Source organism: Ammospiza caudacuta, chromosome 16 (genome assembly GCF_027887145.1).
Source record: "Ammospiza caudacuta isolate bAmmCau1 chromosome 16, bAmmCau1.pri, whole genome shotgun sequence".
NCBI classification, from domain to species: domain Eukaryota; kingdom Metazoa; phylum Chordata; class Aves; order Passeriformes; family Passerellidae; genus Ammospiza; species Ammospiza caudacuta.
This window is the reverse complement of record NC_080608.1, coordinates 9,835,867-9,907,566: the sequence shown is the minus strand read 5'-3', so window position 1 is coordinate 9,907,566 and position 71,700 is coordinate 9,835,867. Positions and strand designations below refer to the sequence as shown.

The 71,700-nt window shown below is 43.6% G+C and overlaps 2 protein-coding genes across 3 annotated transcripts; one reads left to right on the top strand and one right to left on the bottom strand.

Moving 5' to 3' along the window:
• The first annotated feature begins 28,078 nt into the window (after nt 1-28,078).
• Nucleotides 28,079-33,033, top strand: LECT2 (leukocyte cell derived chemotaxin 2). Its single transcript, XM_058815460.1, has 7 exons — nt 28,079-28,149; nt 28,711-28,843; nt 30,448-30,599; nt 31,112-31,282; nt 31,613-31,733; nt 32,236-32,387; nt 32,796-33,033. Exons 1-7 carry the CDS (start codon nt 28,104-28,106, stop codon nt 32,984-32,986), a joined length of 966 nt encoding a protein of 321 aa, XP_058671443.1. The 5' UTR covers nt 28,079-28,103; the 3' UTR covers nt 32,987-33,033.
• An 811-nt stretch (nt 33,034-33,844) lies between these two features.
• On the bottom strand, nt 33,845-47,130 carry LOC131564672 (F-box/LRR-repeat protein 21-like). Of its 2 annotated transcripts, XM_058815207.1 has the most exons (7): nt 47,042-47,130; nt 43,703-43,798; nt 42,156-42,296; nt 39,256-39,705; nt 38,384-38,506; nt 37,733-37,904; nt 33,845-36,603 (listed from the first exon to the last, which is right to left on the bottom strand). In XM_058815207.1, exons 4-7 carry the CDS (start codon nt 39,625-39,627, stop codon nt 35,960-35,962), a joined length of 1,311 nt encoding a protein of 436 aa, XP_058671190.1. In that variant the 5' UTR covers nt 39,628-39,705; nt 42,156-42,296; nt 43,703-43,798; nt 47,042-47,130; the 3' UTR covers nt 33,845-35,959. The 2 variants fall into 2 exon arrangements, with proteins under 2 accessions (XP_058671190.1, XP_058671191.1); XM_058815208.1 differs by lacking the exon at nt 47,042-47,130 and having other exon boundaries at nt 42,156-42,336; nt 43,703-43,787.
• Nucleotides 47,131-71,700: the final 24,570 nt, after the last annotated feature.

Genomic DNA, 71,700 nt, shown 5'->3' with positions numbered 1-71,700 from the left:
TGCTCCTGTTGGCCTGCAGACCCTGGATGAAGTTCAGCTCCCTGAAAACATGACAAAATCTGCCTTCAAGGCCAGCCTCAGAAAGTGCCTATGTGGCTAAGAACAATAGTTTCAGATTTCCACATTTTACTATGCTGCACCCAACATGGCAAGGTGGGCATTGCTCACAGAGCATGAGGTCTCTGCACAGGAATCTCTCCATGCATTTCATGTATTATGGAAGGGAAGAAAAAGAGCCTTAAAGCATAAAAGTGCCAGCATGTTCCCTACTGTGCATTTTCCAACATATGATCCATACTTCTGAAGTAATCCCAAAGGTTTATCCAAACCCTGTGGGTTCTTGCAGTTAGGAGCACATTAAAAATATTTAGAGTCACTAAGTTATGGGAAGGTCAGAAACTGGAGAACAGCAGAGTGTTTCTCAGGGCTGCCTTGCCTTGTTTGAGTCACACCTTAAGAAGAGATGCTGCATCTAAGAGAAGAAATAGCGTTTGAAATAATAATGAAAATTTAAAAATTATTGATATTTGTTACATGTAGTATTTGCACATCCCTGATGTGCAAATTCTGGAGAGTTGTACAAGTGTTCAAGAAATGTGTTGATGTGGCCCTGTGACACTTAGGGACATGGTTTAATAGTGGGCTTGGCAGTGCTGGGTTAATATTTGGAAGTGATGATCTTGAAATGATGAACTTTTCCAACCTTAATGATTCTGTTTGATACAGGTCTGACACTGGAGAGACCCCGCACAGCTGGGAGGGAGAAAACTGACAGATCTCTGCTCTTGGTTTCCGTAAGAGCTTGGAAAGATGTCACTGGATGCCACCTCCTCATTGACCCCTTCAGGGCTGCACTGTGTGGGTACAGGAGCAAAACAACCTCATGTGCTCTCCTGCCTGGCACCACACCATTGGCAGCAAAACATCTCCTCAGGCTTTCCTTCAGCTTTGACATCCCACTCTGAAGGTGATTCTGTACCTCACCAGCTCCTTCATGTCTGCATTTCACCTTTTCCTTCTGCTTCCTCAGACAGAGACACACCATTCACCCCCATCTGCTTTGGGGCTGCATGCCCAAAAAGCAGTGCTTTCCCCCAGCCCATGGTGCACATGCACCTAGAAACCCCAAAACCATAGGGACACACACTTCCCAATGAGATATTGCAAGTCCATCGTCACCATGAGGAATTTTGGGGGACTTACACCTTAATTGAGTTGCAGTGGCTTTCTCGTTACAGCTGAGCAGATAACATGACAAGGCCAGTGATTGCTTCTAGGAGGGGATGATTTAATAAAATAATCTGCAGTGCTTGCAGAGGCTCCTTGATGAAGGGCCAGGCAGAGCTGGAGGGGTTTGGATCCATTTCCTCACCACTGCTGAGAACCAGCACTGCAATATGTGTCAGGAGGGCTGAATGGAAAATAATTGCCTTCATTGTGCAAGTTCAATGTACAGACACATGTTCCTGGATAAAACACTTTTACAGCCAGCCAGGGCCATGTCGTTTATTTTCCATAAAATATGAGGAGCAGCATTTTGTACAGGTTTCAGTCAAGTATTTGAAGCAGGCACACTCTGATTTGTCCTGCAAAGCACACTCACACATTTCTGAGCTCACATGCACGTAGGTTTATGGCTTTTTAGAAGAGATGCACGTGTGGGAATAGGTCTTGTGGAGGATGTCTGAACATGCATCAGGGCTTTGGCATAGCCAAGGCAATGAGAATCTGGAGACATGGATTTTATAGGAGATATAGCACGTTGTAAAGCAAGACATCTTGGGCTAAAATCCAGTTCCTCTTCTTTAGATAAACTGAGCTCTTGATTTTGGTGGGGCTCCTCACTCAGAAAGAGTCAACAAACTCAGCTTTGGGCACTGACGGGAAGGATCAGAGAAGTGATTTCTTTGGTGTGATGCAATAGGAGTTTGTATTCCCATTAGCCCCAAGAGCCTGGAAATCTGGAATTCAAATGAAGCAAAACCTCACTACAAATAAAGATTTTCTTAAAGCCAAAGTACTTTCCACCACTACTTTTAAATAGCAGAGCTGCCAGCTACTGAGAAAGTGAGTAAGTGATGCTCTGGCCTGGGAGGATTCCAGCAGGATTAGTCTGGCAGTTCTAACACAACCAAGACGGACTAATTTCTTCATTATTAGTTTTTGATTCTTCTAAGTCTGCTTTTCACAATGGTTTGGCACTGTCCACACTCATCACTCTCCAGCTCTGGAGCTGGCAAGTGGACACATTTGCTTCTTTTATTGCAGCCCAGGGAGGGGCTGATGTACACCAGGAGCCCTCAGAGTGCAGGCAGAGCCAGGAGGAGCAGGAGGACAGCGTTCCCTCCTCCAGCTGCTGCAGCAGAGATGCTTCATCCATGAGCAGGAACAAATATTTATCAGATGGGCTTTCCAGTCATATGATCCTAATCCTTGCAGTAATGTGAAACTCCCTGGATGAGGTCATGCTTGCTGAATCCCAGACTCTCCTGTTTTTTCTAGAGGCCAGGTCAGGTAGGTGGAAGATGGAGCACACTTCTCCCTGCCTGGAGCTGGCCATGAATAAAACCACAGGGGTTTAGGCACATGATGTGCAAATACACACCTATGAACATGCACAAGGACTTGCTCCAGAGCACGTCAGGGCTGCCAACACTGAATTTCCAGCACCGGCTCTGGGCACCTGCTGCTCCAACTTTCCAGAACTTGTCAAAATCCAATTGTCAAACTCCCTGAAAGCTCTTTTAAGCACAAATCCTTCTCAAAAGTGAAGAGTATGATAAAACGTTTTTTTAAGGTCATTTAAAGACTCTCTCAGCAGATTACTTCTGGGAATATTTGTTTAGCTGGCTAAAATATCTTTGACTTGCTAAGTAGCTTTCACTGGCCTTTGGTGATTTACACTCTAAACTGAAGAACCAGGGAATTCCCTGACCATTTTCCTCCAGTGACTGTTTAAATCCAAAATTGTCCAAATTAGGAATTGTATGTGAATCCTACTGAGGTCTGAGCTCATGGGTCCTGGACAGACCCTTATTATTTTAGCCCAGATGGTACTAAAAAAAGACCATCTCAAAACCATGAGACATCCAACGGTATATTTTTGGAATGCCATGCTTAAGATAATCGTCCAAATAATGTGTCATACTCCTAGAAACAACTTCAAATATGTTGCTCATCAGTACACAATGTATAGCAGCACCATGTCTAGGCATGAGGTTATCTTGAGCAGCACTGAACCAAAGGAAAGAACACAACCAACTTATTGTGGGTGGCATTTGCAGCTGGAAGGTTTCCCAAACCTCAGTCAAGATGAAATTTGAGTCACTCAGAAGAACCTGACAACCAAGCACTCAAGGAGATTGAAAAGGTAGATCATGTCCTTTGTTTTGAATCAGACTTTAGCTGTGCATTTTTCTGTAAGAATGGGTGATTCCTGAGCATGACTAACCCAGAGCAGCCCCTTTACCTGCAGCCAAGCTCAGGTCTCCCACAGATGAGGTCTGTCCCAACCACCAGCCCCCAGATTTGGCTTTGGGAAATCTCTCTGCCAGTTTTTGCCATAACTCTTCTTTCTTACATCACAGGAAGATGAAACCAACAGTTAAAACCTCTGGGTCCCATTGTCTCTCCCCCAGGTCTGCAGCAGTGGGAGGACTCCCACGTTTGTCTCAGGTCAGCCACAGGGTCTGCTGGGGTCATCCTGCACAAAGGCTGAGCCTCAGAAGTACTCACAAAATCTGGGTGAGAGTTTGTAGCAGAAGGTGGTATAGGGAATAGTTCAAGTTCTGCTCACCAGCTCTGTGGGGAAACATCACTGTAGGGAAACATCACTGTGGGGAAGCATCACTGATGGTGAAACATCACCATCTCTTCACCTCTGTGGGGAAACGTCACTGAGCCCCAAACACTCCATCCAAGAGGGGAAGGTGGCTGGGAAGTCAGAGACAGGACAGTCCCTGAGCACCACCACCCTGCAGAAACCCAAACCCTGTGGGTCTGGGTGTAGTTTTGCTTTTGGCACATTGTAGTTAACTCAAATAAATAAGTGAGAATGGAAAATCAAGAGAAAGTGGTTGATGCTGCAGGATGCTGTTGTTTACCCTCTTCCCTGAGCAGGTCCTTTATTTATTTCACATGTGGGAAGAATCAGCCCTTGGATGTTCAGTTTTCTCCTTCTACCTCATTCCCTTCAACCCATCAGCCAGGGAGATTAGCAGTGTCACAGGATCCAGACCTTTCTGCTAAATCCCTTCCAAATGTCCAGAGCCACAAACATGTCAGTCACTGACAAGAGCCTATGACAAGTGGCTCCCTGTTCATTAGGGGTGGCTACTGTTTCCTGGCAGAAGAGTTTTTTTGGGGGTTTTTTGCCTCCAAAAGCAGGAAGAGGTTTGCAGGAGGGTTTTTTCCTCCTTGCCCAGAAACAGGGCTGCTGTCTGGTGGGTGATGAGGAGATCCCCATCCCTGCTGGCCTTGAGACCTGTCCTGGAGCTGCTGCTGGAGCACTGGCACCACATTGCACAGGCATTTTAGGATCTGTAGAGAGGAATCAAGCAGCAGATCTGTCTCAGCCAGTGGAGTTTGACAGCCCCAGGCTGTGAGGTTCTCCTAAAGTTTGGTGGCCTGATTTCTGTGTTGGTAATGCCAGCCCCAAGGAGCCAGGCAGGAACTCAAGCAGGCACTGAGGTCAGGGTGGCTTTGGAGAAGAGGAGCAGGTGGGAGGGCTGGCAGGGAGCAGTTCAGGATGGAAGAGAGGGAATTCTTCTGACTGTTCCTTCCACACAAGCAGGAGAGCCCTGTGGTGGGGTTCTTGTCCTGCTCCTGGAGAAGGCTCTGACTCTGTGACCAGGGGCTCTCTCAGGCACAGAACACAGCAGGATTTTGGTTCCAAGCCTGTCTGCCAGGTCCTTTTCTTTGCCCAAAGACATGTTATGGTTTTCTTGACCTGTTGCATGACATCAAATTTCATCCCTTTCTTCAATTGCATTTTGATCAGTTTGTGATTGCTGTGTTGGATTTGTCTCTTACCTCCATCTCCACACAAGCTCAAGAGGTCTCTGAGCTCTGTCAAGCTAAATCATCCTCAAAAAAAAAAAATAAAAATCAATACTATCCATTGTGGAGATTTCTGAAGGTTCTATTTCCCCTCCTTCCATTGCAGTTAATGGATAGAATTTTTGAAGTACAGCTGGACAGGAAAGACTCTTTCTTCCATGGAAAGTGCCAGTCTCCTTACTGGGATGGGCAGGCAGGACTGATGCAACATCCTTTGCCATGCTCCCAACCACAGCATCACAAGGAAATGTAATTCAGCAGCCCAGCCCACCTTGGCACAGACACTGCAGAGAGATGCCAAGCCAGAACTTGGGCTGAAGCCTCTGAGAACTGTTTCTTCAGTGCAGCTGCTTATTAACATGACCCTACTTGGGGAGATTTCTTCCTTTATCCTTTGAATTACAAAAACCATTCCAAAACTTGATCCCCATGAAGGCTGGGCATTGTGTCAGCTCTAAGAAGCTGAAAATAGTGATGGGTTCTTTGCAGTGAACAGAAAAACCCACTTGGAGTCTGTCATTTGGATTTATGGATATGAAGTCTGCTCTTTTGACATAATCTTCTTGATTTAAGCTTGTGGTTTCTGCACACAGTTTCCATTAAAATTAATGTAAGTCATCTGAGCAAATCTCTCCCAGGTTGACAGGATGAAATGCTCAACTCCTGGAGATTTATTCCTTGTCCACGGGCTTCAGCACTGACCTGTGCAGGACCCAGTCCTCAGCTCCCTGTGTTGGAGCTCAACAGGACCCTCAGTGAGGGGTACAAGGTGCCCAGAGGGGACACACAAAGCACCAGGGAAGGTTGGCAAACACCTCAGAGTGTGTGACACTGAGTGCAGCCTCAGAACAAGCACCAGACATTTGCTTGATAAACCAACAAGTCAGGCCTTGCTCATCTCTGTGCTGCAGAGGTGTCATGGGCTGAGATGTTCTGCCTGGTGTGACACCATCTTCACCACCAGCATCACTTCCACAGCAGTGGACCACAAATGGGTGAAGCAGAAAACAGAGCAACTCAGAAAAAATCCCAAACAACGAGGTTTGGTTGCAAAACAGCACAACCATGTGCTGTGAAAGAGCACAGATACCTCCTCAGAGACATTAGCGCCTCGTTTTAACTCAAATCCACTAATTTTGCAAAGGATAGCTCACATCACACCCATTTGAAAAGCAGCTGGAGGCTGAGCCCTTCCCAGACTCACATCGGCCAGGGGAGCCCAGCATGGCCAGCACTGCTGGAACCAATCCTGCAGATTTCCTGACATAAAACCACCAGAAGATGTGTCTGTGTGACACGGAGCCCACAAGTGCTGACTCAGCTCTCTGCCTCTCACACAGTTCCCAGGGATGATTTATTTCCTTTTCCCTCCACTGCTATCAGATCCCTGGCCCCTAGGAGAGCACCACTGGCTCTCTCCAAGATCTCAGAAGTTGGGTGCTTCAGGTTTTCCCTGAGGAAATTTGGGGAAACCCAGAGCCCTGTCCCTCCTCTCCCCACCCTTTCCCTGCTCCCTGCTCCCTTCCCCAGTGCCCTGGGGAGTTTCCTCATAGAAATTGCTCCTTAAAGTAAATGGAAATAAAGGAAATCTCACCAAAACCCCAGAAACTTGCAAAATTGAGGTCTCATGTGCTAATATAAGAGCATGCCTCCTTTCCCTGGAGCCCTGCAGGCTGCACCCAGCAGACCTGACACACAATGCCTCCCAGCACCTCCCTCCTGCCTACCTCAGGCTGCCTCCACCTCCTCCCACAGCTCATCTTGGTGATGGAGACCTTGGAGCTGAGTGCAGCTCTCCTGAGGAGCAGACAGTATGGTGGAAAGCACGATGTCACCTTATTCCTCCCCCATGAAGGACAAAACAAGGCAATTATCTTCCAGTGAGTGACAGGGTTGGTCCAGAGCACCCAGGAACCTCCAGGCACTGGCTCCAGCAAGGTGGGATGGAAACAGAGACCTTGAGGGGAAAAGGAGATGGGTGAAAGTGAGGAGCAAAGCAAATGTTTGGTTTTGACACTTGTAACAGTGGTTTTTCATTTTCCAGTAAGTCCATACTGCTCTCAGCCAAAATAATCACTGCAAAAATATGGCGTTATGAGCCCTGGAGGATTTGTGTGAAGTGTTTATGGCAGAGCACTCATGTGTGGAGTGTCCTGCAGTGGCTGTGATTGCTGCATGGCCTGGGGACAGCCTGAAAATGGGGACACTGCCACCAGGAATGGGGGGAGCAGCCCTGGGAGGAGCCTGACCACAGCCCCATGATTGGCACCACACCTCCACTCTGAAAACAGGGCTGGTAACCTCCACCAGCAAAGGTGAGGATTGCTTGGTTGGGGTAAGAAGAGCCTGATATTCCCATATGTCCTGATCAGTGGATTAATGAACACCTGCATGAAATTATTATTTCTTAACAATGAAACACTGGGGAAACACTGATTTTAATCGGAGGATAGGTTCAATGCTATCTAAGTACTACATTTAAACCAAAAATCAGAGAAGGAAGCAGGCTCCATTCCTGCCATGGGCTGTTTGGTTCTCATTGCTCTGGTTTCCCTGCTGTCCTTCACTCCCTTGGCTTTTACAGAGCACACACTGCTCTATTGTCCCATAAAAGCTCTAGTTCAGCAAATGAGGAATAGATTGCAGAGTCTGACATTATCACAGGCCATGATTCACCCCATCCTGCCACCTGTGGAAGGCTCCTCACTGCCATTGAGGCTCCTCTGCATTCCCAGCCACCAGCAGAGGGGACCTGGGGTTACCTGTGGGAGGATGAACCCATGAGCAGTGAGAGGAGCCAATGGAGAACAGCACAGCTGCTCATTGCTGTGCCACATCTGGAATTAACCTGTCACATCAAGCAGTCACCTGCAAGCCCTGAGCTCTCTGTGCTCCCCAGACTGTAAATCCTGGTGTAATCCCAGCACCAAGGAGCCAGGGATGTCTCACTGCTGCTCACAGATCCACACCAATGACAGCTGAGTACCTGGTCCATGCGCTGCATTAAGCCCTTGGGCATCTTCACCGAGGGTTTTTCATATTTTTCAAGTTAGAATTTGACTTTACTGTTTTGTCTGCCCACTGGGAAGTGTCTGGCACTGACGTTAGTCCCCAGTGCTATTGCCTCATGTTCTGTTCAGTCTGTAAAAAGCAGAAAAGAAGGAAGAAAGGGTCCTTCCCATTTAAAGGGAAAAAAAAAAAAAAAAAAAAAAAAGAAGGCAGTGTGGGAAGAAGAAACACAAAAGCATTGAAATAGTGAAATCTAGTCTGTAAAAAAGTCATCAAGAAAATTTCCTGCCAAGTCATAGCTCCAATTTCTGTTTATCTAGGAAATAAAACCCTGTTTCTTTTCTTTCCAAAGGCTATCACATTTTTTTCAGAATAAAAAGCAAATAAAGAGCCTAATGTGAGGAATCTGAGCTAATGTTATAAACCCTGTAAGCAGTCAAATAATTAGAGACCTTCACTGGAATTACATGAAGATAAATGATTCCATACAGTCCAAAGCTGAACCAAACTCCTGCTAAGTACCTTAGTCTTAGATGCAGGAATATAGGAATACCATACATAAATCCCTCCATCATCTTTTCATGTGGAAAAATGAAATGCAGTTGGTTTTGAAGATCAATGGAGTTGCTGTTTTCATTTTACTTTATTATGCAAGCATGCTACATGGGAATTTTGGCAGCAAGTGATCCGAGAAGCCTAAAAATACATTTGTTGGCATTAGAGTAGTAAGCAGGATATTTGATCAGTGATAAGGTATTATTTGTTCATATATACACACACATGCATCTGCACATTCAATTTCAGCATGTTGCCATAAATCATGTGAGAACACAGAGCAGATGTGGCGCTGTGCTCGTGGGGCTGCCGTGCCTTGGTTGTGCTTTCCTGGGAGCTGACCCACAGCAGGCTCAGCAGAACATGCCTGGGGGATAAAGTCATGGTGCTACTGCAAAAGAACATTTATACATGGGGCTAACCTGGTTTTTAAACAGGAGAGGTGCCTGGTCTGCTCTGCCAGCTCCTGGATGAGTCAGGCTGTGCGCAGATGGTTTCGTTAGCAGAGCATTTTCCAGTAAGTGGTCATTTGTCATGGTCTGTACATCCAGGTTTCCTCAGACATTTCCTGGCCCAGGCAGGGCATGCAGCAATGCATGGTTGTGTTTGAAACAGTGCTGGACCCAAAACATGAGTAACCAGAACAGAAAGAGTTAAAAGTGACTGGTCAGAAAAACTGTTTACAGTTTGAGGTTTCCATTTTCCTTCTCATGGGGAGCTGCACATGGGGTGGAAACTGGTTGTATTTATCCCCACTGTGCCCAAGCCAAAGGATTTGTGTATCCACATCCCAAATATGCAGCCTGAGGCAAGATCTAAATAACTGTTATTTCTGAATAAACTGTTTAAATTCTGCTTGGCTCACTGCCCATGTTTCTAAGGGCAGCACAGTGACTGCTGCAGAGATACACTGCTTTGCCATCCCTGTTTCCCTACACCAGAGGTTGTAGGGACTAAAATAATATTTCTCTTTATAGATATATAGCAATTCATTAGAAACTGAGGATTGATGCAGCAAAATCCTCAGCAGCAGCAAATAAAATACAGAAACAAATGCACCTTTGAGCAGCAGCAGAAGGACTGTAGCACAGAGCAATTCCAGAAGTACAGATATCTTATAATACACATTTTTTAGATTTTTCCAGGCTAATCAGACAACACAGCTTCCATGTTTGAAAAAAACTATCAAAAACCACCATAACTGGGATTTTGTGTCAAAAAATCCCCATAACTGAGTACTTGTGAGGACCTGGGCACAACAGGAGACCAACAGAGAGGTCCAAAACAAAGATTTATGTATGGAAAGAGAGGTGATGGGCGAATGAATGGATTTTGGCTCTTGGCAACATTTCCAGCAGTGTTTCCCACATATGTGGGGACCTACCCTCAGGACATGGCACTCTGGGGATGTCAAGAGCACATTTCTGTGGGGTGGAGGGGGCAGAGGGACACCTCACCCCAGAGGCACTCAGGGAGAGAGGCCAACCCAGCAGGGTGAGGCAGGGCCACAAGAGAAATGCAGCAGAATTTGAAATGCCCCTGAAATTTGCAATGCCCCTGCAAGTATTTTCCACTTCTCAGAGCAGGAAGTCAGCAGTGAATGAAAAATCAGAAACCCAAACCCACCAGTTTCTCTGCTGCGCTTGCCAAGGGGCAGCTCTAATTCATCCCCTTGGCCATCCCTGTTGAGTTTTCCTCTCCACAATTTGCCAAACAGTGGGATTTCCATGGCTACCACAGCTTGCTGTGGATAGGGCACAAACTCAGGGTGCATTTTTGCTGGGGGTGCAGCAGAGACCCCAGTGAGCTGAGGACACAGAGGAGGGGTGTCAGGCACTAACCCAGGGCAGAGGTGATGGGGAGAAGCTCTCTGCTTCTCCTTGCTCCCTTTGCTTCTCCTTGTCCCTGCTTCTCCTTGCTCTGGGCTACAGACACGCTGTGGCCACTTGCTGTGGCTTTAAACATTTGGGTTGACCCTCAGGTCCCTGCTCTGGAATTACCCCTTGTGCCTGCACCACCACCTCCAGCTCAGGCATCAGCTCAGCTCAGGGTGGCCAACTGCCAGCATCCACATCCAAATATTTTCCCCTTTTTTTTTTTTTTTTTTTTTTTTTTTGCATATGCACACATAAACAAACACAGACACACAGACGTATTGCATCAGTGGAGGGTTCATAGGAGGGAATTGCTATGTTAAATTCAAATATTTTTTTTTTAAACCAAACCAGTGCAATAATTATTTTCCACCAAGATCATATATTTTCCTACTTTTGATGTCCAATAAGCTAATTTCAATCAAGAGGTGGTATAATTTCCTGCTTTTGAAGTCTAATGAGTAAATTGCATGGAAACCTCCATAAAACAGAGAACTCGTTAATAAATGTATAGTCTCTTTGTCCAAGACTTCCAGCTTTAAATCAAATGCACAACAACCAGATGTTTTTCACATTACTGCATTTCAGGATTTTACTGGAAGTGATCTCATCATACATACTTAATGTAGGTATCCAACTGTGCATGTTATTTGTATCACGAATCAGACCTTGCAGCTTTAGGACACTGTGTGGCAAACAGAGCTATTGTTTAAAGTGGATAAAATTTATGTTAAGCTTGCCACAGGGAGATGAAGGAGCCCATACTGGATGCAATGTGCTGATTTTGATGAGTGTCAGAAGTGAGGAAATTGTATCACTCAAATGTTTGAACTTAATTTTAGGAAACACTGAGCCACTGTTTCTGGAAAAGATATTGAATTTAGGCAATCTAGTAAATCAAAGACTTTTCTGTTTTTCTTTGAAGTAGGAAATTAACTGCAAATGCAAAAAAATTGAGACCAGGACAAAGCTGAAACAAGATGTATTTTTTTTCAAGAAGAGTGAAAATGAAGGCTCACTCGAAGGGGGAGGGGAGGTGGAATAACTTTTCAGTAGGAAAATACTGCTTCATCAGGTCTGAGGAACATATATACAGCTAGGCTGGGATTTGAACCCTTTGCTAGGAAGCATTTCGAGCTGGGGGAACAGTTTTCTTCCCTGAAGGGATGCAGAGCACAGGATGCAGCTCAGCTTGCACACCATGGCTTCAGCCAGCTTTGGCCATTAGGGAAATGCCCTAATGGAGCAGTGAACTCAGTGCCCTGTTGGAAACACCCACCATGGAATCATATTAATTGGTCACCTCTTAATTGCCAGCAGGAGCTGGCTGAAAGCTTTCCAGGACTGTTTATCACCAGAGCAGTGCTGTGGGCAGCCCTTTGCTTAGGGAAAGCTCATAAACCCTGTTCATTGCAGAAAAGTCTGAGCAACTCCCCTTCTCTTCCCCTCAAGTCCAAGACTTTGAATTTACTCAAGAGTTTAAGAAATGCCACAGGAAGGTGTCTCAGGGGACTACGTTTTTTTTATTCCTTTTTTATTCCTTTTTAAATTTCTTTTACTCCATTTTTTTATTCATTTTCTTCCATTGGAAATTTGCTGAAGCAGAGTAGCTGAGTCCCCCACCCACCCTGTCTCCAGCCTGACCCAAGGGGCCACTGGAGACAAGCAAGAAGGAAACAAGTAGGAACAGCTTTGAGCTGCCAGAGGGCAGGGTTAGACCAGATATTAAGAAGAAATTCTTCCCTATGAGGGTGGTGGGGCCCTGGCACAGGTTTCTCAGAGAAGCTGTGGCTGTCCCATCCCTGGAAGTGTTCAAGGTCAGGTTGGATGGGTTGGAGCAACCTGATCTCGTGGAAGGTGGCAAGGATGTTGGAACAAGATGAGCTTTAAGGTCTCTTCTAACCCAAAACCTTCCATGATTTCATTTGAGAAATGTATGAAAGGATCTCATCTTGCCCTCCACATCAATCCATCCCAACCTGCCCTGACACCACCCTCCTGCAGAGATCTCTGCTCTGCTACTGCGTTCCAGGCCATCAACAGCAAATGGGGGTCTCAGCCCTTCCACAGAGAAATTACCTCCAGAAATGGAAATGCTGACCTTCACACAGATCAGCTTTAACCCACAGCACAAGCAATGGGGAAACTGGAATACTGACCAGCATCTGGCTGGTTTCCTCTTTGACAGATGTGGAAAGTTTACCCAATTTCTCAGACCATTCATTGGGATGGGGAATTTCTCATTTTCTACCAAGAGAACAGCAACAAGGAGCTGCTGAATTTGTGTCTCTTACTTGCAGCTGAATCATCTGACCCCACCACACCTGAGCAGGTTCAGTGGCAACTTTCCAAGCCTGGTGTAAAAACAAGGATCATTTTGGCGCACAGAAACACAGAGAAATGCCACATTTAAATGAGGGAATTTAGAGAAACAGTAGGCTTTTCCAACAAATTAGCAAGCCCTTTAGTGATGCCTAGAGACAGCTCAGAATGAAGAGATCAATCAAACACCCATAAGCAGGAGAGCACATGGTCCAGGCTGTACCCAGAGCTGAGCTGAGCTGTCCATGGCAGCAGCAAGTCTGAGTGTGGGAGCTGAAGGGCTCAGCGTGGCTCCTGCAGGAATTAGATCACTCTTTGGCCCTCATTAGATCAATGGCCACGCTGCTGCAGCAGCCAGGGGGGCTGTGCCTGGGTGCACAGCACACCCAGCATTGTCCAGCTCTTGGCTCTCCCTGCCTTTGCAGGAAGAATAACTCTGGAGCATTGCTCACAGCACACACATTGATATCCCATCAATAATCTCTGTAAGATCTGTGGCTCATTATGAAGAGAACATAGACTTAAATTAGGAGGCTGAATCCAATTAGGCTGTGTTGAGTTACCATGTTCCAGGTCCTAGAGAGCCCACAGAAGCCCCACCCCACTGGAGATGCACAGTTTACATGCTGGGTGCTCAAAGAGCAGATTCTGCAAACCCACTGATCATTTCTGCAGCAGTCCTCATTATCCCCATGCCAATTCCTGTCAATCATAACTGGCACTGTGAAATAAATAAACCCTCAGACCTCTGCAAAGAGGTTGGGAACCTTCTGGACACTTGGCACTCCTGTCTCACAGCTCTCCACTGGGGGAACTTGGCACAGAAGCTCCTTGCTATGAGAATATCAAGGCCTTGATCAGCGCAGCCTGCAGCATCAAACCCTGCTCTGCAATCCAGGGAAATGATCCTCTGCCCCTCTCACCAGGCATGGGCACACAGAGGCCACAGCCTGCCTGGGCACTGTGTGGTGAGGCTGCCCAGCTCTCACCGTGGCTGTTCCTGCCTCACCAGGGCCAAAAGGCCTTCAGGCTCTTTGGAGGACCAGTGCTTGGCAGGTTTTGTCCTTTTGTTCTTCTTCTTTCTTTTTTTTTTCATTTTAAAAAGGCATGAAACCAGACTTTGCTGACCAAAATGGACTCCCAGCAGTTCTCTGGCACAGCTTGGCTGACCCTTGTTGGCAGAGGAATTATTCACAACTGGTTGATATCAAGATCATAACCAAGCTGATGCTTTGGAATGGCTGCCTAGAACAGAGGCTAGACAAGGTTAAGAGAATAAAGTGGGTATTTATTAAAGGCCTTCAATAGGTTCACCTTGGGCAGTTAGAAGCCTCCCAGAGGCTACACCCAAGATGGAAATGGTCACAAGTTTTCCAGACAATTTAAAGTTTGGTCTATTTGCATATCAGGGGTTAATCCTCCAATTACAGCTTCAGGTGATGAAGTCATATTCCCCCAGTTCACTCCCCCCTAATTCACTTTTGTTTATACCTTTCAGGGCCTGAGGCTTTAGGCTGTCCTTGAGCTTCAGCCCCAGAGGGATTGTTTTGTCTGCCCAAAATGTGAAGACAGCAGCTGACATTCTATATGGAGTTTAGAATTAGGCACTAATGCAGTACAGGATTTGAAAACTGTAAAGGCTAAAATCTTAAGGCATCAAAATGACTTCTGAACCCAGCAGCACGAGGGAGAGCTTCATCACTGTGGTGTCAGGCTCCTGCCACCCAACTGTGCATAGAGCATGGACACCTTTCAAAAATTGCTGTTCTGAGGGAAAAAGCTGACATCAGCCTATAGAGACACTGGAAGGAGCAGCCTTTGAGCACTGGGACTGGTTTCATTCTTTCTGTAAAGGAAAGCTAATTTTGCACAGTATTTGCATTTTGGAAGCAAGAGTCTAAAGTTCAGATGATGACCAGGTAATGCTCTCCTGTGGCATATCTGTGATACTGGGAACTGGGAACATGAGGAAAGAAATATCCTGCCCTCACTACAGACAGTGATCAGCACATCCCAAAAAGTATTACAAAACTGCAACAGCTGCAACACAATTTGATAGATAAAGGCTTCATTAAAAAATGTAAGATTAAATATAAAAGCACTCATAACCCTCCCATCTGTTGCCTATTGACAAAGGTTTCAGACAGCTGGATATCAGAGTGTTTGCTGAATGGACTATAATACTGCAATATTTTTCTTTAAGATTAACTAGAGATTGTTTTTTGTTATGGGCATTAAACAACTTCGGTTTTCAGGAAGCAAAAGGGCCTTGCAATCAAACAAAAAAGGATAAAGAGAAGGGAGGGAAGACAACCCTCCCTAAAGGCTGGCTCTGGAGACAGAAGAAGCTGCTGCACCCTCTGCTGGAGCCTGGAGAGGAGACTCGAGACTGACTTCAGGCAAGCTACACACATTGTGTTGTCCTGTACAAGAGAAATCAATTTTCCCTGACAAAGTCTTTCCAGTTGTACAGCAGAGATGAAAGCACAGCGTGGCTCACAGCATCTCTCATCCCAGTTAAGGATGAACAGTGGTGCAAATCGTGCTCTAGATAGCAGGAATTATAAATTCAGTGTCAGCCACACCTGCAAGGTAATAGGGAGGGCAGCAGACAAGTTTGTTTCCAGCAATAATTAAAATTAAAACTCTTTTCAGCCCAAGTATCAAAAGTGCTCAGGGACAGACTTGCAGCAGTATGCAGGAGCAAATATAGGAGATCCAACACTGCTGGTTTGGGAGTATCTGGGTCAGAAATGCTGGAGAAGGGCCAGGCACCCCTTGCTGCTGGGGTGAGGAGCACCCACAAATCAGGGCATATTTCAGCCCAGGGCAAACTCCAAACCAGAGCAGGTTTTGGGGATCCTCAGCCCCATGTGAGGCCCTGACCACATCCCACTGCTCGTGGAGGGGCATGGCCAAATTCTGAGGGGAACAAACAGAGGCATCATCAAGCTCCAGAGCTGGACAACCATGGCCTGAGATAGAGCACTCCTAGTTTCCATAACAAACCATTAGTCCATGAAGTTTTCTAGAGCCAAAGGGCTTCCCAATTTCAAAATATGGTCAACTAATTCAAAGCTGTGAGTCCAAGAAGGACCTTGCAAAAAAATAGGAATTTCTTATGAGAGATGCAGGAGCATGCAGACTACCTGCAGACAATTGATTATTTTTTAAAAGGGGAAAACCCCTGCCCTATCCCTCATTGCAGCAAAGCACCAAATCCTAGGGATGCTTTAATTAATCCTCACCCATCAGTGAAAGGAAGCTCTTAGCAGGAAATACTGTTTTCAGAGAGAACTCATAGAGGAAAGTTATCAGCACAAAGGTAATAAAACCACAGGGAATGATCAGTGAATTTAATGGCACAAGAAGGAGTTATTTACAAACTCTCTCTTAGTGGTGAAATGCAGTTATCAAACCTGGAGCACGTGTTCAGCAGGAGGGTGCTGATACCACTGGAAGTGGCATTTAAGGTATCATAACCCCTCAAATGTATCCAGGGAGACCCTGCTCATGTCCTCCACTCTGAGGGATTGCTGCCCACAAGAAAGACTTGCTGCTGGATATTCATTGGCAGGTTAAAATTAATTTGGATGTATTTTCTGGAATTTATTTTTAATTAGACAAGAACTTGGATGATTTCAGTAATGCACTCTGGCCCCAGCATTTGTGGCTCTGCTGTCGAATATCTCCTCACTCAGAGGAGCCCAGGCTCATTTCCTGGCTTGTCAGCACAACCACATCACTCCTCTCTCTCCATGGCTCCCCTGTTACGTCAAACTCATTGATTCATCTTCATCTCACAGCTCCTCGGCTCACCCCAGCGCCGGTCTCCTCCCACGTGCTGTCAAACCATCAGCACCCACTGCAATCTGCCAGCCCCACTCACCTCCCCTGCCCCAGGCAAACTCCAGCCAGGGCCCTGCCTGGCTGCTGCGGGAGAGCTCCTTCCCATCACCCAGCTGTCCTCCTCCTGCAGGAGAGCTCCCTCCCATCACCCAGCTGTCCTCCTCCTGCAGGAGAGCTCCTTCCCATCACCCAGCTGTCCTCCTCCTGCAGGAGAGCTCCTTCCCATCACCCAGCTGTCCTCCTCCTGCAGGAGAGCTCCTTCCCATCACCCAGCTGTCCTCCTCCTGCAGGAGAGCTCCTTCCCATCACCCAGCTGTCCTCCTCCTGCAGGAGAGCTCCTTCCCATCACCCAGCTGTCCTCCTCCTGCAGGAGAGCTCCCTCCCATCACCCAGCTGTCCTCCTCCTGCAGGAGAGCACTGCTCTGTGCAAACCCAGGGCACCACAGGGAGTATTCCTCTGTCTGCTCTGGGGTGCCCTGACCCCCGGGGGAGCACTGACTCTGACCCTCATTCATGGAGAAAGTTTCCTAGATGTCAAGATAGACTGGAATCTACAAAAGTACGAAACAGATTATAGAGAGTAGTGTAGGGGTATCATTTGGTGAGAAATTGAGGTTTTGGGATTTTTAGTATGTTGTGGTTGGAAGGAAGATGGAGAGTACAGGGTGTCATCCTGGGTTTCTTCTTCCTTCTTCTCCATGGGTTTGAGTGGCATTTTGTGGAAGGATAGAATGTAAGAAAATAAAGATGGTGCAGAAGGCAGTCTCACACCTGAGGAGTTGCAGCTGCACTAATCACCAAAGATTAGGAACAGGCCTGCCCTTAACAGGCACAGCTGTGTCCAATAAGAAGAAGAGTGCTATAAAAGAGTGGGTTAGCTGGGTGGGGAGAGAGTTGGAGTTTGTTAGCTCTGCTGTGAAGGACTCAGTGCTTCAAGGAGTTGCCCATGAGAAATCCCTGAGAAGGTATGGGAGCTTTGCAATAAAATGACAACAGCATTTTATAGTTGGGCAGAAAGGTCCACATTGAAGGCTCTTTGGGATCATTATTGGGTTAAAAGGGAAAATAATCCAGGTGTCAGTTCTTAATTGGATAGTTTAGTCTTAAAAGACCTTATAACAAGTGATTGTTGGCCATTTTGTGCCTTCTAATGGAAAGGTGCCAAACTCACAGTAGTGAGATTGTTTTGCTGATAAGAAATAATAAACACCTGAGTCTGAACATGAAGTGTTCTCAAGTGCCTTCAATCCAGACCCAGAGAAACCCACAACTGGTACCCCCACACTCCTCCACCACCCAGAAACCCTCCTCAGCAGCTGTCCCCTGTGAGTTTCCCCCTGCACGGAAAAGCCAGCTGAGCCCTTGCCCCAGTGCTGGCCACTGTGATGTCCCTCTGCTGTGTCCCTGCTGTGGGTCCAGCCCTGTGAGTCCCCTCTCAGTGTGGCTGTCACACATCCCTGCCCGTGGGGGACACAGGGGACCATCGGCCATGGGCACACAAACAGCACCACAAATGCCCTGCAAGACTCCGGATTCTGGCTCTTGTCCTTGCAGTGTGAGTGACAGCCTAGCAATGCCTTCCCTGCATTGTCTCACCAAGAGACTCCTGGGTAAAACAAGCAAATCCAAGCTCTTGAGCCAGCTGTGCTGCACAGCTGGATTCCTGAGCCCCAAACAGCCTCAGGCACTCTGTATGGAGGCTGCTTGCCTCCACTCTGGGGAAATCCAGCACAGCAATGGAAATAGGTTAGAGAAATGACATTTAGACAGAGATCTATATTTTAGCAGGATAGATTTTCTCTACTTTGAATGTCAGTGTAAGCTGGTTTTTTTCTTCATGCCTGCAATCCAGGCCCAGTGCCCTCCCATGGGAAAGCTGGGGCAGGGAGAGAGGCCTCACTAGAACAAACATTTAACCAAATCTTCCCTGAATCAGGACCATAAACCTTGGGAGAGATTACTTGACCTGGAGTCAGCAACTTTCTCCACCAGCACTAAAAATACCCCTGAATGAGCTGTGGAAATGTGATAGCTCAGTCATTTAGCAGCACTTCAGGCTAGACAGTGGTTTATAATGATATGGTTCTGTTCAGAGACCTGCCAGGAGGCCTTGCCCACACAGTTGGTATTTTAGTGGGCACAGGGCTCTGCCAGCCTGAAGGTGAGGGGAGAGGTGGTGTCTGCCTTTGCCTATCAGCAAAACCAGCCCCACTGCAGCACCACATTTCAGTCTGCAGCTTTCCCTAATCCATCAACAGCTCCTCTGAAAGGGTAAAAGAAATCTGCTGAACACAAAAGAGTGGCAGTCACCACAAGAGCTGCATGGCTTATTTTATAGTCTCCTTTACGTGTTTTCATAATTAGATATCCAGTCTATAGTGAAATAAGCTGGACCCATTAACAGAAGAAAACGGAAGCAAAATAATTTTGTGATCTGATTTCTTCCGTCCTTCACCCAGGCAAGCAGCTTGAGGTGATAACCCCTGAATGCCGGGTGCTTTGGGAGAGGGATAGCGTCCTTCCAGGCAGCAGCTTCCGTTTGTGATCTGTTCTGGCATTGATTTTCTCTCAATACACATTGGATGCTGTTTCCTTCACCAAGATGAAACACTTCTGTGGGAATGGCAGCGAGGATGCTCTGCATGGCTCCTCATCCTGCACCCCAGCGGAGCACAGCACAGGGGACATCCCTGTGCAAAGGGGTGAGCACAGCCCGTGGGGACATCCCTGTGCAAAGGGGTGAGCACAGCCTGTGGGGACATCCCTGTGCAAAGGGGTGAGCACAGCCCGTGGGGACATCCTGTGCAAAGGGGTGAGCACAGCCCGTGGGGACATCCTGTGCAAAGGGGTGAGCACACGGGGGCACCACCCGTGACACCGCCGGGACCGGCCAGTCACAGATGCACGTGTTGCATTCCACAGCAGCAGATAATCAATGTTTACATTTTGTTCCTGAGGCCTCTCAGCTTCTCAGGAAGAAAAATCCTAAGAAAAGAGTTTTAATGAAAATATGTCTGCGACAATATATATATATATATATATACACATACCAGAGACATTTAATTTCTACCAATACACAGACATGAGGATCAAGGCAAGTCAGGACAGGCTGCTCAGTGGAACTGCCTTTGCCTGCTTTCCATGTGAGGGAAGGCACAGCCCTGCCACTTTCACTGTCCCCTGCCCAGCCCAGTTCATCTCAGCATCATCTTCCTGCTCTGGAGCACGAGTGCTGCCCATCCCGGGCTCTGCAGTGCCCAAAGCCAAGTCCTGGCTGGGATCAGGTTTCCACAGGCTTGTTCTGGGTGAGCCTTGATGTGCCAAGGTGAGCTTTTGCTCAGCAAGTACTTTGGGAGGAAAAAGCATCCAAAAGTACTCCCCAGCCCAGCAACAGGACAAGAGCAGAGACAAGACCACTGATGGGGACCTCAGAGGGTGACCATTAACCTGGTGGGACATGAGGGACATCTTGGCATTACAGCAGGACATGGGGCCATGCAGCTCATCCCTGACACGCTGATGGGGATCTGAGAGCCCAAAAAATTAATTTCTGCAAGAAGCAACAGCCAGCTGTGCCCAGAAAACTGCAGGGTTTTAAACTGATAATGGACTGAATTATCCATGTGGTGCAGAGTCACTAATGGCCCTTGGGTGGGCATCCTGTGGGACAGGCAGGGGCAGCTGTCCCTCAGCCAGGGCAGCACTGGGGCACAACTGCAATGCCAGGATTGCACACAGCAGTTCTGTTGCTCACATTAACTAATAAAAAACCACAATGTCTTTCTGCAGATTGAAGCAAGGCTTTCTGAAGAACCACAAACCCCTTCTTCTCCAAAGGCAGAATGTTTCTAAACTATTTCCTGTGAAACTCTGCAGTAAAGTCTCTTTCTAAATTACACTCATTAGTTAAATTGGGTTTCATTGCCATCCTTTCCCTCAGAGCCCATTACACAAGTTGGATGCTGCATTTCAGGAATCCATTACATGCTAACAACAATATTTCCTTTGAAAAAATAATTTTTCAAAGACTTTTTGATGTTAGACTATGTCCTATGTTTATGAAGGTCCAAAATGTTATCAGAGAAGGGAAGGCAAAAGCTGCCTTTGGACATCACAGTGCCTTCTAGTTCATCCAAATTATTATTTTATAAGCATAATCAACAGAAACAATAAGTTGTTATCCCCATAAACAGCTCTTTTCTACACTAATTCAGGCCTTCTTTTATGCAGTCTGCAGCATAAAATAAGAAAATTTTTAGGAAAATAGAAGCGACACAACTCAGAGGAAAAGTGTGCTGGCACAGGGGATTGCAGCTTGTCATCTCACATGGCTCATGTGGCATTTATCACCAGCAAGAAAAAAAATGAGGAAAAATAAGACATTGCTAATAGGCATCTGCAGTGCTGTGCCCCAGGGCTTATCTGCTGTAAGAAATTAAACCAGAATCTTGCAAAACCTGGATATTTCCAAAACCTGACATTCAGGAAAGCAAATCACCCTCTCTCCCTCTCTGCATCTACCCATAGATTTCACTCTGTTCGGGTCTCTGTTTAAGCACATTGAGGTCTGTCAGATTGTGCTGACTGCTGAATGGAAGAAAACAAGAAGGATCAGTTGGGTCAAAGGCCAGAACAGGCTGTGAGTTTTCAGACACCTGTCTTACCAAAAGAGCATTTTTAGCATAAATTGCAGATTCACATCCCTTAGAGCATTGCCAACCACTTTATAGTCATGCCTTGGTACTTGGTAAAACAGAAAGGAAACTATTATAGCTGTTTGCATCCCCTCCATAACAGGGAAAACAACTCTCCTATTGCTAAGTGACAGACTGAGTCAAGCACTGCCTCTTCAGTGAAAACTTTATTAGATCTCAGCATGGTTACGATTTTGGAAATTGCTTTTAGAGACTTTTATGAGTTTGAGAGCTAGAATTTAATGCCATTGTCTTTTAAATTTAATCTTACTTGAATTACATTTAATTTGATTGCTCTGTGGTGCTTACTTGCACATAACCAGTTCACCATTTTGCTGCTTCTTGTCACAGGCTGGTGTCCTTGCTGTTGTGTTTGAAGGATGCCCTGAAGCTGGTGGGTTTCCCTGTGGCCTCTCACCACCGTGCATTCACCTCCACTGCTTTGAACTGAGTGTGCAACAAGAAACTGAGAGTATTTAGCCCTCATGATGTTTATTGGAAGAATTAGGAAAAATCCACTCATTTTCTGAGGAAACATAAAATTGCTTCACTCATTCTTTTCTCCTCTTTGATATCTCAAACAAAATTGGTAATTAACAAAATTATTTAGGATGGTGCAATGTTATCTGGCTGGGTTTAGCTGAGCCCTGAGCATGGAAGCAGTGCACAAAGTAGCTACTATTTTTTTTTTTTTTGCCTATATTGTCTGTCTAAACATCTTGTTTCACAATTTTACTGTCAAGTAGATTTTCCCTTCTTTATGTATGACATCTGACAAGCAGGAAAACAGTACACCAAGAGTTTCTTCTTGAGGAAAAAATCATCAGGGATCCAAATGGGAGAGCAGGGTGGGGGAAGACAGTGAGGGCTTAAAAACCCCCCATGTAACAGGAGCAGCATGATGCCCCCTCTCAGCTTGCTGATCTCTGGAGCTGAAAAATCAGACTCTGAAGCCAACTGCAGCCCATCATCAGCTGGTCAAGGGTTGTGGAAAAATTTTCTTGAAGAAATAATATTGATTGAATAAGCAAGAATCAGCTGAGGCATATTGATTACTACCAGCATGCTTGATTTCTTAAAAGCCTTTTACTGGACAATCAGTACAGAGAGTGTCCAGAGATGTTTCTGTCTTTAATGCAAGCACCTTTGACTTCACAAAGAATACACAATTCATAAAATAAATGAAGACTGCCTAGGGCCTGGACTCTTTTACTTAGGGAAGGCATTAGAGATTTCCTGCATTCTTTGAGGTCAGACCTCCAGTGCCAGCATATAATTTTCCCTTCCTCTTCCCAGAGCCCAAAGGGGATGGCTGAGCTCTTCCCACACACAAATGTCACTCTTTGCTGCTTCTTAACGCATTGCTGCTAAATCTCTGATCATTTTATTGTCATTTGTATTTTGCTGCTGAATGTTACAGCTTTGGCAGACTTTGAAACCTTTTCATGGGAGGAAGTTTCTCCCTGTCTCTCTGCTGTGTTGAGAGGATTCTGTGTGAAGATGTTTTACATCAAAACCTTCGAGTACAGTGGCCCTATAGGGAGGGAGTGAAAATCAGTGTCCTGGTGCCCATGCAAAGGGTGACTGAGATGTCGCAGACATCTTCTATGAAAAATCCTTTCCTTAGGATTTTCCCTCCTGAGAAGCTGAGAGGCCTCAGGAACAAAATGTAAACATTGATTATCTGCTGCTGTGGAATGCAACAGGTGGATCTGTGATTGGTCTCATGTTGGTTGTTTCTAAATAATGGCCAATCACAGTCAGCTGGCTCAGACAGAGAGTCCGAGACAGAGCCTTTGTTATCATTCTTCTTTTTCCTATTCTTAGCTAGCCTTCTGAGGAAATCCTTTCTTCTATTCTTTTAGTATAGTTTTAATGTAATATATATCATAAAATATTAAATCAAGCCTTCTGAAACATGGAGTCAGATCCTCGTCTCTTCCCTCAACCTGAGACCCCTGTGAACACTGTCATGGTTATATTCCATGGATATATGGATATTCCACGTCCAGAACTGTGCCTCAGGAGATCCTGTCCCAGCTGTGAGCAGGAGGCTGCACATCAGAGTCAAACCTGCAGCCCCCCAGTTGTGGGGCACTGTTTGGGCACAGGCAGTCACTCCAACAGAGGGGACACCACTGAGCCTCAAGCAGTTGTTCCACCTCGGAAGTATCCATGAACCAAACCCTGGTGGTTATCTGAGCAAGACCAGACTCAGAGTAAGGTCCAAACCTGCCTTAAAGCTGTTATTGTGTCCAGTCCATCACTGTTCTTTTGGGTGGGGCTCTTGCAGTGAGGACAGAGGGTGGTGGGAGGAGATGGATCTCAGTGCTCAGCAGCCTGAGCCCTGCTGCAGCTCACTCCTCTTGGATTTCACTGCTTTCTTTCAGCCAAAAGTTAAGATTTCTTTAATAAGCCAGAAATTTCACTTGTGCTTAAACATGGAAAACCACATTATTAAAGGGCTGCCTCACTACAAATTGCTTTGAATTTCTTTGGTGCTGTCATAAAGTTTGGGCTAGGTTCTGCTTTTTTAAGGCAGCTGGGGAGAAAAAAACCTGTATAAAGCTGAAACCCAAATCTTCCCTGGGGCCCATCACCAAAGCCATAAAGCAGCAGTGATGAAGTAACTCATTCCTTCTCCCCAGACTCCTGCCTCAGGATTGCCTTGGCACGCTCAGGTTTCTCTTTGTCCAAGTGAGGCATTTCTTTCCATTAGTAAATCAGCTGAAGGCTTTCCTGGGACAACAAGCTCTTGTTAACAGGACAGGGCTTCTCATGCCAAGGCTGCCAACTTGCTACTGGGAGTGGCAAGGGCTGAAGTGCTCTGCAAGTGCTCCAGGCTCACGGATTTCCTAGCACAGCAGCTCCTGTGGGGGCTGAGCATGTCCTGGCAGCATGTTTATTTCTTCTAACCACAGAAAGGTGTTTGCTGCACCTGTGAGAGGTGCTCAACCTGCTGCGTTTTATTCACCCTCCCCAGGAACCACTTTAATTTTGCTGTGAATGAAAAATCAGCATGTTCACGTAAATATTCAGCCCCACCTGCAGAGGCAGATAGTGACCAGACATTGAAGGCAAGTCAGTACAATTGAGTTGTGAGAATTTGTTGTGAAAAAAACCCCAACACTTTCCCTTCTTCTCCTTTTTTTTTTTTTTTGCTTATATTTCAGCAGAAGTCTCCAGTTTTATCCAGGCTGACAAATATTTTAAAATTTATATCAGGAATTTGGTTGCCCTTATGAAGGAAAGACTCCCACCTACAATTCTCTTGTTTAAAATTCCATGTTCTAACACAGTTATCAGCTTATATTTAAGGAGAAGAACCCACTCAAAACTCCAGCTCTCCATGCAACCCTAATGAGAACTGAGATGACTTTTGTGACTGAGCAGGGCTCTGAGCCTCCATCAAGCCCAGCTTTGCCCCTCAAGAGTAACATTTTCACCTGTCCATTAATGACCACAGCTCTGCACTTCTCCAGTGTGTCCCACAGACAGTTTCCCAAGCATTTTCAAGGATTCATTATTTAATTACAGTTTTTTCAGCAGCACAGGGATGCTCTTACATAAAACCTCACAGTTTTAGCAGGGGCTGCCACCCAGCAGCAGAGGAGAACAAATAAATATCAGTTTCTATTTCAGGTTACAGACCAGTTGGGGCACAAAGTATAAGGAAATCCAGTTTTATCTTCTCAGTCCATTAAAAATTAACTGGGTCTAGAGGAAGGGAAAACACAATGTGTAGCTGACTCTGGGAGGGAAAGAGCTGGTAAAATACACAGTTCTAGAAATGTTTAAGGTGAGGGGAAGAAACAGGCACAATTAGGCTTTTGAGTAGACAGTTAGCAAACTCTGCCATGCAGATTTGCTTTGTTTCTGGACAGGTTCTGCACAGATTCATTCCCTTCTATCCCTTTTGTTTTATAGGCTTATATCACAAGGTCCCAGACTAACTGCCTAAAGTTGCAACCCAAATCCAAGCTATGCCCTTCCATTTCCTCAAGCCTTAAAGGACTTTTGGAGGGTTCAGCTAAAGCTTTGTCCTCCCCAGGAGATAGCACATAGGTAGCAAAAAGATATTTTGTGTTCTTAAGTTACTACCGACACTAAAGGGGAAATGCGGGGACCTCAGAGCCTTAGTGCAAAAGAAGGGAATCAGCATTTCCCAGTCTAACCCACCTGGCTCCCCTCCATCTTCATGCCTGCTTGCCACCACAGGGAAGGAAATGGTGCAACTGCAGCTCCCAGGACTGTGCAATGCAGGGGTTGTTCCATATCCTTCTGTTACTGGGTGCTACGTGGCCAATTCATTCTTTCACAACCGCACATACCGACTGTTAAATTAACATCCTGAAATTAAATTAACACAAGCATCCCCCCAACTTCTGTTCTGAGCTGCCTCGTGCCCCAGGTGAGAGGTCTGCACCTGCCAGCTCACCCTGGGAAGATGGGGAAGGCACTGAGACATCCCCAATGCATCATCCTTCACTTGAAAGCTGTTTTATTGAGAGTACATTATCGCAAGTGCATTATATACACTGCAGTGGCATTTTGATCTGTTTTTGAAAGACCAGAGCAAGATACAATGCTGTTAGGATCTCTTAGAGAGAAGAAATAAAAACAAATGTTACACAGTTATGAGCAATTTGGAGTCAGCCCTGCACTCAGGAGAGATGGGAAAAAATCTGCAAAGAGCAGGGAGCTTAGAGCCATTTTACAAAGCACCAGACTGCAGAACAGGGCTCAAGAAAAACCTTCCTCAGTGTCTGTGCACCCATAACACCTCTCCTTCCTGTGCCTAGCAGCTTGGCTGCCTTTACAATAAGCCTTTCCTTCACAAGGCTTTGTAGAGCAGACTGAAGTGCTGCAATTCTTTCCTTGGTAAAATCTGGAGCATGCAAGTTCACAGAGTCTATAAAAATCAGTGGTTTCTCAAGGCAGGTCTGCCCCAGGCTAAAGTTATCTAATGAGGTATTTAAAACTCTCCCACTGCAAACTGAAATAAATCAGAAATAAAATCTAGTTGAGAGAGATCATTATTGCAGAAATCCCACTGGACACCTCTCAACTGGGATTGGTCAGGCATCCTCTGAAAAAAAGTCTTTATTTTTAAATGGTTTTGGTTGCAGTAGGGAAAAAGCTTCCAGCAGCCAGTGCAGAGCTAGCCAAGCTCAGAAACACTTTACAACCTCTCTGCTATGAAATCCTCACTGAAAATGCCACCCATACCACCTCCCCTGCTGACTGCTGCTGCTAAGGAGAGCTGAGAGGGTTTGCAGAGAGCTTGTGTCAAATGAAGGAGAATAAGCAATGAGTGTTGTTTCTGGCAAGGATCACACAAAGCCACACATCCCATCTTTCAGTTCAGGGGTAAGCAGCACTCCCAAACCCTGAATACCCACTGAGAGCCCTTCCCAGCACATTGTGTCATTTAGCAGCCAAGACTCCATTATATGAAGGAAATTACAACCAAAAGCCCCATCCAAGCTGGACTGAAGGGACAGAACTTTTACATAAATATCTGTTTGGTGGTCATGAGTGTGGAAACCAGCAGCTCTTCCTGGCAGCATGGAGAAGAAAGCAGCACGGATCAAACCAGCCAAACCACTTGTTGTAACCCCAGGGAGGGTGAAAAGATTGTTTGGGGATTAAATATTGGCTGTGAAGAAAAGCTTGGAAACGCAAGTGAAAAATTTGTCTCCAACTGCTTGTTCCATGGAGGCTTTCAGGAAACACAGTGTACCTTTTGCAAACCAGAAGTGGGGCAGAGACACATCTGTTTCTTCTCTGGATAAAATCTGTGGGGTTTCTAGAGGTCTCTGTAACTTGAAATATCAAATAATTTCTGTGAAAGCACCATGACTCATTTAAATTTCATATTACCAGGGATATGTCTGTAAAGAAAATCTAACGCTTTTCTGAAAGATTACCAGAGACACAAAGTACAATTAGTTTATTATTTATAGTACAATAGCTAAAACCAAGAAGGTACTGAAGGCATCACTTTAAAACCTAGAATTACTGAACTCCAGGTCAGTTTTGCCTATGCAACGTGGGTTTGCAACTGTTGTTTCAGAACTTGAAGATGTTTTAATAATTATTACACGGTTAAAACCCCAGGGTTTCAGTGAACAGACTTCATGGATTTAAGTGAAATAAACGACAATTTCAGCTGAACCAGAAAAAAGAAATGTTTCAATGCAAAAGCATCTGTTTTCCTTGCACAAGTGAATATTCATGAGTGCCAAATGCTTCCTGTGTTCTCAGTCACAAAGCTCTGGTGGGCACAAACACCCAGGGAGGAATGAGCAGCAAAGGACAAACTGGTGACATCCACTCGGGAGCTTTGGCCATCTTTTCCCTCCAGCTCAATCCTCTGAACCACATTTGTGGTTCCTACCATTTCTGGCTTAAATGTGACCTTACGCCAGGAAGGGGAAGAAAAGGTGTTAAGAAACAGCTCAACCAGAGTTTCCTGAAATGTGGGGTCATTTCCATTTCTTAATGTTAAGAGCCCAATTATTTTATCCATCTTTCCCAACCAGCTTTAACAACTGTCAGAGCCTGCAGAATACCACAGTGCCCAGTATGGCAACACCACCAGCCTGGAGCTGTAATACTTTGCTCCAGACAGATTGGCCAAGACAACGGACTTGTGCTTTCAAAAGCACATAAATACCTCAGGCAGCAGCTGTTCAATGTCTTTGACTGGATCAAAGAACACAGGTGACACGGCCCCAAAATGCCAGCTCTCAGTCTGGTCACTCTGGTCAGCTTGGTGACCACTGGTGAGTTGAGATTGCTGTAATGCAGCTGGGCTTCACAGAGTTTAGGTGGGCAATAATGCATTATTGAAATTCGCTTGTACATAAATAATGCTGAGGTTTTTTTCCCTCTAGTTTTATGAGGAATGATGGTAATGTGGACAGTTATGACTACTATAAAATATGGAATTAGATGTGCATTAAGAGACATATATTGCAGTAGTTGGAGCTTTCAGAAAGAATCATAAAATCATTATAGTTTGAAAAGATCTCTAAGATCATCGAGTCCAACCATCAACCCAGAACCATTAGAAAGTAAAAATAATTTATTTCACAAACTATTTTAAAACATCTTTATTTATAGCTTTGCTTTCTTTTTGGTGTATATACCTTAAATCAAGACATCAGGAAAAAAATGGATCAAGTCTATACAGCAAGTAGTAGAATGTCCTTTTACCTACAGTTTCTGAAATGACAGACTGCTTGGAGCTCATTTTCCCTTTAAACACCCTATTTTGTACCTGAACGCTTTCTGTTGCACTGGACTAAGGATTTTTCCCTGTTTTTCCTCTCTTCCTTGTGCAGTTTTCACCGAGCAGCTGGATGCACACCCGCCCCAGCAGCAGCACGGGCACTGGGCACGGATCTGCAGCGGGAACCCCACCAACCGCATCCGCGGCTGCGACAGATACGGCTGCGGCAACTTCGGCGCCGACAGGTAACACAGCTCACAGGTGACACACCTGACTGACAGGTAACACACCTGACTGACAGGTGACACAGCTGACTGACAGGTGACACTGCTAACTGACAGGTAACACACCTGACTGACAGGTAACACACCTGACAGGCGACACTGCTGACAGGTAACACAGCTGACTGACAGGTAACACACCCGACTGACAGGTAACACAGCTAACAGGTAACACACCTGACAGGTCACACACCTGACAGGTAACACACCTGACAGGTAACACATCTGACTGACAGGTGACACAGCTGACTGACAGGTGACACTGCTAACTGACAGGTAACACACCTGACAGGTGACACTGCTGACAGGTAACACAGCTGACTGACAGGTAACACACCTGACAGGTAACACAGCTGACAGGTGACACTGCTGACAGGTAACACACCTGACTGACAGGTAACACATCTGACTGACAGGTAACACACCTGACTGACAGGTAACACAGCTAACAGGTAACACACCTGACAGGGGACACACCTGACAGGTAACACACCTGACAGGTAACACATTTGACTGACAGGTAACACACCTGACTGACAGGTAACAGAGCTGACAGGTGACATTGCTGACAGGTGACACAGCTGACAGGTAACACTGCTGACTGACAGGTAACACAACTGACAAGTAACACAGCTCACAGGTAACACAGCTGACAGATAACACAGCTGACAGGTGACACAGCTGACAGGTGACACAGCTGACAGGTAACAGGGCTGCCTGGCTTCCAGGGGTCACCTTGCTTTCCTACACTAAATGTGCAGGCACCAGAAAGAATACAGCTACACAGAGCTGACACTCAGAATGAGAGAATACTGCTGTCTGCAGACCTCTTGCTGATTTTTGGGATATTCCTTGGCAATCTTACAGAAGCACAGTGATAACCACTGCTGACAACAGATGCAGGGGTGAAGGAGCAGGATTGTTACATGAATCACAGACAGAGTAAAGGAAATGGAAGTATTTCAAGGATTTGTGTCATTTACCCTTGTTGCTTATACTCCAGAAATTCAACCAACACTCAGGAAGCTGAGTAGATTCAATTACACAAACTAAAAATCTGTCAGCATCACTGTCTTTAAATAAGGACCTCATACAACAACAGGTTATATTTCTCTGAAGAAACGCTTTTATATGTAGAATGACTCCCACTTTTTCTTGTCATCTCCTCTCCCCAGGCTCTAAAAGGGTTCATCTTCATTATGCAACTTTCAAATTTCTAAGTGAGAAAATGCCAGCCAAGATTCTATTTTACATGGCACACATGTTTTTTGGGATAAAATGGTACTTTTCCATAACAGTTTGAAATACCCCATGAACTTGGGCAAGTAAAAAATAAGCTTAAATTTGAAATTTCATTCCACTCTGAAGAAGGTCAGAGTAATGTGAACAATTTGCAACAACAACAACAAATAACAAAGATGCTTCAAACCTGCTACTTCTGTTCAATTTCATTGCAGGTAAAAAATTTTTGTTAGAGAAGCTCCAGCTATCATCCTGCATTAAGTGACCAATTGATACATAACATTAACCTAGAGAGATGTCCCTAATTCTTGTATTTCTGCCTGCAGGCACAGTGGCAAAGGGAAGCATGCGGGTGTGGATGTCATCTGCTCTGATGGAGCCACGGTGTACGCTCCCTTCAGCGGGCAGCTCTCGGGACCCATCCGCTTCTTCCACAATGGAAATGCCATTGATGATGGAGTCCAAATCAGGGGATCAGGCAAGTAATTGACAGCCGGTGTGCTGTGAGATGTGCACAAGTAATCACTTCATTTACTTGAGCAAGGTCCCTGTGGTTCTTCAATTCAAGCACAGTGTTGATTAATCTTACATCCTCTCCAGTACGCTGAAATACTGGAAGACAGCACCAGCAGGATGTAGTCCTTTCCTATGCTTTTCTTGGAGAGGAGGGAAGAAAGGAGTTGAAAAACAGGTAGCAGGAAAATAACAACCCCAAATCAAAAAATAGGAAACAGTAAAAATAAAGCACCGGAAACATATCCTCAGTTTTGCTGAGAGGATGTTTTCCTGTCTCAATTTTCCAACACCCTTTTTTCCTTTTTGCCCTGGCAAATATAGTAATTTTGAGTTCACCATTGTTGGTACCTCAACTACATTTCTGCTTCATGCTAACAGTCTCCAGTGAGAGGCTGGCAGGGAATGCTGCTGGCTCACCCCAGGAGAAGATGCAGCTGGTGTTTCCTGACCCTGTTTCCTCTCCCTCTCTCCCAGGTTACTGTGTGAAGCTCGTCTGCATTCACCCCATCCGGTACCATGGCCAGATCCGCAGAGGGCAACGGCTGGGGAAAATGCTGCCCATGCAAAAAGTATTTCCTGGCATTATTTCTCACATCCACGTTGAGAACTGTGACCACTCTGATCCTACTCATCTGCTTACACCCGGTAAAAAATCCCATAACAAAAAAACACAACTCAGAACAAGAGTAGATTTGCACTCCAGGACCTGATACTCTTTTTGAAATGTTGTATTTAAAGCATTTTCTTCTATGAAATAATCCTAATCTAGAAATATTACCATCCAGCTTAGGTCTACATTCCATTTACATTTCCTAAAGGATTACAAATTTTATGGAGAAAAATCCAATTAGAAGCACGGGATGTAATGTCAGCATGTTCTTACCTAACTGTAAATCAAACATAGTAGTTGCAAGCATGCAAGTGATAAAACAATCTAGGAGTTAACTTTGATGTGCTGTGTTCTGTGTTTCAAAGATGTCCCACCCCTGCCACAACGGGCCCAGGACGGGCGCTGGGCTGCAGTGTGTGCTGGGAACCCTACCAACGAGATAAGAGGCTGTGATAAGTATGGCTGCGGATACTATGGAGCTCCAAGGTAATATAGTAATTGGAGAATGTGGGGTTTTGTTGTACTTCCACTGAAGTAAGAGTTAAATATTTTGTTTAGGTCACAAAAAAATTACAGCTTTGAAGGCTTGGGTTGGACTTGAGAAACTTTTAGGCTGCCTACATTGTTAACGACACTTCTCTGCTTGGAGCTTTTTATCAGACTGAGCCATGCCTGACCTGACCTAGAGTTGGGAACACTCCTGACTCAAGTGGAGGGTTGGACTTGATGTCCTTCACACAGCCACACTTTCTGTGACTCTATGGTCTTTATTTAAAGACCTGGAAGAAAGGCATTTTTCTCCAACTCTTAACAGGTCATCCACCCTTACATGACACTACCTCACCTACGGCTTTGCAGATCTTTCAGCCAGTTTGCTGACACTGTTTCTGCCCTAACAACCCTTTTCCAGATCTCCTTATGTGCTGCCCAACCTCTCTGCAGCTCTGGGCCTGAGCAGAGGTTTCTTTAAAGATGTGTTTGCTTGCAGACGCGATGGCAAAGGGAAGCACCGGGCTGTGGATGTCATCTGTGCTGACGGGGCCACCGTGTACGCTCCCTTCTCTGGCCAGCTCTCTGGGCCTGTGAAATTCTTCCACAATGGAAATGCCATTGATGATGGAGTCCAAATCAGGGGCCCAGGTACATAGCTATCTGTCATTTAACATTTCTTTGTTTTGAGGTCATATAGGATGTGTTACCTTGCAGTTAGCCACGTAGTTTTGCCATGTTTTCTTCTATCCACTTACATTCAGAACTTTTTGCTCCTGCTACAATGCAAGTAATTGAGTTCTGCAGAATGTCTTCAAGCTTCTCCCTTTCCTACAGCACAAATTTCCATCTTCTCCTTGCTTTCCCTCTTCTACCAAGTCAATGACTCCAACCACTACCTAATTTATATGACCACGGTATTGCTGCTATTTCAGTATTTCCACTATTGCTATCTCAGTGCAAAGGACAAGACAGACATTGTTAATATTTCTGAAATATAGTACAGAAGCACAAATGCTTCTCAGTCATCTGAGGTTTTCCCTCTTGTTTTTTCACCAGAGTTCTGTGTAAAACTACTCTGTATCCATCCCATAAGATACAGTGGTCAAATTTCCAAGGGACAAGTCCTTGGGAGAATGTTGCCAATGCAAAGAGTATTTCCTGGGATCACATCTCATATTCACGTTGAGAACTGTGACCACTCGGATCCTACAAGCAACCTTGAAAGGGGGAAAGGGCAAAGAGAGTGAAATGGAAACACAGTAAATTCCAAATAAATCCATCTCAGCATCCAAAAGTTGTTTTTCTTCTCATGCACTATAGTTTATACTATCACCTACTCAATACTTTGAGCCTTACACAAGCAGTGTCTGTTGGATGTCAACAGACTCACAAAACAAAAAAAGATTTGAGTTTTTATTGGAATTTGCATTTACCAGACAATCAGGAAATTAGCAATGATGAGCTATAAGCTTTCTCAAAGTTTCTCTGAACAATCAGCTAAAATGCAGAGTGCTCACTCCCTCCTGTGGCAGAGAAGGCACATTCCTGTCAGCTTCTCTCCTGAGCACCAGCTGGCTTCACTTGTTCAGATCAGGGAGAACAAATGCTCTAAAAAATCCCAACATTCATCAGTGCAGGCCTATTTAACTGGAAGCTTGGAGCTGCAACAAGCTGACATTAAACAGCCACATTTGATTACCTTAAAGGTCTTTTCCAGCCTCAGTGATTCTGTGATTCATGGCTTCACAGAAACTGCCCTTGTGACAGGGACTGAGAGAGGGACAATATTCAGAGCAGCCTTTTAAGAGCTTCCCCCTGAACTCTGTCACCAGTGTTTATAAATACACCAACACTGTTCTGCTGGCTAGAGAGACAGAGAGGACTCCAGGACTTCGCAATGACTCACAAGCTTTGTTCACACTCCATTTTGGGGTCTGCATGTCGAAAATCAGGTTTCAGGCACAAAGGTGAAATGACAATGACTAATTTGCCATGCTCCAGTCTCTCGCAAGGCTTGTCACATACATTGCTTCTAGCAGGAGAGAACCCCACGAGGACACAGTGCAACAGATGGATGAGTCTAGTGCATGGGTTAAACCACTTTATTACATTTCCATTTGAAGCAAACCACACATCTTGAACCAAATACTGTTTGGAAATATTTCAGTTTTGTGTTTAAATTATAATCCCCTGGATTATGGAAGTGCTCAGCTCACAGCCTCTACCAACCAGAGTCAGAGAGATGCTTCTTAACTGTGCAACAGGCACAAAAGCATTACTGACTCAGGTGTGTGTAACCTTGAATCCTTGGGCTTCCAGCTGGGAACAAATGTGTCCAAGAAAAGTGTGGTTTAACCCTTGAGCTGCTGTTTTATGGAAGTGGGGAAGAAACTCACTTATTCTCTGCTGTAAATGCACTGGTTCTAGCTGGGTAGTTCCTTTGCTTCACAGGAGTAGAATGGAGCTGTGGATTTGTACTGGAACTGGTAACATGGGGATGTTTGTGCTGTAGCTGAGCAGTGCCTACAGAGCCCAGCCCTGCCCTGTGTCCTGTACTGCCCCAGCAGGCAGGAGGCTGAGGGTGCCCAGCCTGAGGTGGCAGGGACAGGACAGCTGAGGCCAGCTGACCCAAGGGACATTCCATACTTCGTGACATCAGGCTCAGCATATAAAGCTGGGGGAAGGTGGAGCAAGGGGGGTGTTTATGTTTATGGGGGATGGAGCCCTGCTTTCCTGGATTCCCTTTTTGGGGGTTGCCTGCCTGTGTGGCTCTTGCTTTCCTATTAAACTCCTTATGTCCAGCCATGAGTTTTCTCACTTTTACCTTCTGATTCTCTCCCCCATCCCTCTGGCTGTGAGGGGCTCAGCTCACAGCCAGGGTTAAGCCATGACAGTGACAACCACCACCAGCAAATTCATGCAGACTTCTCATTATCAATAGGAAGATGCAACAAGTGTGGCACCAAAATCATTACAGCAAAAATTTATATACAATGCATTGAAGTTTACAGTGTGCAAAATGTTAACACAAAAATACATACTCTAATTTACATCAACTCACCATGTCTTTCCCCTTTTAAGAAAATAAAATATAATACAATCTGTCTCAAAAAACAATTAAAAGCAACAAGTATTAAACAGTCCTGAATTAAATATTTCAGGATTACCTTCAGCAAGCCTTTCTCTAGAAATCAGGGCTTACACAAAGCTATGGAAGAAACAGGTGAGATTTCTACAGTCCATTTAGTCCTCCAAGTGACAATTTTCAGTGCTATAAATTCTTGATTCCAAATAGAAATTGATCAAAGACAATTGTATGGCCTTTGATCTTTCCTTCTTACCAGCTACATTTATAAAATCTTTCTTATTTCTTAGCAATGAAAGCACAGAACAGCATTCAGACATCAGTCTTTGATTACAAAGACTTGAGCCCAAATCCAAAGCTATTCCCTATTGTCCTGACAGTTTCCAAAGTGCTTTATTACTCATTCAAGCAATCAATCTAGAACCAAACTTATAATCAGTAATTTGAACAAAATCTCTTTTTCATCCTTTTAACTCATCAGACAAAAACAACATACTGTACAATGCATTCTCTAGTTTCTGTAATTTGACAAAATTACTTAAAGTGCAATTTAGAGCTGGAAAATTTCTTGTAGGCATAAGCTTATTAACATTTTATTATACTGCCATGAATTTAAGCTATAATATATCTGATTAACCTGGGATAGTGTATTTTAATATACAAGCTTTTACAATTAAAACATTATTTAAAAAATAGCTATATAAAACATCATGACAAATAATACTGTACTCAAAATTCTATCCAGCCTTCCACAGATAGATTTCCTAAAGGAAAATAGCTTCTCTTCTGACTAGATCAGAAAGAGTAAACAAAGACATTAAAAAAACCCAAAAACCCAAACCCACTTGAAAGTAAACGGAATGTTGAAACTGAAGCTCAGAGAAGCCAAAATTCATTGAAGTTTGAAGCGCCTGTAAACCACAGACAAACTTTCAGAACCGTTAAGTACACTTCAATCTATTTTCTATTTCAATATATAAGTAATATTTTAGAGTGTTTTGCTGTTAGTCTAATAGAGGTTTTCTCAAGGAAGAAAAACTCAAATCTGGAAGAAAATTTTCACATTTGATTTTTAAATTTTTTATTTGCATAGAAAGCAGCACCCCCATCCCACAATTTTATCCACACAGAGAATTTACCACGTGGGCATCATATCAGGAAACCACATTCTTCCAAGGTGTTTGGAGACTTCCAGATGGAGCCGATCCAAGCTGTAATCACTATCTGGAATCAGCACCTCCTCCATGATGGAAAGCTGAGTAAGCCTGCCCCCACACATCTTGACAAATTCAATAAAACCTCTGCAGGTGACCTCACACTCCCCCAGCCCCATGGCAGTCAGGTTCTTGCAGCGCTCAGCGATCTGGATCAGTTCATCATCCAGGGGCTGGAGTCCATTGGCGCACACGACCAGCTCGATCAGCCGGGGGCAGTTCATGCCAATGCGGCCCAGCATGGCCTTGCTGACTGCACGGCCGAAGTACAGGTGTGTGACAGGTGTTTCCTCTCTGAAGAAAGCATCAAATTCATCTTCATACAAGAAGAAATACATGACAATGTTGACTTTGGGGGAGTGTTTAACAAGAGCGTCCCAGCTTTGTTTTTTAATGGTGTGAAACTGAACTTGGCCGGGATTTTCACTCACGACGTCAATGCGAAGGTGTTCCAGATCAACGTGCTTTTCACTGGAAAGAGCCAGCAGCAGTTCATCACTTAATATGTAGTAGTTCAAAGCCAGCTCCTTGAGTCCATGGCACTGATCAGCCACACAAAGAATGCCTGAGGAATAAAAAAAATTCACTCTCTAAAACAAAAAGTGAATATAAGCACAGCTGCTCTCTGTAAAGCTGGCTTGAGTTTTCATGCTTATATCCAAAGCCCATGAAGTTCCCAAGTTCCAGGTATCCACAACCTTTTACAGAGTTCTGGCCATTAACACTTTAAGTAAAAGACACAAGTCACATTCATCCTGGATCTGCATATCTCCTCCTCGCCCCTCCCTACGCAGAATTTCCTCAGTTTGAGGAAACAACTGAAATCAAGTCAGATTCAGCTGAAGTTGCTGCCATTCCCTTCCCTAACACTCATTCCTTCAACTTCTGACTATTTAAATCACCACCACCCAGTTTAACAGCTATAACCTTCTGTGAATTAACATCTAAATAATGTTAACTCCTCCTAATCTGCAGGAATATGAAGAACACAGATAAAGCCATCTTTTGTGGACTCCAGAAAAGAATAAATGAATAGACCAGACCCAGACTTCTTTTTCCTAGCACTAAGGAGAAAGGAAAGTGAGAAGGGATCCTGAAGCCCTCTGAAATTTCAGCAAGGCTGGATTCTGAAGTGAGTCCTTCACCAACCAATGAGGAAGTCACCAGTCCCAGATCTGGACACACGAGGGCACTGTGCAAGCTGGAAACACTCACAGTCTAATACCACCGGCTTCTGAAATTTGTACACACTCTCAGCACCTTGCAAAACAATTACTGACAACTGTTATCATCTTCTTTATCCCACCAAGCAGTGGCTGATTCATGGATCAGGGATTCAGGGATTCCCACAGAACACCAGTTAGTTAAGTTTAGAGATCTGCACACACATTAAGGAGCACCCATTAGGTTATCCTCACATGGTAAAGCAGTGAACATCACATCATTTCAGTAGGTGTGAAAGGCTTGCACTAATTTTGAAGGCCTCAAGGCCTATCATCAGAGGCAGCAAAGCACCTGGAGAAAATGAAAAAATATCCCCAGGATTCCAGAAGATGCAGTCAAGTGAGTAGCATCCCCACCTTCATCAACCCATTCACTATCACTTTCTTCTTCAGCTTCCAACTGTCCAAACTCCAGACTAAGTCAATTATGTTTTTTTACAACTCCATTTTTCACATGCATTCAGTACTCACCAGCAGGTGAAACATGAGGACAGCTGCTCATTTTTAGTAGTTTTAGAGTATCACTGTTGTTAGCAACAAGAACCTTCAAGGAAGGATCATCAAGGGGTGTGTCATCTATCTTGATTGATGATAATGACTTGGAATTCACAAAAACTACTGTCAGTGCTGATGCAAAATGAGCCTATTTAGAGAAATTGAAAGAGGGAAAAAATTCTATAATAAGATGAGCAAAACTTCAGGGCTTTGACCTCACATTCAACACAGAAAGTACAAAAATAAACACTTCCCATGGATCCCCTTTTTCATGTAACAGAATTATTTCAACATAATCAGAGGGGATCTTTGTTTAAAAACATGCTGCTGCATGTGACAGAATTAACCTTACACTCATTATTTATCTACTTTGATTTATCATTTCAGTGTAATACATTGATAACTACAGGGGTAAATGGATACAATGATGAGCCTGAAATATCTGGAGTTTTTCTGTAGAAAAAAAAGAAATGCCCTTTATTTTCCAGAAACTAATTCTTCTGTTATTACGAAGTAACTAGAGACTGTTTCATAAAATTGCCATCAACTTAAGAACAGAACATTAAGAAAGCTAAAGTGGTTTAAGAGTGAATTAAAATATGCTAGTTACAGTTTGTAAAACTTTACCTTAGAGACATTCATGAAGCTTGGTTTTGCTGTAGAGATCAAACCTAGTGTCTTGATAGAACAATTCACCAACTGAGAAAGGATGTCACAGGCTGCTTCTGCTGACTCAGTACTACTATCAACCTATAAAAGCAATTTAAAAATAGTGAAGTCATTCTGCAGTATTATTTAGAAAACAACACCATGGATACCCAAGACTGCAGATTCCACATCTACTCAGCTCCTGATTGCAATCATCACAGGCACAAAGTGCAACATTGACAGAAAATTTCAAGACCAGAAAGAGTTCAGGGAAGTTACTATTAGAAAATTTTTCTGAGTATGACTGCTGGGTAATTCTAATATGAACACAAACCTTAAATCTAAGTCTTGTCTTCAAATAACCTTATGTTAATGCAATAGTGTTACAGTACTGGTGCTACAATACACAGTGATATGCGTGCATTTTTTTAAAATGCCAATTTTTAGAGCCCAAAAAAGACTTGACAAAGTCCTTGCTCCAGCAAATGAATCCTTTTTATCCACATGGACAACACCTTTGCATCTTAATAAATAAATAAATAAATAAATAAATCTAAATAATGAACTGATTCAAAATTCGTAAGCCTGAAGAATAACTATGAACAAATCTCTTATTCTGCCTCACCTTCCACCTCTGTTTCGCACCACATCCACTATTTCTTAATTCTGCAGAGGTTAGAGTGTACAAAATTGGATGAAACTGGCTGCACATGTGAAAATCAAACATTGCAGTAGTTGCATTTTTAAACACAAGACTTGCCAGGTACAAGCCTTAAGGCAGCTGACACAGAAGAGCTGCATCCCTCGTGCTCAGTGACGTGCCACTGACCCGCAGCTCAGCCACAGCTTACCTTGAAGCTGACGTACTGCAGATGGTCAGCGTGCCTCTTGATAATCTGCTGAATGAGATCTGGATGTGTAGACTTTAAATAAGAAGTGGCTGGCTGGCTAAGTTCAAATTCAAACCTCCTCCAGAGATCTGGGATGTGAAAAACTTCATTCCACCTTCGACAAACAGAAGATGCCCTGGCTCTATCCACTAAAGTCAGGAACTGAAAAACGCGCAGGATCACGTGGTGTGGAAGGCTGCCCCAGTCCATCGAGGTGCACGGCTCAGATTCCCCAAACCCTGAGCCACATAAACTAGTTTTCTGTTTTTTGTTTGTCTGTGATGTTCCAGGAGCTTCAGTTCCAGCCACCACCTTCTGCCCAGCTCTCTTCATGGTGAAAGTTTCAGAATGTAACAATCCAAGGTATTCAAACTACACAGGTTTCTGAAAGGTCTCACGTGCAACAGGTCTCTAGAAAAACACAGAAGATTATGGGAGGAAGGGAGAAAGGCCAGTGGAAACACAGTAAGCAATAACAAGTTAATAACATTTAAATACAGCACATTATTTTGAAAAGAAGCATATCCATATGTCAATACCCAGGGCACAGATATTGGCAAGGACCTTCTCTTTCAATACCTGTTATTTTGTACAACTTGGATGTTGTTACTTTAGAGAACTTGGACTTGTTAATTTACCAAGTGTAGTTTCATGTAGTAGTATTTCATAGTACATAAAGCATTTTATAGGGATCAAGAAGTATTTAAAAGCAATTTAATTCAGAAGTAGAAAATGGATTGTTTAATTCAGAAGTAGAAAATGGATTGTTTAAATTTAAACTCAGTTGACAAACTATGCAATCTACTCATGATCTCTAAAAAAGGTTTATCAACTAAAAAACCTAATTCATAAACTCCTTTTTGAAACACGGATAAACTTGGAACAGACTGTTCAGAAGCCAGGAAAGTTTTGCCCACCTTCCTCAGTTTGCTTTTTTTCCACATGTCAAGCAGAGCAAAGTGTCTGCATAACTAACAGTAAAAAACTTTAGAGGCCACTTATCAAAGCAGGGCAAAGTAACCGAGGTTCACATGCTGTTTTTCAGCAGGAAAAGGACAGTGACCTTGGAAATCAGCAAACTGCATGGATCTGCTTCAGCAAGGGACATCTGCCTCACGAGCCAGAGCTCAGAAGAGCACCATAATAAAAAAGCTCTGCTTTCACAGGCTGAAGCAGTGCAACCTAACCAAGTCCATTCTAGACTGAATTCTGTTGTTCAGTCAATTTTCAACTGGCTCTGCCACTTCTTATAGCAGAGGTTGAAGCCCCTTCTCAAACGTCCCACTAACCAGATGTTCATCCAGACCTCCTCTCTCCCCAACCTGTGTGAAGTGAGTATTCTCAAACCAGGCATTTTTCAAGAAAGAACAGAGCATATTATCTATTTCTACTGAACAAACTTCCATGGCAACCCCCACAGCTTGCTTTTTCTGTACTGAAAATTTTCCAAGTATCTTTATTATGGAGGGGAGGGGGAAAGGAAGAAAAAAACCACAAACCCACAAATCTGTGTATTGCAAAAACAGCTGCCAAAATACATACTAACCTATCAAAAATTTACTTGGCATTTTCCACAACCTACAAAAAAAACCTGATCTGTTTGGCTCATTAGTGTCTGATAAACTCAATTTTTATGAAAAAAAAAGCATGTGCATTCTTTGACAAAGTGGAAAGAAAAATACAGCAAATTTATTAAGGGCTGTTCATACAACCAGCTTCACTACTGCTTGACTTGCTGACAAATTATCTCAATCATCAAGGAATTTATTTTAGCAGTTCTTATACATATTCACCCAGTCTATTTAAATTTCCATCAGCAATATATGCAGACAGATAAGCCAGCAGTACTCTTTAAATTATATTAAATAATAGTTTTTCTTCCATGAGTAGACACGTGGCTCACACTAACAGTGTTACTAATGTAATGAAGATTCAGGCTCAGCATGAATAAACATTTTGCTATTAGACCATCAAGTTATCATCTACACAACCATGTTTTATGACTTTAGACTACTTTAAGTCACACAACAAATTCCAAACCATTAAGTGTGGATGTAGTAATTAACCATTACAAAACTCTTACAGTTGATCACAGCCTTGCTAAAATTAGCAAAGGCTAAATACCTTTTGAGTCAAATATACCTGTTGCTTGTTTTTCTTCCTCCCTACTTGGGAGGAATTACAGACTTGACTGTTTACTAAAAGAAAAGTCTAGAACAAAAAAATGAAATTGAACAAATGCTATTGTTTGAGAAGCTTCTTGCTTTTGCTGTTCTCATGCAGATCTGCACATCTTGGTTAAAGATTGGTCTCTGATAAAAAATGGAAATTTCTCCTATCTTACTTGAAACTTACTTGAACTTCATGGGTGCTGATTTGGCTCCCACAAGGGAGCTCTGACATCTGAGAACAACCAGAAAGGGCATTTCCCTAAAGCACAGGTCAGGCCACAGACCAGAAGCAGCACTCCAGATGTAGGAAGAGATGCAGCATAGTATTGCTGATATACACAGCATCTATGCTGTGCCTGCTGGAATTTGGCCAGAATTTGTTCAGCCTTTAGAAACTGCTGTCTCCAGAATTTCTATGTTTAGAATTCTACACTACAGTCCTTTATATCTAGAAAAATTAATTCCTATCACTCAGTGTGGGATGCAAAGCCAGAAAAAGGTTCCATTGGTTATGCATTGCACGAAGCCCCAATATTTACTGCAAAAATAAGAATCCTGATTTCATTCTGAATCCTTGTGAACAGTATATATTTTAAAACACAACTGAAATTGGCTAAATGACAGTCCCTTGTGATATAATCCAGGCAGCATTCAAATGAGAGATTTACACACACACACACACAGCCCTACCTTCAAAGAATGTGGAGGTTCCTGTCAAGTTACCAGCACCTTTCTGGTATCTGAACATCCATCCCACTCTTGAGTCATCCTGTATGTGTGCATGGATTCCTTAACCAGAAGGCAGAGATGGGTCCCAGAAGATGAACCGACCTGTGAAGCCACCAACCACAGAAAAACTGTTCTGCAGTGTCTGGGAAAGCCATAGGAAAGACTGACATCAATTTGGAACAGAGACTGACACAAATAGAACCCACTGCTCTGAGGGCAGATGTGGAAGCAAAGCAACAGAATGTAACAAGCATATTAGTGTAACCAAACATTATCTGAAAAATACCATTTAACTAAGGGGAAGGTGTAACTGTTGGCAAAAAAACAGCTTTTGCATTATCTACAGTTTTAGTCACATAAGCACTCTTGCAACACAGATACACCTCTGAATTCTCAAGTATTACCCAAAGAAAACTACAAACCTTGATAACGAATGTTTAACTTTTTTCAGCTTATATACAGGTTATATTTTTTCAATCTATCCCAAAACCATGTGAATCAAAAGTTATACTTAAAGACAGGACCTCTGATACTGTGACATTTGAGGATCCTTGACGTTAAACTTTACTCACTTTTACTCCAAAAGTATGCTTACTGCACCATGATAATCTTGACAGTAAACAAACAATATTGGCTAATTAAACTGTACCTAGAAAAAAAATATCAATAATGTACAAATATCCTCTCACATACTAATGAAGAAACCATCCTGTGTCTTAGTATGACAGAGTATCTTGGTGCACTCTGAGAAAATAGACCCAAACCCACCCATATCCAGTTACCAATTTTACATTATCTGGAGATGCTTTAATGGAAAGCTACAAAAACAGCAACACCCACCTCACTAAATCATGACAGATTGTAAAAACAGAAGATGTTTACCAGGTATTGTGTTCAACCAGTAATAACACCTACAGAAATCTTCCAATGCTGAACTTCTCTATTTTTCTTTAAAAATTGGACAAGACTTTAGATTCTACCAGATCATATCATCATCTTTAGAAAAACTACCCAGTTCATACCAGCTTTATAGATGCCAAGCTTAACAAAGGTGTAGTATACACTATTTAAGAATATATGAGAAGCAGCCCCCCATCTTCCACACAAAATCAAACTCAAGTACTGCAATCTGTGCAAGTAATGCTGCTGCTCAGCTCACACACCAGAAAATTTGGAGCTGAGTAGTCATGCTTGTCTATAAAGAGAAAGCTGATACTCATTAGTAAATCTGTTTGTGGGAGGCACCTGAAGAAATCTGTCATTTATGGTGGCGTTGTATTGCACAGTCTGCAAGTATCACATGTTCTCTCTCCTGTGAAGTGAGCAGAGTCTGTACAGCACACAGAATTCATTTTCAAAAGTACTGTCAGTGTCTAACAAATGAAAGGTTTATAATGCCACATATAAACAGCATGCTTAAATAACATTATACACTGAGATGCAATTTAAAGATTCAAAGAGAAGTGTATGACGTTTATTAATCACATACTTTGAAACAACTTTCTTACCTAAAGAATTCTTCCAAGTTACAATAGGCAATAAATGAGTGAACTGAGGCAGCTGCAGCCATGGGGCACTCACATGCATCTGTCTGCTTTCCCCTCCTGTCCAGATAAAAGGCCACAAAAACCTGTGTTAGTTTTGAAAAAAAAAATCATATTACATCCAATTCAAAAATGATGGGGAAATACATTGACATCGATTTATTAATTTTCTTGCTTTTGTAAAGGAGCTTGAGGGGGTCATCTTAACACATGGTAACTTATCCCACAATGCAAATATTATCACTGAAAGGAACATGAGGTGGGATTAAGTATAAAAATGATGGGAAACAAATGTTGCAACTGCATTTACATTTCCTGGTCAACAGTACAATGTAAACAGCAAGTTATTCAGTATTTGCATTATCATTATCACTACTAGTGAATCTTGATAAACAACACCGTAGCTACCAAAGTAATCTAAGAGTCATGAAAAACAGAGGAAAAAAACCCACCCAAATGTTTTTTCCTGCCTTCCTCCTTTCTGTGGCTGTCTAATGGCCTGTGATGAGCACAGAGGCCACATGGCTCAGCTCCCCAGCACAAACGTGCAGAGCCCGGGCCTGGCTGCAGTCACACGGCAGGAGCTGCTCCCGACAACAACAGAGCTCCCAGCCTGCAGCCACCTCCCTGTTTACGAGCTGCTGGCAGCCAGGTGACAGCCAGGGCCACCTGGCCAGGTGCATCACAGGCACTGCATCAAGGGCTTCACATCAGAAGTCCCTTGCCTCCCTCCACATTATTTTCTTTTAATATGACATTACATATGACAGTATGTTTCTGTTTCAGTCTTCCATCATAAGTAAATATTCAAAGCTTTACCCACAGGAACACCACCAAGAAATTTATTTTGTAAGAACACACCAAAACCCTGAAATCTTTGTTGTGATAAGCTTTACATTGCTTTTACATACCCCATCATGGGGGTGGGGGATGAGTACCCTTGCACCTGTTCTGAACTCAGGATTTCAGTGTTCTTCCCAACACTCCTCATGCGGCCACAGCCAAAAGTAATTACTAAGAGTAAACTGACATCTGAAAATCAAGGAAAGGACTGGAATATCCTTTTGTAGTAATAATTGTATCAAATATGGGTAGTCAATAAAGACTGCCTACAATGCTCAGCAGGCTTGTGAATTTCACAGAGATGAGACCTGTAACAGGCAAATAACCAAGAGTACCCCTGAGGAAGAGAGCTTCCCTTGAACAGACCTGTCCCAAGACCCGTCAGAAGAGAAGGAAGTTCATGCTTTTACATTGCAGATAAGAACTAGCAGAATTTCAGATAGTACATTTAAAAAAAAAAGTTACTGCAAATGACTCTTAGCAGTAAAAACATAATCAGATGTACATCCAATGTACATCTGAGTGTCTAAGGCCAAAAGAACCATCCAAAGCAATGTAAATATTAGCACATGTAAGCAGAAATGTATAAAATAAAGTATTACAGTTATCAGAGATGCAATCAAATACAAGCTTGTTATGCAAACAACAGCGAATTGTTATCTAAGGTAGTTATCCAAATGATTATCAAAGATAAACAGCAGCAACACAGTCATTGAAATGAAACACTTTGATAACAGCTGAGATGCACCAAAACTATTATCCTCATTTGTATAAGCAAAGTATCAAAAATTGGTGCATGCCCCCCACACAGCTCTACCTGTGATCCAGTATTTTGACAGCTGCACATTATCCTACTCAAACTACCTCAAATGCGCTAAAATCAACAGCAATCAGAAAAAATCAAGTTAATTAACTGTTTCTGCAACTTATCCTGCCAACAGAGCTGTAAACTTCTGCTAAAATTAAGACATTAAAACCTCTCCTGTGGCATGGGGGCTTGGTGGGGGATTTGAAAAGTGGTCAGCAGTGGTTCTCTTAAACAAGCCTTCAGGAGCTGTTCACTACCACCCAGGCTACAACATCAGTCCAAAAAAAAATGTCATTACTGTAAACAAACTTATCACAGATGCAAGCCACAAAATGTAACTGCTTCCTCTGATTTCTGGATTTCCCTTCCAGTTCTTAACACCGGGACTCAACAGGAATTAACAAAACACCATACAATCAGGTTTCTAGTAGAAACAGTAGCAACCAAACACAAATGCAGCAAAACCTGAGTTCCCGAAAAATAAAAACCCTTCCAAACAAACAAGCTTGGAAATATTCTGGGATAAAGCTGGCAACTTTATCATTAAGCTTTAACTTTCTAACACCTGGAAATTAATGTTTACGGACCTGCTTTACACGGCTGCAATACCGGTCCCATCAATCACGGTGTCCCCAAGGAAATCGCAGCTCAGTGACAGCACCCGAGGCCACCCCCTCACCACGTTAAGGAACTCAGAATGCAGAGTCTGGGCAGGCAGCCCTGGAAAACTGCTGCCACCACAAACCCAACCACTGCGTGTGGTGCAAAACATAGGTGAAAAACACGTTTTAAGCATAGTTCTCAGAGGATCTACTCCTTCAGGATGATGAGCTCAGAGATTAAGCTTCTTCTTCATCTAGGGCATATCAGACTTTTAATGGGTGGCATTTTTGCTTCTGAAGAGGATTATTTAGGTTTTTTTTAATCAGTCATTTTTTTCTCAAAACTGAGCCTCTGACTCAAAGGATTTAGCACATTTTTAGTACGTTTATGACAAACCCTCAGAGTTCTAAAAATAACCATATTCAGCTGAACATCTTAATGCTTGCATTAATTTTAACTCAAAAAATACAAATGCATTGCCACTCTTAGTACTATTTCGGTGGCGAAATTTAGATATTGGACTTCTACTGATGCATTATTTTTAGAAGGAAGCTCCCCCCTGTGCCCCATGCCCAGGACCCCTCGTTTTACACAACGCACATATGAGGCTGCACAGCTCTTTAGAAAAGCTCTCTGGAGGGTTCACCAACACGCCCACGGCAGGAATCGTTACTTCCATAGGTTTTCTTGAAAACAATCGTTACTTCCATAGGTTTTCTTGAAAACAATCGTTACTTCCATAGGTTTTCTTGCAACCTTCCCACCCCACTTCAGCAAGCCATGGAAGCTGTTTACACGGGGAAATCAGCTCCCAGGCACCGCGCTCGGTGAGAGCTCCCGGGATGGCACAAACCCAGAGCACCGCACACGAGCCCCTCACTAGGTTGGGCGCTCAGGTTCAATTTAAGCCTCCAGGAGCAGAGTGCGCCTGTCTGTCCGTCCGTCCGCCCGTCCGTCTCCGCAACCCGGGCCGCCCCCGCGGCCTGTCCCGCACCCCCCCCACCGGCCACCGCGCTAGGCCCGGTCCCCGCGGCCGCCCCGCCGCTCACCGCCGCCGGTGCGCGGCTCCCTCGCAGCGTGAGGCCGGACCGAGGCGCCGAGCAGGGGCAGAGCAGGGCCAGCACCGCGCTCAGCCCGCAGCGCCCGGGACACGCCGAGGGCGGAGCCGCGGCCCCGCCGCCCCAGCGCAGGCGCCGGGCGAGGCCGCGGGCGGCGGGCACGTGATGACGGCGGCGCCATTTCGCGCCCGCCGCCCTCGGCCCGCGGTAAAATGGGGGGGCCGAGGTGTGGGCCTGGGGCCAGCGATGACAGCCCCGCATGGACGGGGGCTGCTCCTGGCCTCCGAGCAGAGCAGGAGGCGGTTGGTTCCCCCTCACTAAGCCTCCATCTCAGAGTCACACAGTCACTTAGGTTGGAAATAACTCTGCGATCATCGAGTCCAATCTGTGACCAAACACCAACTTGTGAAGCAGACCATGGCACTGATAGGAAGGATGTGTGCTCGTGTCTTTCCGAGCAAGTCCATGGGAGAGGATATGGGTGTCAACGTCTTCAACATAGGTCTTAATGTTTCTACTCACATCAAGCCGCATCTGGGTTACAGAACCCAGATGGTTTGACTCCTGAAACAGGCAAATGCACAACCCTGAGTTTCCGAATTTTGGGGGGAAATTACAGGTTCGAGGGAGGATTTGTGGTAGGTGGTTGGGGAAGGCTGTACCTTCCTACTGCCTCAGCTGATGGGGAAAGGAAGAGGACAACATGTGGCCAGGAGTTGAGGATAGAAAGAGATTGCGCCCTCTGAAAACTCAAGAAAGACCCCCACAGGCATGTGCTGCAATGGCCTCTCCTTGTTTATTGGAATAAAGTTTCAGGGCTCTTCTGTCTTTTTCATGGACACTGGCTTTTCCTAGTGTGATTTTCGGTACAACACTGAGTGTCATGTCTGGCTTTTCCTTCAACACCTCCAGGAACAGTGACTCTACTGCGCAGCCCATTCCAATGTCTGATGACGTTTTCTGGGAAGAAATTCTTCCTAATGCCCAACCTCAACCTCCCCTGGTCCAGCTTCAGACCATGTCCTCTTGTCCTATTGCTGGTTGCCTGGTCACTGACTCCCACCTGGCTGCACCCTGCTGTCAGTGACTTGTAGAGCGCAAGAAGGTCCCCTGGAGCCCCCTTATCCCCAGGCTGAGCCCCACAGCTCCCTCAGCTGCTCCTGCCCAGAGTTGTGCTCCAGACCCTGCCCCAGCTCCATTGCTGTTCTCTGGACCCACTCCAGTCCTGCAGTGTTTGTGCAGTGATGGCACCAGAACTGGACACAGCTCTGGAAGTGTGGCACACCAGTGCCCAGTACAGGGGTCAGTCCCTTCTCTGGTCCCAATGCCACACTGTTGCTGGTACAGACCAGGTCCCATTGTCCTTCTTGGCCACCTGGGCACATACTGGTTCATTTTCATTTCCTGCCACATGTATTTGCCATCATTTCCTGACATGAAGTGCCTGTGGGCCCTCCTTGAGCCTACCCTTGGAAACTGCCCCCCGAGCCTCTTCTAGGGGCTGCTCCCTCCAGGCAGAGCCATCCCTTGCCCTTCCCGTGGGAGCTAGGCATAGAATCAGAGACTCAAAGAAGGATGGTGTACAAGCAGCTATTACTGATTTCCTAGCAATCTTTTGGCCAAAAAGGGCCCTATCCTGAACAGCAAGGCTTTCCCTGCTTGCTGTGTGTATCTTCTCTGGGATCTCTCCAAAGCACCCCAGTAAGAGAGGGCTGAGCACTGCATCATGTCCAAACTGCAGATGCCCAAAGTATGCCTTTTAATGTGTTATCTAAAGCATAATTTGCAAAAAACCTTTCAGATTTAATCTGTGCAGACACACTGCACAGTGCATCGTTAATCAGTGATGCATTATTATTGTAGTTATATCTTGCTGTATCTGAACAACGGAGCTTTTATTACCAACTGCAAAACACTTGCAGCCACGAATTTCCTGGCTCTTGCATATAGCAATTATTTACCAGTAATAAGCCTTTCAATAATTTTTTTCTGAAGAGGTAATGCTAAACATGTGCAGCATTTCCATGGTAGATTATATCTGCCCTACATAAAACCAAAGCTGGCAAAAGTTAACTGATTATTCGTGTGACCTCAAAATACAGTTTATTCCCACACATGTAAAAGCCTAGAAAATTAGCATGTTGAAAGGCTAATGAAACAAACTGAAAGGAATATTTGTCATACAGTCGCTGTGACATCTTCAAATTCCTCAATTCCTCAAGTCATTTCAATTTCTTCAAACAGAGAGACAAAATGCACCACACTCTTAAAATCAATATAGTTTAAAAAATCTACCAAAATTACTCTTACCTATGTGGTTCTTGACTGCTTTATTCAGAGTTTACCGGAAGTAGGATATTAGGTTCCAGGTAAATTTTTCATGTATCTTGTCCCTAGTAGATGATTTAAAACTGATTTTTTTCAGTATATACTGCTATGAAAGCCATCTTCAGCTTAGTAGTTACTCTCTGTAGACAGTAGTAGAGGATAGATTGTAAACAGAGATTAGTGCAGATTTGCAGCTACTATCTAAATCCACCAGTCATGGGTTTCTCTGGTGCAGTGCCAGTAACCTTTGGGCTGCTGTGCAGGAGCAGGTTCAAATGTACCTTAGACATATTCATATAGGTTAATCTCTGAGGCTTTCTGTATAGGAGAGTTTCCTGTTTTGATCTGTCTGGCAAAAACACATTTTATACCTAGCTTAAAATGGACAAGTATAAAATAGTATGGAAGAATTCTATGCATTTTACAGCTGTGGTCATAATTGCTCAAATGCTTACAGGTATATTGGAATACAAAAAAAATTAGCTATGGATTTGACAGTACTGGAAGGAAATAGGCACAAACATGGGCCCACCCAGGAGATTCTGTCTTCTACTCATACCCCAGGGCCTGACACCAGAGCTTGGCATCTCCAAGTCCTTCATGTCATACACAAGATGAAGGGAAGCTGCATCAGTGGATCACAGAACCACAGAATGGTTTGGGTGGATGGGACCTTAAAGGTCAGGCTGCTCCAACTCCTTTCAGGGGACACTTTTCCCTGGAGCAGGCTGCTCAGAGCCCCTCCAGGCTGGCCCTGACACAGGTACCCTGCATCCAGGCCCTCCTTTCCCAAGCCCTTACTGCCCACATCAAAGCCACGCACAGTCAGGCTTAGCCTTCCTCCTGTGGTTGTCTGTCCTCAAACCAGATTTACAGAAAGATACACTTCTCATGTTTATGGTGTTTACAGGAATGTTTTGCGTCGTAATTCACACAGGTTTCATAATACATACTCTTGCTGCACTTTGATCAAGAATGATATTCAGATTTTTTATCACTGGGCTTTGAAGTAGTAATCAAGAAAATCGGTATGAATAAAGCCATGAGTTAATTAGTATAAGAAAACATTCAGGAAATCAAAATTTCCCTGAGACCAAAAATTGAATATGTGTCAAATCAGAAGCAGTATGCCATGAACTTGAAAGCTTTACAAGGACTGTGTGAAAAGTCTAGAAATTATTGTCCATTTCTTATCTACTTTTTAACAGACAGACTCGAAAATGAGAGGAGAGAGTTCAGGGAAAAAAAATTAAGGAAATTAGGATGTTTATTGTAAAATCAAGCAGGAGGCTATACGGTACATTGTGCTGTACAAAGTCAGTTCATACAAAGAGGTCTCAAAAAGATCTCACCACCAGCTTTTTTGACACCCATACTTTGGCATAGCTGAACTTCATTGCAGGACTTATTTTAATGCACGCTCTGCTTCATTTTCATTGTGATCATGATTCTGACAAATCCACATAACCAAAGGACACAGCTCTTGGTTGAGTGCTGTCTTCAGCTCTTGGAAGATCACAGAGGAGGCCATGGTGCTGGGCTTTGGCTGGAATTCACAGAGGCCCCATCATTTCCATGCTGAAGGGTATTCAGGGTCAGTCTTAGCTTGGATCTGAAAGCAGTTGCATTTGTATCAGTGTGCTAAGCTAAATAAGTCCTATATTGTAGCGATTCCTTTTAAAAGTTTAATTATAATTCTTCATTTAAAACCCAAACACTTAAACTTTGTGATCAAAATCGGCAGCTTTAACAATTTAAACCTAACACTGCAGACTGGAGCAGTGAATGAGACTCCTGCCTAGAAAGTGGGTTAGTATGTCGTGTTTGCTGGAGCTCATGAGCTGCTCTGCTAGACACCAGCTGCTGCACAGGCAGGCAGCAAGAAACAGCCTGTCTTGGGAATAGAAATCACCCAAGTAATTTTGTAAATGTTCCTAGTGTACACACTGAGCCTGAAATACAATTAGGAAAACAATGGCTCATCTATATGCCTCTTTGCAAAAGCCTTCCTTAATAATTATAAAACATGGGTTTATATGAGCAAATCTTTATTAGATGCACTTTTAGAAATGCAACAGCAGTCTAATGTTGTCTCTCCAGAAGAAAGAATGAGTCACTGAAGGGAGTAACTCTAGGTGTGTTGCAATCCAATCCCATTGTTTAATTCTGTGATTCTATAAGATGTTATATTACAGTTCCTATATATATATTTATGCTAGACATACATTTTATACAAAATTGTTAATAGATACAGTTAACAGTGCCCATCAAATTGCAAAACAAGATAAGAAATTTCTTGATAGAGGTGCTGTTTCAGTTTATAATTTGTCTGAAAATAAACTGTGTGGAGAAGCTGCTGTATTCCTGTGGTGTACTGTAGGCATGCTGTTCAAACCTCATTGGGCCAATGTGTTTTAGTCTTTAATTTATATATATATATTTATAATTTCTATCTAGCAAAACCCACAGTTTTTCAATCATTAACTTTGGAAGAAGGTTCCAGTAAGACAAGGCCTGGCTGGGAGCCGGGGTCTGGCAGCCAGCTGGGCAGGGGTCACCACTCAGCTCAGCAAGGCGGGTCCACAGGTGACAGCCAGCTTCAGGCACACCATGGAGCAGGTCCCTGCAGGTGGGGCAGGTCCATGGTCAAGCTGGGTCAGGACTCCTGGCCAGGCTCAGGGGTGGCAGTGCCTCCTGCTTTGCTCAGGGAGGGATTCACAGGCCAGGGCTGAGCTTAAATGGGCACTTGGGGCCCTGGGGCAAGGCTGGGGATGAGGCTGGGCTGCTCAGGGCTGTTGGTGCCTATTGGGTTATTAATGTCTTAGTGCTGTGACACTTTCAATGAGTAACTGCCCACTAATCTCTAAAGCACAGGTTATTTGATCCTCTGACTCAATATTATCTAAGCAGAGTTAAAAATAACCTGCCAGCTAATTCAGCTTCTGTTTATTGGTGTTGGTGTAGAGATCACAGTGTCTGGCCTGAGTAATGAAATCCTCTGAAATGGCCATATCCACTGAGGTTCTGATAAATATGTTTGGATTGGGCACACAAAAAATCGCCTTTAAGATGCCATCTTTAATACTTTTGGTTCTGATTGCCCTCTTTAATAAATAGATGCCCTTCACACTGAGCAAACACAGGCCTTAGAGAACTAAGGCTGTCCATAGCAGGCAGCTGAAGATTTGATTTAATCAGAAAAATAGCTGGTGAAAGAAATACCTGATAAGTCAGCACCTGATGTAGTGGCAAACATTTTGAGCTTTAATACCAGAAAAAGCTTTGTAGTTTTATAGCTGAGTTATAGCTTGGCAAAACTGCTTATGAAGTCCTCAGAGCCCTCTTTGAAAAATCTCAGAGCAGGTAAGAAAATTTTGGCTAAGGATGGTGCAGACATACAAGACCATGCTTCAGATCAGAGGAAGGGATTCAACAACTGTGCAAGGTCCCCTTCAATCCTATATTGCAATTATTCATGCTCTCTTTATGTCCCTATCTTCTTTTTCTGCCATTGCCAAGTGCTGGGGGTTTTTTTCACAGATTTGAGAAAATCTGTTCACCGAGCTGGCAGGAGGTGGAAGTGGGTTTGTTGTAGTTCCTGTGCCAGGAAGGGAAATTCTAACAACAATAGAGGTTATAGAAGGGGTATCAACCATTTTCCTCCACCTTATCTGGATTTTATCTTTGGGGCCTAGGATTCATACATAGATAAAATAATACTTTAACTTTATCAACCTTATCTTCCTTTTTAATTCGTTTTACTGACAGTCTTCTTCACAGATATATTCCTGTTCATTCTTTTCTGTACTATGCACAGATGGTGTTTTTTTTTTATTTATTTTTAATGTTAGAGCAATGGCTGGTGAACAAAAAAATGCGAAACTGATGGATTCTGTGCAGTTTGCATTGTTTCTTTTCTCTTTTAATGTGTTTTTTTAAACACATTCTGTGTCCTTTTAGGTGTTGCTATAACATCACTTGGTCACAAGAGGGAACTCGCATATCAGTCTCTGGGATTTATTTTTCTATTAGGACTTGGAGGACTCTGCAGACTGATAAAGAGGTAGGCGGATATGCATGTGTGCCAGGAGTGTAAATGTGTGTATATGCATCTACATTTATTTATATATTGATGCCTTTTAATTACCAAAGAAAGAAAACCACTCATAGAAATAAGGAACAGTGACTTACCAACATACCCTAGCAGCCATGGCAGGAGCCTTAGAATGGCCCAGAAATAGCTTTTTAATGCTCATGGGTATATATTTACACTCACAGATATATGCTCATGGGTTGTGGCTTATCTCTGCTCCCACTGTGCAGTTCTGTAAATATGAAAACCAGTACTAATGGTATGAGGATGGAGCATAACATGCTTTGTCCATTAGAGCGTGACTAGCAGGGACTGTTCCCACCAAAAAGTTCAAGCAGCCCTTTAATTGAACTATCTGCTTTTCACCTCTTCAGAGTCATTTGCTAGCCAAAACTTGACAGTACTTGAGATCTGTTCCAGAATTTATGGTATTTAATGTATATGAATATAATTTGATTATTATGAAGCCCTCAGAGCCCTCTTTGAAAAATCTCAGAGCAGGTAAGAAAATTTTGGCTAAGGATAGTGCAGACATACAAGACCATTTACTAAAGGCATTTACTAAAGGGGAAGACTCAAATACTAATTAATTTCTAATTTCTGCTAGGTGCCAGTGACAACATCATGGATTGTTACCCAACCTGCTCAAGGTTCATATTTCTAAAATAAATTAAGTTATAAATCCAGAGCTTTCTAACCTGACAACTAATGTTGTCCTCAGAACTTGGTGTCCTCGTCTTCCTACACTGATGTTCCCAAGCACACGTTAAATCTCCCTAATAAACTGAGCACAGTATGGGAACTTTTCTTTGAACCTTGCTGCTGCTTCTGTCCAGCTCCTGGAGAACACAGCCCATGCACAGCTTGCAGTTGAGGATCTGGGTTTGCTGCTCTTGGAGCTGTAGATGCTCAGGGTGGCTGGTTTCCTGGGAATAGGAGTCAGCTTCCATGTGAACATGGGCCACCTTGTCTCACCACTGGGGTGTGTCTGGTCCCTCACACATATTAACAAATACAACAGCACTGCTGTTAGATTGTAGTGGCCCTTTGGCTCATCACATGGCAGTGAAGCACTGCAGTCCCACTGGAGCAGGGGACAGACCATCAGGTGACACTTACAGCACTCAGGCAAACTGCTTGATTTGTCTGTCAGGTGCATCATGTCCTTTTTGCACATTTTCCATTTTGTCCTGTGCATTCCTTAGCTCCCTTTAAGTGTTATTTCTGTTCTACCCTTCAACTGCAGCCTTGTGGAGAGCATCCCCGCCATGGAGACAGTGCTGCACATGCAGGGGCTGTTGGGCTGCACGTCACTGATGTGCTGCAGTGGATTTGGGGCCCTTTGAGAAAAGAGGTGTCCTGCACCAAAGGGGGATTACTAGAAGAACTACTACATGTTTTGAGATCTGGGAGATGTTTGGATTCAGGAAGCCCAGAGTTGATTCTGTTAAACTGGCTCTTGTTTATTCAGTGAAAGCCACTAAGGATAGAAGTCAGCTTTCCTAACCTGAACTTACTTACTGATCTGTGAATCACAGTTGATGTCTGTCAGTTTTGATAGATAATACAGCTCCTAGTCCTGAAACTTCTAAGAGAAGATAATGCATAAGTAATCATTAGCTATAATCTCTACATCTGATTTATTAAACAGCCTAATTACCTATATAACTGCACCACACCTGCATGCCATTATCCTATTAGTTTGATTTTGTTGGATAACAAAGTTTGCACAATCTAATTTTCAAAGTCTTGAAAGACTGGGATTAGTCCAGAAAAGCTACAAATAATGTTAGACCTCAAGCCAGGTGTAGCAGCCAAGAGCATGTCTCATGCTGTTAGAATTTACCACATCCTTTGAGAGGAGGAGGCTCTGGCGGGACCTTATCACTCTCTACAACTGCTGAAAGGAGGGTGTAGCCCGGTGGGGGTCAGCATCTTTTCCCAGGCAACCAGCTGATGGGAGGACATTGTCTTAAGTTGCTTCAGGGGATGCTTAGGTTGGACATTAGAAAGAATTTCTTCCCAGAAAATGTGATTAGACATTAGAGTGGGCTGCCCAGGGAGGCAGTGGAGTCACCATCCCTGGAGGCGGTAAAGGAAACAATGAACATGGCACTCAGTGCCATGGTCTGGTGGCATGGTGGTGTTCAGTCACAGGCTGGACTCAGTGATTTCAGAGATCTTTTCTAATTTAAATGATTCTGGGATTCTGTAATTCTGTGTGTGGTACCACAACCTGGATGTGGGCACAAACACTGCTAGAAAAGGGAAGAAAGACTCTCTCAAGGCTGTATCTTTTAACTGCTATATTTTTGTGTGCTGCTGATTTTGTGTCTTGATTGTGTCTTGATATACTTTTAGATGCCCTTTACTGGTGTGTCTTTTTGTAATATACAAAGCCAAAAGTGCAAGCCTGGGTGGTCCTCCTTGGAAAAGGGTGTGTGTTAATTTTGAGTCTGGGCTCTAGCTAATCTAATCCTTGTGGATTAATCTGCAATAACTGGTTTTCCAGTTTCATCACGAATTTCAGTAGGGATGACTGCAAATTTGTAGTGTGAAGTATAACCAAAGCACAGCAAAAACTGAACTTCATTTCAAAATGGAGCCAGAGGAGTGCCAGCTGTAGAACTACATGACAGGTTTGCTTGATTCCAAGAAATTTTGAGGAAAAATCAAATGGGAACAAAAAGCTTGTACTCTTCATTATTAATTCTCCCAAGGTTTTTTCAGAACACCTCATTGAAAAATAGGGGGTTTTCTTTAGTTTTCAGTTGTTGAAAATAAACAACATTTCTGAAAGTTTTCAGTAAGAATAGAGTTTTCCAGTAAGAACAGATAGGTGTTGCTTGAAGATAGTTTTGTTTTGAGACACAGACACTTAGGATGAAAGGATTCATCATAGATCCATCCATTATGTTTACTGTATCAGATAAGACTTGTAAGGAGTGATAATTCTGCCAGATTTCCTTTCGTTACTGATAAATCTGAATGGATAAAACTTGCTGCCACAAGTACTTACCCGGGTGTTGATTGAAAAGATACCTTTAGTGAATGTACTTAGAGTTGGCCTTTGTGAACAGAAAAACTGACAGTTGTCCAAGTATCGTTTAATGATTTGCCTAATCTAATTTCAAAATACACTAACTTAACTGAGGGCACCCAGTGAGTCTCATTCTTCTTTGCCTTCTCCCTCCTGTGTGAAGAGTTGGATGGAAAATGAACAATTGTTTTTGGGTGGGACAGTTTTTCATCCCACACAGCCACGTTTTCTGCATACAAAACTGTTAGGTACAGCCACCTCGTTCCAAAGTCCCAGGCATTTTGTAGTCACCCCATCACCTCCTGGGATCAGTAGTAGCAAAGGTGTCACTTGCTGGTCCGTATCCTCTAATCACTGCTTCCCTGGAGAATTTTTGGGGCTTCTGTTTTGATATTATAGTCAGCCTATAATATCTTGCCAATAACTTCAGATACTTTGTTTATAGCAGGAATTCTGTCTGTATTTTGACTGAGTACATTCTAAACCACTTCATAATGTATTTGTATTGAAGAACACGACCATTCCTAGGATGTGTCATTTGATAAATATCTCTGGTATCAAATCAGCACCAGACTAGGCTTCTGTATGCCTCCATGGTTGTATGCCTCCATGGCTAGTGCCTGATGCATGACAGAGGTTTTGCTCATGAACTTGGTAATAGTCCTTCTTCCTTGTGTTAAATAAGTATAAACTGAGAGTAATATAACATTCTCTGTTCATTTCTTTAGCTGGTGTTGCCTTGCTGTCAGCAGTCATGGGGTTGGCAGCAGAGCATTCCTGCACCTCTTGCTTCTGCTTTGTCCACATTATTCCACTTCCCTTGTGGGTTTTCCTTCATGCAAGGGGAATTCTCAGAGCCTGGGAATCTCTGCATCCCTATAATCAGTTTGTTCCAGTCCCAAGCTTGTTCTACCTACTGGACCTCTACAGGAGGTAAGTAGTAAGAAACAAAGTTTTCAGCAGTCATGGGAATGGTCTGGCCTTCCAGTCTGACCCAGGGTTTGGCACAGTTAAGCAGGGGCAGAGTGGCAAAACCAGCAATATTCCAACAGCAACATGGAATAGCAGCTCCCACATAACCCAAGAAGTCTGTTTGATTCATCAAAATCAAACAGATTTGATGAATCTGAGGTGTTCAGGGCCAGGTTGGACAGGGCCTTGAGCAACTTGGACTCATGGAAGGTGTCCCTGTCTATGGCAGGGGGTTGGAATAGTATGAGCTCTAGGTCTCTACCAACTCAAGCAGTTCTGTGATTCCCTGATTCTTGCCACTCCTTTTTTTTCCTCATCTTTATGCTCTGTGTTAATGAGGGCATTATATTTAAGTATTCAGAATATGTGCTGTGCTCAGAACTCTTCTTAATTCCACAAAGATCAGTAAGAGGATTAACAAAATGGTGAAAACTGAATTAAATTATCCTTCACTTGCACATCTTGTCCTCAGTATCAGAGTGTGTGAGGAGCAGGGACACTGTACTTAAAAATTGATAAATTTCTCTTCCCTGTTCCCCAAAACTGTTGTACAACTTTTGCTGCCTCAGTCAGCCATCACTGAAGGTATAAATGCCTGTTCTCTTAAACCTTTGTGAGATGTGCTAAAGCAAAAGGTCTTGTAGGGTACTTGCTTCTGTGTAGGTGACAACAATTAAATGACTGTTTGCACTTTCCTTCTCTTTGAGAATTCTCCATTCTCTTTGAATGCCACAGCCCGTCTTTCTAAGTGCTCTATATTGCTGAAAATCCCTTGTGGTCAGTAGGGATCTTCAGTTTCATGTTTTCCTTTCTGTTCTGTTTTACTTAATTGCTTGATGTCAGACATATGGAAGTATGGCAGAATGAGAGTGAGAAACTTTGTGCCACTGTGGAACAATCTTATATCAGTGACTGATTTATATCCTGCCTGAAGACAATGTTAGACAAAAGATGTTTCTTCTCTCCCACAGGATGCTTGCAAAGTCAGAAGTTTGCAGATCACTATCTTCTTCTCTTCAGTCATGATTTCCCTCTTCTTTTGCTCTTTTACAATTCCAGTTTGTGGGGAGTTAGGGGGAACTCCCCACACTCCTGGGCTTTTTGTTGACTTATTGGGAAATACTTATTTAGTCTGAAATTTATCAAATTAAAAATAAGCAATATGAACACAATGAAAAAAACAAGGGCATCTGTTTTCTTGTGAAGTACCTTGATGATGCTGTTTCCAACTTAAGTAAAAAGAAATATCACTGGTACTATACACAGAAAATTATCTTTAAGGTAGTTTTGTACTTATTGATTTTTAAAATATTATAATCTGATATACGCATAATATTTTATCATGTGTTACTTCATTACTAGATTTAAGATAGCAGAAGCAATTTAGACACAATCACTCATTGATAATAAGCATAATTGATTTTTTTGTGTGTGATTCACAAAAAAAAAATATTGCAATCATGACATTGTGTTACTGAAGCTTTTTGCCTTCTCTTTTCAGCTCTTTCACTCCTTTGTGACCTGAACTATACCTGTATCCCAATAGGAAAAAGGCAGCCTTTATGTTGTATCTCATAACAGTGGTGTAAAAATTGAGGATTTTTACAGAGGCTCATGGAAGATGACAAAAGATTTATTCTTTGAACACGTGCAACTTGTGCCATGGAGTGTGTCCATGAAGGTGCTGCAATTTATAGATCACTGTGGTTGTTTCCATGGCAGATGTCCCCAGAGGTCCTGAAGAATCTTTAGTGCTCACTACTGGAGATTTTTCAATTGATTGAATCAAAAGTGGGAGGCCAATAGAGGAGATGGGAAGGGAGCTGCAAGCACCTATGAACAGGTAGAGATTTATCTGGGACTTGGAACTGTAGTTCCTTTGGCTTTAGTCTTCCCATTACCACCATCTGATATTGTCACTGTGATATAACTTTATGTGATATTATTGACTCTTCACAATGTTAAACCCTGGTGTGTTTTGAACTTTACAAGCAAACACTACCAGTCTTCAGAAAACTGTAAAATGCAGAGAAATGAGTTCTCCATCTTAGCAAACTAATTTCCTTACTTTTTTGTAGAACTAGAAGAGGGAGGCTTGTCCACATGCCTCAAGAGGGTGTTGTGAGGATAACCCAGATAAGATCAGCTTTCTTTTACAAGAATGCAAAGCTGCTTTTGTATACTAATTGTGATTTATGGCTGGGAGCATTTCAACAGCAAGGACAGCCTGTGCCTGTCCTTCCCATAGCATGGCATATACCAGACTTGTTCTTACAGGGGTGCAGGAGATTAAGGTAAGAACAACAACATGCCATATGTGTTGGTGCAGTTCTAGTGCCTCCAGAAATATCTTCAAAAGCTGTTTTCATTTGTTTGTCATCAGAGACAGATTCATATTAGACCATTGCCACTGCTCAGGGCTTGGGCTTGTCCTGAAGCAGGTCATGGAGTTAGGTAAAATCAGGGATAACAGACTGCAGCGCAAGAGCTTTGGATCTGCTGCTGTACTTCTGCCCTGGGAAGAGTCCTAGCAGAGACTCCACACATAAAGCTGTCCTGCTTTCTGAAGACAACCCTACATGTTTTGCAATATCCATGCTGCTATGTGGATGCCTGGACTAAGAAAATTCTGCTGTGAAACTGCAGATTTTGTGAATGAGTTTCTAGCTGACAGCAACAAAACCCTTGAAAGAAAGAGTTGTGTGCTGGCTGCTGTAGCAGCATTGGGAGAGTTCCCCTTTGCTGAAGAGCAAAATAGCTTCTCAAGTGTCTTTGGGTCACTCTTAGCATACAATTTTGCATTACTTCATGCTAAGGAGGAAAATACTACAGTTGTGGTGGAACATGGTATGGAACTGGTCTGTGTATGCTCAGCACTGAACTCTCCTGAGCAGGCATTCCTGAAGAAAGAGGTGCTTTGTACACAGGTAATGGTGTTACTTCCCAGTTTGCAGAAAATAGCCACTCCTATCCTGCATCCTCAGCTACCAAGTGCTTCTGTCTTTGAAATCAGAGAGCAAATTGTCCACCTTGTCTCTGAGTTTCCTGTAGCTGATGTGAGGGGTAGAAACAAGGCAGATGTGGAGCTGTGCACACTTTAAAACAAGCTCACACTCTGCCGTGGGCTCCTGGGCAGGTCTGAATTGCTGGAATAAGGGCTCTTTCCCAAAGTCACTGTTGATTATCAATTAGTAATTGTCAATCTTTTCCACAATACAACTGACTTGTGCAGACAGGTTATCTTGCACACGGAATGTCTGACCTTCTTCACCTCCCCTGTCCCCCCTGCCCTAGGCCACATCCTCTCCATCAGAGCATGACATGACACATCCCGCTAGAGAGCTGCAACAGGCAGATAATTGAGATAACAGAAGAAGGTGCTTGTTAGGGTAATTAAGTAACTAATGGATTAGTTGCCTTTTGTTTTCATCTCTCAGTTTCCAATCCTATTGAGATGCAAAAACGAGAGTGAGAGGAGGACCATGGGCATCCACAGGGTCCCAGATCCCCCAGGAGCCAGCCCAGAGTCAGCTGAAGGGATGTTCTGGCCTGCCAAGAGACATCCAGCCCTGCCCACAGCCTGCCCTGGGGCTTGCAAAGTCTTGCAGGGTGTAAGAGTACCTGGGGAGGAGATCTGAGTATGCCTGTGGGGAGGCAGACAGTGAAAATATTTGAGGATGAAGGACTGCCTCATTCCTGGACTCACAGGAGCTTGGGGAGGTCACAGTGCAAGCAAACACTTTGCAGCAGCTCTCAGGGGTTCAGTGGTAGCCGGCAGTGCAGCTCTTCTTTCAGGTTGCACAATCCTGCGCTCAATGGTTTAAGCACACAGTGATCACTTCTCTCACGAAAGGGCAGACTGAGGCATCAGATAAAAGATATTTTGCAGATGTATCTTTTGCAGTTTTAAAGCTAGGTTTTTTTTTTTTTTTTTTCAAAATCTGGTCAAGAGTTTCCTATTATTGTCTCTTGACTGGAAGTTGACTGACTGTATTCCATTCTTGCCAGCTTATGCTGGAAAAAGCTGAATTTATTGTGTATCTTTTGGATCTCACCATTCCTGTATTTCATAAATTTAATGAAGCAAATTTGGGAATAAAAAGTATTAGACAAAGAGTTGTATTTTTCCTTGCAGTCCTATGACTTGGGAAGTCTTTTTGCTCATCCATAAAAATGAATCAAATTCTTTCAGATTTTCCTCTTGCTACATAATATGTCTACACACAGTGCAGGTGAGCTGCGCACACAAAGCAAAACATCAGCAAAACAGAAAGACTGGAATAGCTTGGATTTGCATTTGGGAAATATTAACAAGACTGAATATCAGTTTGGTGGAGATGATACTTAGAATTTTGGGATCTAGCATCATAGATTCAATATGGATGTTAATGCACCTTTTTCTTCTGCTTAGGGCCAGGAGCAGACATAAGCATTGTGCTGATTTGTCAGATGGATATTTTGGGATTGAATCATTGTGCTGATTTAATCGTACGTGATTCTTCTGTGCATTAGAATGCAAAAAAAATTGGTTATTTAGGGGAGAGCTGCGTGAGGTGAATGGTATAGAAAATGTAGGAAGATATGAAAATGTGAGAGAGATGAAGTAGTTGTTTTATTACTTGGTTTCATCTTTGTAGGTGTTAACAGAGAATAATCTTTTCTATTTTAGCATTTGTTATTTCTTTATCATATTTGAAACAAGCAGCAGAAACAGATGAGAAAATGCTTCTGATCTATTACATAAGTTTAACTCCTTTCATATAGGTGTATCAGATGCATTTTCTACAACCCAGTTCTGTCTTTTCCCGAAGCCCATACAAATGAGAGGCTTAAGAACAGCAGTGGAGATGAGCATTTCCACCATGCTTTTGATCCCAGAAACACATCCATCCCATCAATGAAATAAAGAAAGGAAATTAGTTGCTTTTTGTCTCTATCTGGAGATTCTGAAAAATCCACCCCACTCCACTGGAGGTGGTGAAGATATGAGTCCTAGAGATATTTAAGATATTCCATCTCAAAGGCCCTGTTACAAAGCTTTTGCTTCTCTCTGAGCCACAGCAGAGATGAAATTTGGGATTTCCCTGCTGTGAAGAGATCTAAGTGAGATGTTGGTAAGGGTGGAATAGGTGGCTGAGATAAGCATCTTCTCTTACACATTGGTTGGTTTCTTTTTCCAACAAAGCTCCATTTTTGACTTTTCTGTTGAGCTGACTAGAGAAGTGATAGAGAAGCATTGCTGAGCTCATGGCTCTGTATAAAAAAGCCAGCATTAAATACTGAGAAAGAAACAGTTGTCCACAACACATTCCAAATGCATAACCCCATTAAGAGCTTGTAATTAACGCTGGGTTTAGTCTTGTTTTTGTAAGTTATGCTCATGAGTTGTCTACTGCTGAATATTTAGATGAAAAAAAGGTGGCTATGGGCAGGAAAACCTGCAGCCTTGCAAGGAAGAAGTTAGGTGACTTGTTTATGGTGTGCAGATATTATCAAGAAATAAGTGATGCAGAAAGAAAACACAGATTTTTTGTTTCCATCTCAAGTCCTGAAATATTTCTTTTGCTATACAGTGGGCAGAGTGTGAATTTTGCTGGAGCATCTCCTATTGGTGAAATTGTTGGACTGCAGCTTTGCAGAAGCACTTTGACACCTGCAGGTATGATAACAGGGTGTTCCAACCTTTCACCAAGTACAGAACATAAAATGAAGACTCAAATACATTTTGTGGTCAGGCAAATTATAATTTTATTGGTTTGTTAATGATTATTTCTACCTTATGTATTCCAGGTGGACAATAAATACAATAAATAACTCTTCTGTTCCCTGTGCTTTTTAAAGACTTTGGATTTTTAAAAATCTTTTAAAAAATCCCATTAAGCATTGAATTTCTCAATTTCTTGATAGGTTGTCAGGATTTTTTTCAGAAATTCCTTCACATTTCCCTTGGTTTCATATTGACATTGGTCACCATGTGCCAGTCTCTGTGAAAGAAATAACAAAGATTGAGTTAGCAAAGATTTTAAAGCGAAATAAAGAATTTAGATGAACCAGTGAAAATATACATTATTTGGAGCTACACAAGGATTTCAAAATCATTCCCAGAGAATTGTTCCTTGAGCAGTGAGTGTAAGAATGGCTTTTCATGGTGACTAAGAAGGTGGACGGTGGATTGTCATATAATTCTATATATTCAGTTCATATATTCAGTTATAGCTGAAGTCATTTAAATGAGGCTGTTTCAACCCAGAAAACAGGAGCTGGGTAAGATTGGGGCAAGGGGTCAGTGTCTCAAAGCCACCCAGACTATTCCTCCTTGCAAGTTTGAAGGCAGCTTTAAGGAGCTGGAGACACTGCAGCGTCAGCATCCTCTGTGTCTCACCGAATCACACAGGAGCTGTCCTCAGTCTGTAAATAAAGGATGTTTCACTGCCAAAGAAAAGGCACCTGAGGGAGGACCCAGGAGCCTTCCTGAGCATCATCACAAGCTGCAAGATGCTGCAAGTCACAGCTGTATTTCACAGCTGAGAATCAGTGAAGACACTGCTGCTTGGGTGGGATTAAAGCTGCAGAGGAGAAGGATGCTCTGTACACCTGGCTCCAGCCAGGCAACCCCTGCACATCCAGTTCCCAGTGTTAGATCATTACTATTTAATGCCAAAACACATTTTGAGAAGGGAGAATAGAAAAGCAATTTAAATAAACCTCCTTTCCCACATGTTTATGTTCAAAGGGTTTGGAGAAGAGAAAGGGCACAATGGGGCAGAGCCCATCCCTCTTCTTCCTCTGCCAACTTAAAAAGCTTTTCACTGCCTCACACATGTTGTGGCTTTATCTGGCTCCTGCACAATATGAATATTTAAAACACATCTGAAATCAATGAAACACTTATCTGCAAATGTTTAGATTATTTTAAAAATCCTTTATTTTGTAAAAGATAAAAGAAATCTGTAGAAAAGTAAGAAAGTCTTACTTTACAGAGGCTTCTGTCCAGTTGAGCCTGGAAGGTCCAGTAAAGCCTTTCAATTACTGGATTGGAAGGTGTGTTTTCCTTCAGGCGTTTGGTTCCATCCACAAAGCATGCCAGTTCATGACCACTCTGTTCAACAAAGAAAGTATTAGAAAAACCCAGAATGCATTGTGTTTGTCCACAGAAGGAAGAAATTTGTATTCCTAAATGTGGCAGCATGTCACAGTCAAATGCAACGTATTTTGCAATATATTGAAAACTGATAGAAGACCTTTGGGGGGACTGTAAAACAGTGAATTCTCATGTATGCCATAAGAAACAACTGTCCTATCTCTCAGAAAACCTCAAACTGTAGAAGTTACCTACAGAGGCATAGTTTCAGCAGATGCTGGGGCTTCACCACATCTGAGGGGGTTTAAAACAATGAAACAGTGCTGGATACACCTAGAGCTAAGTCAGAGGCCTGACATCTCTAGCCCAGGTTCACTTAGTATTTAGGCACCCAGCCATAGAACAAAGCGTTGCAGAGATTTTCAAAGCAAAAGCCTGTATCTCTTGATATGCAAGTCAAGCCTACAGAGGACTTTTGCCTGCAGCTGGGCTCGATTCTGATTGTTCTGTAGTGGGAAGGCTTCTGCTCCCCTCCCCACAAGTATTCAACAAGCTCAGTTTTGCTGCTATTGGTGTATTAAAGTCGTCCTTGTAACTGAAAGCAGAAGTTACATAAGGAGCAAAGTGAATAAATTTAAACTCAGTTAATACCAAACTTCTTTAACATCTACAAGAGCTTGAAAAGAAATATACTTACTTCAGGAATGGGGAGACATGAACATGACTGAAAACAAAAAAGAATGAGTGTTAACATCCAGCATTCAATGTACAAGAACAGATTTTTTCAGTCTCATTATATTCCCAAAAAACATGTACTCACACTGGTAGCTGTCTGCCTACATGGGCAACTCACAGAACTATCATCCTGGAAGAAGAGCAAGTGAGAAGTCAGTATTTGCTATCATCTCCTGCACAGGCATGCATTTTGCAGAATGAAGGTGCTGAGCAGCCACTTACAAGCAGGAGCTGTGTGTAGCGGATAATCTCCCGGACACCACAGTACTCTGCTTGCACAGAGAGCAGCAGACAAGAGAGGAGAATGTATGACAGCATGCTGGCATTCATGTCAACTCAGTCTGATGGGTGACACAAGAATGGGAGGACGCTCCTTTTAATTGAGTCTTCACAAAATTCCCATTCTAATATGGAAAAACCCAATTATAAAACCGATACCAGGTGCCCACTATTTTTTCCCATTGCTTGGACAGCATTTTAAAGAAATCAAACATGGAATTGAGTCACCTACTTCAGTGACTTTAGTACTGTGGAAATTCACAAATGCTCCTCAGAAGTGATTAATTTAAACATTATGATATCACACCCCAGCAGGAAACAATGGTTAAAAAATCTATGAAAGCTTTTTTTTTTTTCACATGTGAGGTTTGCCTCCTTCACTTATGTAAATTATAGTTACATGAAAGCAAAGAGATTATGATGTTTCAGCATTGCCAAAGTTCCTGAGAAAGCAAACTGATGTGCTGCAGGGTGGCTTCCCCAAGATTCCGAGCAGAACCTTGCTGAAAGAAAGCTGATGACACTGCAGAGGTCCGTGGAGCAGACAGACAGACAGATGGATGAAGTTGTGGAGCACTGCCTGGACAAGCTGTCACACTGAGTTACAGCTGCTGCATCCAGAGAGCCATGCCATAGTCCTTGTCCATGGTCTCACCTCTGCTGAGTGCAGGTGCAGCAGTGTGTGGCTGAGCGTGGGGCCCTCAGAGTGCAAATGGGCTGGCATCCCACCATTGCCTTTTGAGCTGGAAGGGCTGGATGCAAAAATAGTCCTAGGGAACCCAAATGGTATCAACTTGGAAATTCTCTTGGAAATTTGGTGGCCTCTCCAAATACAGCTGAGTGCTGGTGAGAGCCCTCCCTCGCCACAGAAGTTTCCTTTTTGCAAGTTGCACACCTGGGCAGAGCAAATGGTAGCCCTTCAGATTTCTTTTAAATCCCCAGGGTTGACTTCTAAGCATCCCTTCTGTTTGCCATAAGTCCCATTATGCCTTAAAGGTCTCCTCCAAAAGCTTGAGACTTCTTCAGGTCAGTGTGGCTGAAGGAGAAGTGTGATCCCTCTGGAAACTGTCCTGGAAAGAGAAAACACTGAGCTACAATTAGCTGTTTTTTCTTTGGCATGTGCCAGCCAGCAGTGGGTTCACCTGGCTGAGCGTGGCTCCACTACCAGCAAGGGGAGCAGAGGAGAACCTGCCTGCTGCTCCTGCCCCTGCCTCCCTGCCTGCACAGCAGCACCTCCTCTGGGCTGGGCTGGATGCTCCCTGCCTCAGGTGATCCAGTGTGGAAGGTGTACAGAGCCCACAATTAACACCTTTCCATGCACAAGGTGTAATTATGGACTTTGGGCAGTGAGCAGAACTTCTTCCCAGGCCTACAGCCCAAAAGGCAAGGTCTGTGTTTTTGTTCCCAGGTGCAAATGAGAATGGCAGAGCTTCCAGAGCTGCTTCTGAGCTGCTCCCATGCCCCGTGACTCCTCCTTGTTCACGGTCACTCTCTGCCAGCAGTGCCAGCATTATCTCTACATCTTAGCTTTTCTATTTGATTGCTTAGTGAGATCTGCCTCACACTGTTGTTGCTCCAGGCTAAATGAGCTGTCAGAGAAGCTGCACTCAATTTACAGTAAAAGAGAAATCACCAGAAGTCAAACTGGCACTGAAAGATATTTCCATGTATTGGTTGGAGCCCAGGTGGATGAGGTGCAGGAGCAAGTGGCACCAGTTGCAGCTTCTCTTTAGAGAGTTTAGATTCTTTTCTGGCATTTAGAGGCTGATCCAAGGCTGTAGAAATTAATATCTGATGCCATCCCAGCAAAAAGACTAACTTTTTAATAGAATCTTCAAACATTTAGCTTTGATATTTTAAAACTATTCATTATGATGACAACCTGCAGCAGCATATTTTCACAAATAGGTCATCATTTGCCAGTTAATTTTCTGTCCTCATGTCTAGGTAGCTGATCATCCACTCTTCTCCCTTAATCTCTCTTTCAGCAACACAGACCATCACCACAGGTACTGCCAGCACCAGGGCAGCCGATCAGCTTGGATTCTTAATATCCCATCAATATCCAGTGATGGGATATTAACATTCCAACCCTGAACAGATTATTTGGAAAAGGGGTATATATAAAACTCTCCAATGTATTTCTGTGGTTTTACAGGCAGCTTGTTCTCATTCCTTTGGAGACTCTAATGTCCTGCACATTTTGGTTTATGTGTAAATACTTTGGGATATGTATTTTCTTATAATGCCTTTGCTTTGGTGCTAGGTTGAATGGCCAAAAATGCTGCACACAACATCCAATTTCCAGATTGGTATTTAATCTGGTTTGCATAAACCTCCAGAGTTTATGAGCTCTCATGAGAGAATTTGCATCCCAGTGTAGAGTTTCTAAGAATCTCTACGCATTTTGGGTTTTCTAATGTAGAAAAAACCAATTCCCTGCAGAGGAAAAACACCCAGGTAACAAAGCAGTTTGTTTTACGTTTGCTGTGTGCATTGATCAAGATAGAAGAGATGCAAAGACCACAAACGAAGAGATCATTCATAGTTTCGTTTTCCAGTGATAAGGCGGCTTGGAGGATGTTTTTCCCTATCTCTTACATAAAGATGACATACGCTAATGTAGAAATCAAGGAAAATAGGGGCATTCTAATCCCTTTGTGAAAGGGTAAACCATAGCATAGTAATAGCAAGATTACTTACAATAGAAAGGCATCAAATCCTGATGAACATTTCAGAGTCAATCCAATCCAAGGGGGTAGTGCACACCCTGAGAGCCCTAGCAAGTGGACCACAGGATTTTCTCAGGACTCACATTAGCTTCTGTAGGTAATGGAGCTCTCATTACTTTCAGAAGAGTTTTAATTAATTTGAAACCATTTAAGCTTATTAACAAACACTAGTGGCACTCAGGAGCCGTGAGAGGGGAGAGCACATGAGAGAGACCTTCAGGACTGCAGGTCCTCCTTGTTTCATGCACTAGTACAGTCACCAGAGCTGGGGTGGGTTCAGCCAAGATTTCCATGTTGCAATGATATTTAGCAAGAGCCAAGACATCTAAAAGAAAAAAGCCCTGACAGCAGCAGGCCAGCTATGATGTGTGTCATGCCTATTAAAAATGCTTCCCACAACCAGCTATCTTTAAAAGCAGGCAGAAGGCAGCAGGAATTGATCAGACAGGTCACCAGTTCTCTTGTATTTTAAGATTTTTCCTAGTGTCCTCTTCCAGTGTCTTCTTTTGTGGCCTTTCATACCAGGAAAGGGAAACACTGAGGGCTCTCACATCAGAAGTCCACTCACCCTTCCTTGCTTGTCCCACTGTGCGATGACCCTGTGGGCTGGATTCCCCACTCAGCACAGCATGCAGAGGGCGGCTGAACATGCAGGACACACAGACAGCACAGGGCATTCACTCCATGGCAGTGTTAGAGCTCTTCACCAGCCAGCCCCACATCACAGCTCTGTTTTCATGCTGGAAGTGTTGAAAATCCACCTGCAGGCTGCCTGATGGAAACACAGCAACAGCAATTTGACAGGGAAGCAGGGACGGATATTGGTTCCCACCTGGTTGCATAAGTAAGAACAAGCTGGCCCTTATCCATGAGAATTGGCAGGATTTCTATACCATGTGTCTCTAGACTGTGTGTGAAGTAGGCTACAGTAATGATAAAATGTTTTGAAACATGGGAGAATAGAGCAGTCCATGAAGATGAGCTAAGTCCTGGTGCTTTCACAGAGGTGCCAGTTTGTTGCAGCAGGTGTTGGTGGCAGGGCACCTTAACATGTTTTTTCCCACTTGCAAGGTTCTGGTTTCTCCAACTTTTTTCTCCTTGTGACTCAAGGTTATCCATTGCTTTCTCCACCACTCAGAGGACCTTTGTGTTCTCTTCAGAGACTGGGTGTTGTACAGCCAAGTAGCCTTGGAATTTCACCCTTACTAAGCAAGGATTTCTTGATGTGTCCAGCACTTTATATCTTACAGTGAAACTGCACATGGGACCTCTAAAACCCCTTTAAAAATACACTTCTGCTGCACAAGTGGCTCCTAACTGGTTAATTGTTCCACTTGTGTGTGATTCCAGAGCTGTCACAGGACCTACAGATTAGGAAAACTGCCTTGAATATTACTATAACTACTTAAATTTCCTCTCACTTCATGGCTTCATTTCTTTTGGAGCCTGTCTCTGGAAGGATACTCTACATAGTGCTTATCTAAGCTGGCAGTGATCAGTCTGTGCAGTACTGAAGGAGCATGTACAGGAAGAAAAGGGCTTTAGAGAGAGGAAGCTTTTCTTGTGCAGTTTACATTCAATCTAGCAATTGAACTTCTTCCCACTTGTCTCCTTGGATCTCATCATTTTTCTGACTCTACACTTTAATTTTTTTCTTAGGAAATACAAGACAGGCATTGGCCTTCTTGGCTGACATGGATGCCACGCCTAGGGAGAAGAATCTCGACTATAACAACTTCTATGACAAAACAAAGAATTTCAGATAAACCAAAGAGATATATCTTAATGCCTGCAAAGACGTCACCTACTCCTCTGTCTCAGAAGAAGAGAAACTGAGATGTGGATTGTGATCTTGCCTTCCCCTGTGGTGGGGAAACACCAGGCAGGGACTCCGAGGCATGAGAACATCACAGCCTGGCTTGGAGCCACCATGAAATCATTTAGGCTGGAAAAGTCCTTTACAGGCAGGGTTTCAGTAGATGCTAAAGCTGCTGGGAAGCTTCTTCCCACTCTATGCACCACAGACATCATGAAGCCTCTCCCAGCCCCAAAGGCCTTCATCCAGGTCAGGGCTGTTTTCTAGAAAAATGGATTTTCACTGGGACATTTGTTCCTGTTTGATTGGTTTTTTTGAAGGAAACAAGCTGCTGTTTCCTTTCATATCACTAAATAGTTTATAAAGTGTGAAAAACAGCCTGCATCTCATTAAGTAATACAGGCTGTTGTAAGAGCTGGAATGCCACCAGAGACGTGAAAGTTGGGCAATTACAGACTTATTTGAGGGATGACAGGTCTGAATATGCTTTCATAATCCAGGCAACAAACACATAGAAGTATGTGTCCCTGGTTCTTCAGGTCTCACTTGTCATTTTTTGACCATTTCAGGATTTACTGCATTTATTTTAGAAATGAGCGTCTCTGTAAACACCTTGAACAACCTACCAAGCAGATGACTTCTACCACTCTGGCACGTGTGGGGAACTTGCCACTGATGGCAGGTCAGTACAGACACAGCACTGACAAAGGAGCCGGGTCCATATTCTGAATCCTGTTGACACAAGGGTTTTCTTTCTTGTCTCTTCAGAGACAAAATTGCCAATATATGTAATCAGTGCCCCACTGAATCAGCTGTGTGTCTGTCTGTCTGCCTCCCAGGAAAGGCTGTTTCAAACTCCCATCACCAGATCCCTGAAAAATTCTTTGAAGATCCTAATTTATATCCATGGATAATGATAGTGATTTAATTTCCAAAAATTAATGCATTTGATATATCATACAGAAGATTATTCACAAGACACAGACTTGGCAAGTCTCTGTGTGTATAAATTTTAATTGCCATCCCTCATCTTTGGGAAACAGGGCTCGGCCTCTGTGGTGTCACACAACCCCAGCCCCACTGGACCTCTCCCACTGGTGACACAGCCTCACACTCACTACTGCAAAAGCAAGACTGTCAGGATCAAGGATCATAGACCCATAGAAGGGTTTGGGTTGGAAAGGACCTTAAAGCTCATCTCCTTCCAGCCCTCTCACCATGGGCAGGGACACCTCCCCTAAAGCAGGGCCCTGTCCAGCCTGGCCATGAGCACTCCCCAGGGGTGTGATCGGTCACAGCGAGGGTATCACACAGTGCTGTGCCTCAAAAGCTGCTTGTCCCGGCCCCAAGGTGTCCTTGGTCACCAGCAGTGGCCCAGAGGCAGCTGGATCTCCTTCACCTGTGCTGCTGTCACCCTTGAAACCCTCGTGCTTAGCCCGGAGTTGCTTTGCCTCTTTTGTGGTTCGTGAATGCTAATGGTGCACTGATTAACCAGTGTGTCCAGGGCTTGCCTCCAGTGCTGCCAGACCAGGGCAGCCTTTGGCAGGGCAGGGCCACCTCAAAATCATCCAGAG

What these genes read in the sequence shown, in the direction of transcription:
- LOC131564672 (XM_058815207.1), bottom strand. Translation starts at nt 39,627, where the DNA reads ATGAAGAGAGCTGGGCAGAAGGTGGTGGCTGGAACTGAAGCTCCTGGA. An exon ending in TGCAGTACGTCAGCTTCAAG is followed by an intron (nt 38,507 to 39,255) that starts GTAAGCTGTGGC and finishes TTGCTTTTATAG; the next exon opens with GTTGATAGTAGTACTGAGTC. An exon ending in TCCTCATGTTTCACCTGCTG is followed by an intron (nt 36,604 to 37,732) that starts GTGAGTACTGAA and finishes TTTATTCCTCAG; the next exon opens with GCATTCTTTGTGTGGCTGAT.
- LECT2 (XM_058815460.1), top strand. Translation starts at nt 28,104, where the DNA reads ATGCCAGCTCTCAGTCTGGTCACTCTGGTCAGCTTGGTGACCACTG. An exon ending in GGCAACTTCGGCGCCGACAG is followed by an intron (nt 28,844 to 30,447) that starts GTAACACAGCTC and finishes TTCTGCCTGCAG; the next exon opens with GCACAGTGGCAAAGGGAAGC. An exon ending in TACTCATCTGCTTACACCCG is followed by an intron (nt 31,283 to 31,612) that starts GTAAAAAATCCC and finishes TGTGTTTCAAAG; the next exon opens with ATGTCCCACCCCTGCCACAA.